Below are 71,632 nucleotides of genomic sequence, written 5' to 3'. Positions count from 1 at the left end.
CTATTTGTGTTCAGACAAGAACAAGAAGAAGAATAAAAGGAAAAGAGAAAGAAAAAGAAAACATGTCTAGCCCCCAAAACTATTGATCAATGGAGTAAAGTTGAGTCATAATTTCAAATCCATTACTACAATTTATTCCACAAAAGCATCAATCTTTCCTGATTCAGAATCTTGATACTTACGGTGGAAGAGTCCGATATAGAGGGGGGGAAGGGGGGGACTGGCTGGGGATGGAATGAAAGAATTACGGCTTACTAACAATTGTTATTCACTGAAACCCCTCTGTAGCCTACAAAGTGATCATAGATCGAAATTAGGATATCTCTCTCAAGTTGACTACGTTATGGCCACTTTCTCCTGCGTTGCCACATGGAAGATTTCTTCGATGCTCAGCATTCTTCGATAAACAATTATTCTCAGGTGGCTAGTCTGGCCCATCTGTCTCAGCCCATCTAGGTTCTTCCATGCAGCCCAAGTTGGGTTTCGCTTTATATTCCACTAGGCTTTTTGAGGGTTTGGCTCCCCCAGTAGTTTCGTTGATGTTACTTTGCCTCTTTTACAAGGCCCAGATGATTAAAACAATTAGAATGAAATGAATGGTGTGATCCGCTTGATTTTCACATTTTAAGGTGAAACTATCAGTAGTCAGCAACCACTAAATGGTGCTCATCATTAAAGCGGTGTTTAGTTTGGAGGAAAAGGTAAGAAAGGAAGGGAAATGTAGGGAATTTTCCTACCTTTTCTATCAACCCAAACACAGCCTAATATGTCGTGTTTTCAGGTTCAAAGCCCAGGGTCCACAACCGGACAGATGGTCTGAAAATCGAAGCCATTTCTTGAGTTAACATGTCCAATTAATTTCCATTTTGAGTTCAAGTATATGAAAGAAATCGTTTAACCCAAAAGTTTAAGTTGTTAGGTGAGGCTCTTTAATATGACCCCTTTGACAAAAGGACTCCGGATATTCTACCCACAAGAACACCATACATGCCTATCCACAAAGCACTACTTCCATGCATTGGGAACATCTCCCCATGCATAATAACATATAAGACGATGAGATGTTCCCCATGTGTGATTGTGGCCTTATGTGGACAATTGTGGGTAGAGTTGTTGTGGATAGGAAATACAGACCCTGACAAAAGTCCATCAGAGTTGAAGCGTGGACAACACAGGCCCATTCGTACAATATTATCCTAAATGACCGTTCTTTTAAAATCCCTAAATAAGTCTTTATTCTCTAACAAATAGATCTGTTCATGGGCCGGGCCGGGCCGGGCTTTCACTCTGTATTAACAGATTTTTCTAAGGCCCGAGCCCAAGCCCGGCCCAACCATCAGACCTACAACTTGGGCCCGAGCCCGGCCCGACCATCGGGCCTACAACTTGGGCCCGAGCCTGGCCCTCATAAAAAGCCCAAAGCCCGGGCCTGAGCCCGAGCTTGAAATTTAGCCCATACTGTTACTACTGTTGAAGCGGCCGAATAGAGAGAGAGAGAGAGAGAGAGAGAGAGAGAGAAGAGAAATTATAAAGAAAAGAATATATATATATATATTAAATTATAAATATATATTTTAATAAATATTATATTATTTATATATTTTATATAATATATAAAATACATGTTATATATTTATAAAATATATAATGCTGAGTCAGGCCAGGCCAGGCTTTTTTGACAAATCCCAAACCCGGCCTGAAATATAGCCGGGCTTACTGTGTTGGGCCCGTGGGCCTAATTACATGACCAAGCCCAACCAGGGTGCGGGCTGGGCCATCGGGCTACCCGGCACATGAACAGGTCTACTAACAAATCCTGTCCCAATACCTAAATTCAAACCCTTGAGTTCTTATTACAATTACACAACCCAATTTGCCCAAGCCCAGCCCAAACTAGGCCTGCCATTGGATTTGCTTGTTGCAACCTTACTTAATCTGGGATATGCTGACACTGGGTTGAACTATCCAAACACTGCTTTCTTCGAAGCTGTATGACAACTTGAGTCAGGTCACTGGCATTTTATACCAATTATCGATAACAGGAACCTGAACAAAATCGAACAATATGTCAAACAGGAATCATAGAAAAATGTGTGTGCTCTGTTCATTTAAAGAAGATTTTGGTGATTATAAAGGTTGGAGTTAACGCCACAACCTGACTGACAATCTGGAGAGAATAATTTGTTAATTTTTTTTTTTAAGTCGAATAATCCTAATTCCTAAGCCATTTCACCATTCAGGCACTGTACATCTGGCTGGCCAATCTCTGTAGATGACCTCTTGTAAGCTGGACGGATTGGTGATTGAATTAATTCATGAGTTATTATTGCTCTCCATGATGTATCTTGTCCTCATGGTTTTCAATGCTGCAATTGGTTCAGAGTCTCAGACAGTTTTGATTACTCCAGAGTCCAGAGTCCAGACAGACAGAAATATTCACGTTATGACTGCCCATTGGGCCTTCGTGACTGCCCCACTCGGAAATTGAATGGGCCAAAGACAACGAAATTACCCAGCCCAGCCTGCCTTCCACTTTCTCCGCGTAGATGTCTCCTCAAAAACTCCCTACACATCTACAAGTTGCAAGAAACAGACCAAGAGTCTTCTGGGAGGGTAGACAGGTTCGTGGTTCTTACAGTTTGTAGTGATTAAAAAACAGACTCGGTCTAGTTATTATTCATCTTGTCTTTTTCTTTTTTTTTTTGGTAAACTACTTTTCCATCCTGTCAGGATGAAGAAATTGTCCACAAAATTCTCCGATTTACTGGGATCTCGGAAATGCAGCCTGGACGAATTCTCTCCGATTTACATACACCAAGTACGACAGCAAAAACAATCGTTGGTTGTTTGTTATAGTTTTTTTCATCAGTTTCTTTTTTTTCCTTCTGCTGCTTCTTTGAGTCGAAAATGGCTTTAGGGAAGGCACGCTCCAGTAAGCGGTCGTCATCGTTGACATCTTACGTATCGACAATCACCGTAGTCATCTTCGTCGCTTCCTGTGTGATTGGTCTGTGGATGCTAACATCCTCAACCCTTATTCCCCGGCAAAGCACACGAACTTCTAACGACATTTCTTCCGCCGATTCTCACTTGGCCAAAATCGACCAACGTAAGGACGCTCCAGCCTTCGGAGACGCTCAGCGTGACCTCCCTGACAACGCACTCAAGGGCGACGATGTCAGCAAGGCTGCCGACGAGCCCAAGCAGACGGTTGAGACAACTAATATCGATGCCGTCTCTCAGGACGATAGCCAGTCTTTGTCGCTATTATTGCCAGAGAACCGTTCAGACCCTGTTGTAGAGAGCCACGCGGAAGGAGAAACTGAACAAGAAAACATTGTGGTCAATAAGAACGACGAGGTTGCTACAACTACTGCCAACGAAGAAAAAGATCAGGAGGACGAGACTCAACAAAGAACAGAGGAATCTGCTGGTGCCGAAGAGCAAGGTAAAGAGGAAATTGATCAGGCCACAAAGGAAAGCAATCAAAATCAAGAGAACCAGCAACAACTCCAAGAAACTACAGGGGACCGAGAAATCTCCAATCAAGCTAGCACAGAAACCGAAGAAACCCGACAACCAAGAGAAGAGACAGAAGGTAACAAAAACCAAGATCAAACTCAACAAATGACAGAAGAAGCCAAAAAAGAGACAAGTCAACAGGAGTTAGAGATCGAAAGCCACGAAAACACAGAGCAGTCACAGCAGCAGACATTCGAGGGGGATCATCAACAAGCCCAACAAGAGATTGTAGAGAGCAAAACCTCAGAAGTTAACAGTATTCCACAAGCTGCAATTCAAGAGGCCATTAACGATGAAACCCAACAACAAGAGCAGCAGGAACCCGAACAGCAAACCCAAACAACCGACAATCAACAATCCCAAGAAATTAGAGAAGAAGAGAATAAACTAGACGAGAATGAAGAATCACAACAAAGCGAAAGCATGGCATCTCAGAATAAAGAAACTCGGCAACAGAGCGAGGAGAAAGGCAGCGGTTCCAACCAGAAAACTCAGAATGAGACGACGACGGAGGTGAAAGGGGAGACGTTTCCGGTTGGGGCTCACTCGGAGATCCCAAAGGAGTCCAAAGAATCAAAAAAAACCTGGTCTACTCAGGCGGATCAGTCGGAGAACGAGAAGGAGAGAAGGAAGGGAGAGTCCAACAGCATGGACGGGAGCATATATGGATACACATGGGAACTCTGTAACGTTACGGCAGGTCCAGACTACATACCTTGTTTGGACAACGAGAAGGCGCTCAGGCAACTTCGTACTACCAAACACTACGAGCATCGAGAGAGGCATTGTCCCGATGAGAGTCCCTCTTGCCTGGTCCCACTTCCTGAGGGATACAGGAGATCCATCGAGTGGCCTAAAAGCAGAGATAAGGTATGTCAAAGGATCTCAACCGTTCGATTGTCAGATTTGAACTCTTCATTGTGACCAACTTGCGTGAGTGTCCAGATATGGTATCATAACGTTCCGCATACAAAACTGGCAGAGGTGAAGGGGCATCAAAATTGGGTGAAGGTGACCGGAGAGTTTCTTACTTTTCCGGGCGGTGGCACCCAATTCATCCACGGCGCACTGCACTACATTGATTTCATCCAACAGGTAGTTAGTTCATATTATTTCGGACTTTTCATTTTTTATGCTCTCTCTCTCTCTCTCTCTCTCTCTCTCTCTGAGTTCTGAGTTTCAGACTAAAACCCCATCTTTGTAATTTGCCGGCAGTCTGTGCCCAACATCGCATGGGGGAAGCGCACACGAGTGATACTAGACGTTGGCTGCGGGGTTGCCAGCTTTGGTGGTTATCTATTCGAGAGAGATGTTCTTACCATGTCGTTTGCACCAAAAGATGAACACGAGGCCCAAGTTCAGTTTGCTCTTGAACGGGGAATACCAGCAATATCTGCCGTGATGGGAACTCAGCGGCTGCCATTTCCAAGCAGGGTCTTTGATCTTGTTCACTGCGCACGTTGCAGAGTCCCATGGCACGTAGAAGGTCTAATTCATTTCTGCATTCCACCCCCTTTGATGCTCCTCTGTTGCTAATTACAATGCTTACCTTGTTCATGGTTATCAAGAATTTGGAGCTTCCTGTAGGTGGTGCTCTTCTTTTGGAACTGAACCGTGTTCTGCGTCCTGGGGGTTACTTTGTCTGGTCAGCTACTCCTGTGTACCAGAAACTGCCGGAAGATGTGGAGATTTGGAAGGGTAGGATCATGAGATTCTGATCTTAATTTCCATTCAAAATAGAGCTTTTGTTTATGTGAGTCGGAGTTTCACTTTCGTGTACTTCTGTTATGCATGCACGCATGGCAGCAATGTCAGCACTTACAGTATCCATGTGTTGGGATCTTTTCACCATCAAGAATGATAAATTGAATTCTATTGGTGCGGCCATTTACCGAAAACCCACTTCCAATGAATGCTACAACAACAGAAAGCAAAACAGTCCTCCCATGTGTAAGGATGAAGATGATCCAAATGCAGCTTGGTAGGTCTTCTCAAAATACACACCAAACTCTTCTTGTTTTCTTTTGTTGCAGAAAATTCGATTGTTATGCATTAATTAGTTCATCTCATCTTGTTGGACAACCAACAATAAATGCATCTATCTGTTCTCTAGGTATGTACCTCTGCAATCGTGCATGCACAGAGTTCCGGTTGACGGGACTGAGAGGGGGTCTCAATGGCCTGAGGAGTGGCCGAAAAGATTGGAGACCCCTCCCTATTGGCTAAACAGATCTCAGATAGGAGTCTATGGAAAGCCAGCCCCCGATGATTTTTCTGCAGATTATGAGCATTGGAAAAGAGTGGTGACTAAGTCCTATCTCACCGGACTGGGCATCAGTTGGTCGAACGTCAGAAATGTGATGGACATGAGAGCTGTTTATGGCGGGTAATTAAGAAAATCTTCTGTTTTTCTTTGTTTTTCATGAACACACTATAACACTTTCAGTCTATCACTGCACTTGAAACTGAGTAAAAAGAAGCTTTTTTTTTTTTTTTCTCTCTCTCTCTCTCTCTTTTGCTTATAGATTTGCAGCGGCACTGAGGGACCTACAAGTGTGGGTCCTGAATGTGGTGAACATAGATTCCCCAGATACACTTCCCATCATCTACGAGCGTGGTCTTTTTGGGATATATCATGACTGGTGTGAATCTTTCAGCACTTATCCCAGAAGTTATGATCTGTTGCATGCTGACCACTTATTCTCCAAGCTCAAGAAGAGGTAGGATGCATCCACTTACTGTGCCTTTCAACTCAATTTTTGGGTTGGGATCTCTTCTCTTTTTTTTTTTTCTTCTCATGTCATCTCTGATGATTATATTTGTATGATTTGAACTTTACAGGTGCAAGCTTGCGCCTGTAATAGCAGAGATCGATAGAATAGTTAAACCAGGAGGAAAACTGATTATCCGTGATGATTCCACCACTATGCGTGAAATTGAAAACATTTTGAAATCTCTGCACTGGGAAATTCACTTGACCTTTTCCAAAAACAAAGAAGGAATCCTTAGTGCACAGAAATCCGATTGGCGACCAGCAACATACGCAGCTTCTTTCTGATTTAAGAGAAATTGATTAGAGTTCCAAGCTTTGATATGTAGAGTTTTTTTATTTTATTTTTTTCACCAATATTTCCCAACGAAAGACTGGTGAAATTTGTGCTGCTCTTCTGTTAGGATGATAAGCCTTTAAAGCTAATTTCCACTAAAACAAAGTTAATTCATTGAATACGATTAGGTAAATATATCAGCTTTTTTATTTATCAGATTCCCTGCAAATCTGTGCAAGAGTAATGTGAAAGAAATGCTTCAGTTGTAATTGCAAAGCCTTCATATTAAGTGTTAAACCTTTCAAATGTGTTTAGGTGAAGGTTCTGATCCATCCTCTACATGGCGTAGATTAGGCACGAACTGTCAACAGTCACTATTCTAGTGCTAAAGCACACATCGATGAATGACTGTGTCAATTGCTAACAGAGTGTTAATTTGAGGATAGAGTCGAAAGTGAAGGACCCAAAAAAAAAAGTGCAGTCTGATTGGTGAACATGTGCTGCATGCTGGCAGGCCACTAAGATGAATAAAACCAAAGAAACATTTTGCAAGGAAGAAGGTGAAAAGTGCAGAGGCTTTAGATGAAATGAAATATCGTTTAAACGCAAAAACGATTCTCTACGGTCTGCGCTACTTTTCTTTATCACTTCATTCAAAACTCTTACTATTACTGTAAGGGATACCAAGGATTGTTTTGAGGAAATTGCTTCAAACACGACATTGAGATAGCTCAGTTGGTTGGTCAGACAGCAGATAGAAGATAAAGATAATTAAAGCAAGGATTGGAAAATGGTTAGAACGTTTACATTATCCAAAGACAAGAGTGGAAAATTCGGTGGGTCCACATCAAGCACAAAAACAGAGGAGAGTTGTGAAACAAGAAGTTCCAAGTGCAGGTTATATGGAGAACAAAATTCTGCTGTCCTTTGTTTTCCTTTTGAGAATGGTAAAGCTTCGTTTTATTAGAGAGAAGAACAAGATGAGAAATGTAAGTAAAGCTCACCAGACCAAGGAGCAGCACCCAAAACGCCACCCCAAATGAAAGCGAGGCCCAATTACAAAAACAATTACCACACAATGGCATAGACCAAAGAAACAAACAAAAGCTTGAAACCTCAAAACCTTAAAAAGGCCCAGACAGGAATCTAAGGCTGGGCCAAGAAAGGACTTGAGCAAGGCATCAGCGTTTCAACATAGAGTAGTAGAGGTATTGGAAAATCCGATTTTGAATTCGAGATTTGAACCAATTGTGGTTTGTGAATGCGCAAGACCTCTCCATCCAGGATTGAAGTTGAAACTTGAACACCCCCCCCCCCCCCCAACTTTTTGCCAAACTCCATCCACTTGTCAACACGAATATTAGGTCCAGAACGCCTATCTTTCCTCTACCTCTACCTGCAGCCCGGAAACCATGTCCGATTTGATTGCCTGCACCTCCATTTCCGCTTCCCCATTCAAGGCAGAATCACTCCTAGCAGAAGAAGCCTCTCTGACTCTCTGAGGGAGGCATACAAAACAAATCCATCCCTCCTTATATCGTCAAGTAAGTTAGAGAAGTCAAGACTTTTGCAAGACTTAAAGACTCCCTTAGATTGGCCCAATATCTTCAAGTGATGGATAAGAGATTGTTGCTGCTGTTCCGACCTATTTGGGCTCAAATCTTTTTTCCAACGGGCCCGAATAGAAATAATAGGAACCTCCAGAATTATCTGACTAACAGGCTCACCCTGGAAAGGCAAAGAGGTAGGGACCACACCTTGCGAAAATCAGAAGGAATCGAACCCGAGACTTTGACCACTTTCTTGAATCTTGATGGTAGTGGGTAGGGATGTGGGAAGGATATCAAGGTATTGCCTGTTTATTACGTGCTACCATACCATACTGGTCCCTCCTTTCCAATTCCAGTTATATGTTCATGGCAAGGATCAAAATATCCATCCATAGCAGAAAATTTTAGGGGGTTTTCAAAACTTTAGGGGCTTCAACAGCATCTCTCTAATACCTAGGAAAAAAAATACGGGCATCATCCAAATTAATACAACCTCAGGTTCATGGATTCATACCAGTTCTTAGGGCTGTTAATGGGTCGTTTCTGTCTCCAAGATTTTGTCCTGATTTATAAATGAGCCGGTTGTGGATTTTGCTTCTATGGGCCAATTATTTTATTAAATATATAAGGTTCTTCTATTTTTCTTGTATCTTTATCATATTTTATTAATATTTGAAATGACAATTTTGATAAATAATACATAAGACAGTATTAGTTAAAATGTTTAATTTATTAACATATTAATAGTTTAAATTTTCATTATCATTTTTATTAAGACTATATATTATCAAAAAGGGAAAATTCCCGATCAGTACCCTGTATTTTAGCTTGAGTGATAATTTAGTCCCCCAGACTTTAAAATGTGACAGTCCAGTACTCAAACTTTCAAAATGTGGCAACCCAGCACCTTCGTTAACCAGTCTGTTAATCAACCATTAAGTGACATTTGAAAAATAAAAAATGCCCATTGAATGCCATCTAATTCTCTTTATCAACCATCCAAACGTTGACAAAAAAACTCAACAGTCCCAAATCTTAACCTCTTCTATTCAAACAAAGTTGGTGATTGTTTAGAAAAATCTAGAATTTGGGGTTGTTCATTCTATTGTCAATGTTTGGATGGTTGATAAAGTGAATTATATGGCATTCTTAGGGCATTTTTTACTTTTTAGATATCACTTAATAGTTGATTAACGGACTGGTTAACGGAAAGTACTGGATTGTCACATTTTGGAAGTTTGGGTACTGAATTGTTGCATTTTAGTCTGGGGACCAAATTGTCACTCGAGCCAAAGTACATGGTACTGATCGGGAATCTTCCCAATTAAGTTTTAAGTTATTATTTAAATAAACAAATATATTTTTCAATATACCTAGAACCAATAGGCCCAACTATTAACCGAAACGGTTATGATCTGTGATTTTGTGCTGATTAGTAATTAATCAATGGAAAAATTCCCGATCAATACTTTGTACTTTGGCTCGATTGACAATTTGGTCCCCGAACTTTAAAATGCAACAATCCAATACCCGAACTTTCGACACGACAATCTATTTCTGCTTTATGGGCTTTCAGGACTGATGCCCCATGCTCACAGAGGTTGCCTTGAGGTAATAGTAATACAAGTGGAGAACGCAGAAAGGAGATCTTTTGGCTTGAATGACAATTTGGTCCAAAACTGGGCTTTTCAAGACTGATGCTCCAAAGCTTTCTCTCAACTTAGGTTTTCCAACCAGATTGTCGATGGACAATAGCTTCGATGTGCATGCCAAGTGTGCAAGAAGCAACTGTATAACAAAACCATTTTTTATGCAACATTTGCTGCTGCCCCAAGTATGCAAGAAGCAACTGTGCCTAATTTCTTCACAGCTCGAAAGCTCTGCTCTGCAACGTATCTCCCTCTGTATCTATGTGTCTCTGTCATTATCTCCTTTTCAATTACTGTATTATGTTCTAAAATGCAAAACCATTTTTTATGAATTCAACCATCTCAACAAGGTTTCAAGCAGCACCTAAAGAGCAAGGCTGGACCATCCGATTGAGAGGGGAAGAGTAGGGAGGACAGTTAAATCCATTTCATTTTATGTATCTATGTACGGCTTTATAAATATAACTGCATGCTATCAATTTAGGTGAACGATCAACAGAGGAAAGAGAGCGGGGCAATAAATTGAGGCCAGGGGTACTGGTGTTGGTGTGTAGCTGACGCCTGACAGGTCCAATTTTCTCTGCTGTATTTGTAAAAGATTCAATATACACTATCAGTATTTAGGTGGCCGGAAGAGAGATGTATAACATTAACAGTCTTTAAAAGATGCACGCAAAATGTCAATCGGTAACTCTGTTTTATCGTGTTTTATTCCATTTGATTTTCATTTAACACTAAAGCGACGAGATATCTGAGATTTTCTCTTCTGGTCTCGTTTTAGTTGCTGAAGGAGCGTCCTTTTCATCACTTACTTACAACCCGGGGGAATTGAAAACTGGTTAAAGAAGCATTGAGTGCACATCTGAAATTTGAATTTTCTGCATAACTAGCCTTATTTTTGTGTTGGTTTTGATTTTTAGAGGATGGTTAATAAATAAAATTAAATGAAGCTTGAGGGTCACTTGTGTCTTTTTACATGCCACTTAACAGCTGATTAACAATAAGTTTCAAATTTTTACATTTAAAAAATTCGGGTACTGGATTATCGCATTTTAAAGTTCGGAAACTAAATTGTCACTTGAACCAAAATACAGAGTACTGATCGAGAATTTTCCCTTAATTATTCAGGACTGAAACCACCCTGTCCCAACCCCTACCAGTTCCCCTCTTCGCAACTTATCTATTCTCTATTGCCCATTCCCTCACATAGCAAACCCTCCAGCCTATAATAAACTTTTTTTTTTTTCATTTAGAATTTGTAGATCAATTCACTTCACGTGGTACATACTTTCTTAAACTTGGACTTAAGATCTCTGTTAAGGCCAGTTCTCAGAAAATGGTTGGGGCTGGGTTCAGAGGACCAAGCAGAGAACTAAGCAAACTCTCGAGGTCTGGTTCGGCCACAAATTGTGACAAACACCAAAAGAACGAATCATATAAATATTTGGAGCCCAGAGTTAGCTTATGTGAGTATACCAAAATGATAATGATTATAACCCAACGCACTACCATGGGGTAGTGTGGATGAAAAATGGTTTTACTTTCTAATGGGACTTGAACTGACAATGTCCTCTACCCTTGCAAAATTGAGTGCTTACCACTTACAGGAAAGGTTCAAAGTATCAATATATCATGTCAATGGCTCCCTGATACACCCCCTCCAAGGATTGTATCGGGTCAGACACTGGTTCAGAGGATAACTAGGCCTTATACCGACCCCTCTGAACCAGTTTCAAATAAATAATAATAATAGAGACCGATACACCCTACTGTCATTTCTTAACAGGAAAGGGCTTCTCTTTTTTTCATGAGAAATTTTTTCTTTCAAATGCAACCGCAATGGAATCATATCAGGCTTATCAGCCAAGGTGCCATGAGAATTTACTGTAAACCAACAAAAACGCACCTTGATTGCACATTTCATTTTGACGCATATCCAGCTTAGACACCAACAAAAGCAAGCTGATTTAAGTTTACTACAAGTGCAAAGTGAAAAACAGGATGAAAGGAAGACCATTCTTAAAAGGTGACATTGGTAGGAATAGTATCAACGGATCTAGAGCTCTATTCAAACTTTCAAATTCAGAACTTGCTAAAGCATGCATTGCATCACCTCAGAATTGCCTCATTTAATGCTTTTGAGTGCATTCACATGAACAATTAAGATGTACAAAGGAAATATACAGAAGAACCAACCAACAAGGTATATCAGAGTGAAAGAACCATCAAAACCAACCATATTTTTTATTTTGTGGATATGAAATGACAAAACTTCTTTTGAGCATCATTGTGTCAAGCCGTCCTAATATTTACCTCCAAGCTCTAGGATTCATTATCTGATTAACCATAAGTAGCTTCCCTAAAGATGCATGTGTTTTCTTCATCTTAGCACTTCAATCACTTCTATCTAAAAGTTTCTGCAATTGACCATTCAAGAGTGCTATCTTGAGATCTAAAGAATCAAAAAATGGATTACAGTCAGAAATTTCATAAAAATCAAGAAGAAAAAGGTACTCAGATAGAGGGTAGCATCCAAGTAAAATGAGTGCACTCAAAGATACCAACCATCAGAGCCACCAATATGCTTGCCATTCACGAAAACCTGTGGTACAGTGCGCTTGCCTACCAAATCTAGAAGAACATCTTGGATTTGAGACCCATCATCTGCATTGAATACATGCATTAGTTTTTACCCATCAAAAGAATATAATTAGCATCAATTATGACATATAAATACCTTTATTTTCATATAGTGGCAACTAACAGAAGATAACAATCATGATTGTATGTACCTCTAAGGTCAAGCTCCATAGCAAAAGGTTTCTCATGCAGTTCATTGAATATGCGTTTGGCACGTAGTGAATACCTGGGCATCATGACAGTAAATGCATAAACTCATCCCATTCAACAACATTAATAAGTGTTAACACAAATGTATTGAATGAACAGAAAGGTTATAAAAGCATAGTGTACATTCATTTAGAATTAACAACTAGAAAATGTGAATAGCAAGAATTGCAAAGTATCCAGTTTTTCTTAAAGTGGTTGTGCAAACTAGGTGGGTCATAATGAACTGAATGACACTGGAGGTTACAAGAGATGAAAAATATTCAACTTAGGTTTTTTTTCTTCCATATTTCTTAAGTACTGCTTTTTATTTATTCGTTACAAGAAGAATAAACAGAAAAAAGGGACCTACATTACAGACATTTTCTATTTTCTTCATATGTTTCACTTTTTTTAATAGAAAAATTGAAAGGTAAGCATAATTGCAATAGTTAAAAAAAGAAATAAAAACATAATGCATGAGAATAGCCCATTTACAAACAAGATGCTGTACACTGGGACGGAAAAGGGAAAAAAACATTCCAATAAAAAGGGCATGAGAAAGTTATATATGTGTTGTATATTCAAAATGAAAATGAAAAAAAGAAAAAATTAGATGCTACATGAATCCCTTTGGCTCAGTTTGGAAGGAATACAAATGCAAATTTGTAGAGTGCAAATACATGCAAAATACAAGGTTTTACGCTCTACAAATTTGCATTTGTACTCCTTCCAAACTGAGCCTTTAGGATTGACGTCAATGAGAACAGTGACAAAAGCCTACATATGAAGTATAGCTCAAAAATAAACAATCTTGATGACAACAAGACTAGGAAAATTTATCCGGCTTATTTACTGACCTTACATGAAAGCCTCTGATAGCTAAACTCTATCCAGAAAAGTGGCATGAGGCTTCAGTGTATATCAAACCCTCATGGGATACCATGTTGCTCACCATGCAAGAATTGCCTTTTCTAGCAAAAGGCATTCAGTATGTCCACTTTCCTAGAACACCATCTCCTTCACAAGTGAGTTAACCATATCATCTAACAGCTACACTATCCAGAAAAGCAGCACAAATCTTCAGTATATATCAAGTGCTCATGGGACACCAAGTTACTCACCATGCAAGAATTGCCTGCTAGCGAAAAACATTTCAGTATGTCCACTTTCATAGAACACCATCTCCTTCAGAAGTGATTTAACCATACAAGTTAGATAACTTTATCTCCATTCAACAGATCTCTCTTTTCCTTTTCTTCTTTTATATATACTTTGTTATCTACATTACACTAGATCTTACCACCAATTGTTAGCTTTTCAACTCTTAAATCTCGACAAATTACCCCATAATGGATCTTTACTCAAATGGTGAACCTGTCCAATCAGTGTTAAAGAGCTTTTGATATGGAAACAGCAGCATCTACTTTACACAGTTCCCCCACAGGGAATGGCCTAAAATACATCATAGAAGAAAATACAAAAATAATGAAGTATTCTAGTGAATGTCTAGAGAAATATGAGGATGAAGGTTGTTAAAAGTTGGTTATTCTTTAAGTATAGCACCGCAGGGGTACTATTGTACTTTCTTTCTTTTATTTTTTGTCTTGTCGCCTTAGTATGAATACTAAAAGCTAGCGCCGCTAGCATCATCTTTTGACTCTTAAATCTCTCTTCTCTCTTCCTCTCTTCTCTCCTGTATAACATGGTATCAGAGTGGGACTATCAGATCTGAAAGGAGAGATCGAGTGAACCTCTTTCGCATCAAACTATCAGATCTTCCTTTGCCAGCTATTGTTTGGGTTATTGAAGATCCAGTTTTTTTTACAGTGCACTGAAGTAACTTCTCTCTCTTCCTCCTTTTTCTTTTTTTTTTCTGGTCGTGTGCCAGGACAGAACCTATACTAGGTCTGCTGGTTGGATGTGAGGTGATCAGCACCTCTTTCTTTCCTTATTTGTGGGATCGGTTGATCCTTGTGTAGGCTGTAGGTCGGTGATGACTTTTGTATGCTGCGACAGCAACCTTTATGATGAACTTGTAGGTCAGGGAATGACCTGTACATGCTACAATAGCAACTATATTTGATGCATAGGTCAAGAAATGACCTGTATGTGCTGCAACAGAAGCCATATTTGATTCTGTAAGTCAAGAGATGACCTGTTAGTGCTGTACAGCAGCTATATTTGGTTCTGTAGGTCAAGGGATGACCCGTTAGTGTTGTAACAGCACATTTTTTAACCAAAAAAAAGTTGAGTTTCAGAAGGAAAAAAGAGGTGTTTTCTTCCTTGGTGTTAGACTGCCTTTTTTTTAAGTTTTGTGCCCACTTTAAGAGTGATCTGAAATTGTAATCATGAGTGGTGAAGATTCTGCCACATCCAGTGTTTCCTCAATGCAGAATGGAATGAGTGGGGGTGTGGATCTATCATTTCCCATGGCTGTTATTCCCCTGGATGGCTTAAATTATTTAGAATGATCGAGAGGGATCAAGTTATACATTACTGCAAGGGGAAAGATGGGATATATAAATGAGAAAGTTGAAGAACCTAATTCTGGGAATGTTGAGTATGACAAATGGAATAACAACCTCAAGTGAGAAGGAACTTTATGTGGGCTGAAACGGCTTATGAGATTTGGAAACAGGCAAAATAAACCTATTTTGAGCTGTGTCACTATGCAAAAATCTACCAATTACAGGTAGAATCATCCACTTGTAAACAGGGGGAGAGGATTCTTTTTGTGTACTATTCAAACTTGACCTTCGTCTGGAAGGAATTAGATCATTATCAAAGTATGGACTGCAAGTGTGATGAAGATGCAAAAGCATATAAGAAACTTGTTTCCCAGCAAAAAGTGTTTGTTTTTCTCCATGGCATGAATCCTGCATATGAATCTATCAAAGTCTAGATCCTAGGCAGCAAGGATCTTCCATCTATCTAGGAAGTTAATGCATTAGTACAGTCAAAGGAAAGTAGAAGGAATTTGATGAATAATTCTAGAGGGGATGCAGTTGTGTTGGCAACGAAAGGGAATGTTACTACGAGTGGGGGAAATATCTTTAAGAAGGGGGACTTTCATAAAAGGGTGGATGACAAAGACAAACTTTGGTGTACCCATTGCCAGAAACCCCGACACGCCTGTGATACATGTTGGGATCTTCATGGGAAGCCAAAATGGGCTCAGGATTTGAATAAGAAGCAAGGTTTAGATCTGAATAAGAAATCAGGACAGCAAGGTACAAGAAAGCACATTATGGCAAACATGGCTACTCAGGAGGATATTATTAATTCCTTCCGTGACCATTTAGTATTCTATGGTAGGGCAATTCGTCAAATGGATGCTCCTCCTCTCTCAACTTCATTTGCATCTACATCAGGTAACTCTGCGACAGCTTTCCATGTATCATTCCATTCCCCTAACTCTCTTTGGATAATCGGTTCTGGATATAAACAAATAACTAGTAAGCCCTCTTATTTTCAGACCTATCACCTCCTTTCTAGAAGAGACAAGGTGAGACTAGCTGATGGATCATACTCTACCATAGTTAGTCAAGGATCCATTTCTCTTCCCTTTGGCCTCATCCTATCTAATGTTTTACATGTTTCGAAATTTCCTATTAATTTGTTCTCTGTTAGTAGTATCACTAATTCTTTAAACTGCTCAGTGACCTTTTTCCCTTCTTACTGTGTGATCCAGGATCTGGCCTTGGGGAAGACGATTGGTAGAGGACGCATGATGGATGGTCTCTACATGTTGGAGAATAAGGTTGGTCTTACAGTCAAAGAGTCTAAGAGTCAGGTCTATTTATGGCACGATCGTCTTGGTCATTTATCTTTTGAGTCTTTGAAAATGGTGTTTCCAAAGTTGTTTAAGCCAGTGTCAGTGTTAGAATTTACTTGTCAAACTTGTCAATTGATTAAGCATTGTGGAACTCATTTTTCTTCGAATAATAATAAATCTGAATTTCCTTTCCATATTGTTCATTTTGATGTTTGGGGCCCTGTTACTTTACCATCTGAGAGTGGCTACGAGTATTTTATTATCTTTATTGATGATTACTCCAGATATACATGGGTGTATCCCATGTGAACCAAGGATAAAGTACCAAAAATTATCCAAGTTTTTCAATCCAATAATGCCAAAGAATATTTTCATAATGGTCTCACGGAGTTCTTTGCTTCGCGTGGATCACTTCACCATAGCTCTCGTGCCCGAACACCACAACAAAATGGTGTTGTTGAAAGAAAGAACCGACACCTTCTTGAAGTAGCCTAGGGGTTACTAGTTCAGGGGGAGTGTAGGAATGAGGAGAAATTGGTTTAGCTCCTCCTCCCTTTCTTCTTTCATCGTCACAAAGGCCAACCATGTTCAAGAGTTGTGGAGCACCTAGAAGTTGTACCACCAATGCCATCAAACTCTCTGGGGGGTGGATCCTACCCAACCAGGTACCTTGGTTCCCATTGATGTTCCTGACCCTATTGCTATTGCTACTTCTATTGCTAATGGCCTTGACCTTCCCATTGCTCACCGGAAAGGTGTTAGGTCTTGCACCACTAAACACCCCATTTCCCACTTTGTTTCCTATTAGAACATTTCACCTTCCTTTCAGGCCTTCCTCTATTCCATTGACAGTGTTCCTATTCCTAAGAATGTGGCAGAAGCTCTTTTGATGCCTGAATGGACAGACGCTATGAAGGAAGAGATTAATGTTTTACATAAAAATGGCACATGAGAACTAATAGATCTTCCTGAGGGGAAGGAACCAATTGGATGTAAATGGGTTTTCACAGTAAAACATAGGGTTGATGGCACGGTGGAGTGGTATAAAGCTCGTTTAGTGGTAAAACAAGTGTACGGAGTGGATTATGCAAAAACTTTTGCACCCGTTGCTAAGATGAACTTTAAGAGTCCTTTTCTCCTTAGCTCCTAATCTTGATTGGGACCTTCATCAACTAGACATCAAGAATGCCTTTCTAAATGGTGACCTTGAAGAGGAAGCATACATGGTACAACCCCTATGGTTTTCGGGCTTAAGGTAATGAACGAAAAGTGTGCAGGTTAAAAAAATCATTATATGGCTTGAAACAATCACTGAGAGCCTAGTTCAACAGGTTTCATGCAGCAGTTTAGCAAAGAGAATACAAGCATTGTCAATCTGATCACACATAGTTTGTGAAAAGAGGGGAAGGGAAAATTGCAGCACCGATAGTATATGTTGATGATATAGTTATCACTGTTTATTGAAATGATGAAATTAAAAAATTGAAGAGTTTTCTTGCTACTAGACATGTTCATGGGTCGGGTAGCCCGATGGCCCGGCCCGCACCCCGGTCGGGCTTGGTCATGTAATTAGGCCCGCGGGCCTAACACAGTAAGCCTAACTGTGTTTCGGGCCAGGCTCGGGATTTGTCGAAAGAGCTCGGCCCGACCCAGCCCGACTCAGCATTATATATTTTATAAAATACATATGTATTTTATATATTATATAAAATATATAAATAATATAATATTTATTGAAATATATATTTATAATTTAATATATACATTTTTTATTCTTTTCTTTATAATCTCTCTCTCTCTCTCTCTCTCTCTCTCTCTCTCTCTCTCTCTCAGCCGCTTCAGCAGTAGTAATAGTATGGGCTAAATTTTGGGCTCAGGCCCAGGCCCGGGCTCGGGCCCAAGTTGTAGGCCCGATGGTCAGGTCGGGCTCGGGCACGAACCTTAGAAAAATCTGTTAATACAGAGTGAAAGCCCGACCCGGCCCATGAACAGGTCTACTTGCTACCCAGTTTGAAGTGAAAGATCTAGGTCCTCTAAGGTACTTCCTTGGGATTGAAGTGGCCTGCTCACAAAAGGGTATCTTCATTTCCCAAAGAAAGTATGTCCTAGATCTACTCTAGGATATAGGAAAATTAGGAGGGAAGCTGGTAGATTCTCCTATTGATCCTAATCACAAATTAGGTGACTGTCAAGGTGAACCCATCGAGGATGTGAAACAGTTTCAGAGACTTGTAGGAAGATTATTATATCTTTCTATGATTTGACCAGACATTGATTATGCAATGGGTGTTCTTAGCCAGTTCATGCATGTCCCTAAGACTACCCACCTCAAAGCAGCAGAAAGAGTTCACAGATATCTTAAGAAGTTCCCAGGTGCAGGCTTGTTGTTTCAAAAGCATGGACATTTGAAAGTTGAAGTGTATACCGATGCATATTGGACAAGATCCCTGAACGACAAGAAGTCGACCAGCGGCTACTATACCTTTGTGGGAGGGAACCTAGTTACCTGGAGAAGCAAAAGGCAGAATGTGGTAGCTAGGTCTAGTATTGAAGCTGAATATCGGGAAATGTCTCATGGAGTGGCTAAAATTATGTAGCTAAAAAACTTGTTGAGTGAGTTGGGTTCTTCAGTTGATGGACCTATAACTAAAAACATAGGTCATGGAGTGGCTGAAATTATGCTGCATGATAGAACTAAAAACATCAAAGCCAGCAAACATTTTATCAAAGAAAAGGTCATCGCAAGGGAAGTGAGTACCCCTTATGTTAGCTCTGAAGACCAACTTGCAGACATCTTCAAAAAAGGGTTACATAACTCACGACATTATGATTTATGTGACAAGTTGGGCATGATTGACATCTATGTCCCAACTTGAGGGAGAGTGTTAAAAGTTGGTTATTCTTTAAGTATAGTACCGTAGGGGTACTATTGTACTTTCCTTCTTTTATTTTTTATGTCTTGTCGCCCTAGTAATAAATACTAAAAGCTGGTGCCATCAACATCATCTTTTGACTCTCAAATCACTCCTCTCTTCTTTCTTCTCTCTTCTCTCTTCTTTCCTCTCTCTTCTCTCTTCTTTCCTCTCTCTTCTCTCTTCTCTCTTCCTCTCTTCTCTCCTTTATAACAAAGGTCATATGGGTTCATGTGACCAAAGCACAGATGTCAATGTACCATGTAAGTTCCAAGCTCATAAGTTGACTAATTCTAATCCATCCATAACCTGCTCCAGAAAGACAAATTACCATGGAGATCTTCCTATCTGTTGTGTCAGCTACATCCTTGTTTGCATCATAGGGCTACTCCTTTCTCTTCCACATTCAACTGCCAAATAATTGCAGCCGGAAACTATATGAAAGGATGTCATATTATGATGAAAATCAAAGATGCCTGAATCCTGATGCAATAAAAATGAGGTGATTCTGCTCTCAGTTTGGATCCAATGCCATTTTAAGATTTGTATGCTCTGCATTGTTTGAATTTCTTTGTCTCCCATCTACAGGTGGTTGGCATGCTTGATTATGGGTTTGCAAAGGTAGCAGACTTGATGGTTAAATATACCGTAGCTCCAATAGTAAGCAACAGTTGCCCTGCTGTTTCTGTGGAACAATTAGATCAGGACTCTGGGCAGATAATTGAGGCGATTCTCAAACTTGTTCCATCTTCCAATTCTCAGGTAAATTTGGTAATCTTTCCATCCTCTGCCTTCTGTTGTATGCACCTTAAAAGGCCAATTATGTTTTCCGAATAGACTATGCGGGTGAGTTAGTTCAATATGAGAGAGGTGGTTGTTAGTTCAACAAAAGGAACTAGCAATTGGTTAGAGGTTCTTAATAGAAGTTTGGTTGGATGTTTCGTTAATGCTGAACTGGATGTGGAAGACATTTGGACTTGGGCAGTCACTGAATGGAAAACGAGAAGTCACTTCCAAGTGAGAAGACTCAATGCGGGTTTCTTAAGGTTGGGGAGATGGAACCCTCGTTGGGGCTTTGCGAAATCTGGGGCTATCAAGTTTCATTTGGATAAATGTATATGGCATTCTGCTACATGCCTGGAGTTTTCAAACCTTCAAGGTAGTTGGAGATGCTTGTGGAAGTTTTAGGTTCATTGATTCAAGGACCATCAACTGGGAGAATCTCACCTATGCTTGTATCCTTGTTGAGATGGAGGAAATCCATCTCATTCCAACCTCTTTGTTACCCCATTTCGGAGGAGAACTATATGATGTTAGAGTGGTGGTGGAAGGGTCCTACCCTAGGAGTTGGTTAGCCAATCTGGATCAGTGGAGGAAGGAGTGGAGCGCTCCTCCTCTTTCGACTGATTCGACTAGCTCAAAGTTGCAGAAGTCGAACGGGCTCCAAGCTAATGATGAAAGTAGGGTTGGCGAGTTGGGGCTGATCGACTTTCGAGATCTTGGGAAGGTGAAGAGAGGCAAATCAGGGGAGTTTTCGAAAGAGGCCTTGAGTGGTGGGTCCACTCAGGGTCAGGAGAAGTAAAGAAGGGAGGCCCATAAGATTCAGCTTTTAATGTCGAAGAGGGCAGGGCTGAAATAGGACACCTGGCAGTCCAAGAGCAAAAAGGGTTAGGGTCTGACAAAGGAAGTAATCAGGCATACTCAATGATGATTGAGGAGCGGCCCATCGTTTCCACTGGGGCCCATTTTCAAAAGCCCAAAAATCTACCTGGATTGTTGGGTTTAAAATGTAATAGAAGGATCCTTTTCCCTTTTAAACAGTCAGAATGTTCCAGGTGGAGTCTGGACCAAATCACCTCAAACAAAATCAAAAGAACTGAAGATCGATGGGAGTTGGTGATCTTCAGATACGGAAAAAGAAGAGAAGACACTTTGGTGAAAACAGCAGTGAGAAGCACAGAAACCGATGCTGCCTGGATCTCCAACGTAAGAGAGAACGCTTTGGTAGGTTGTGATCAATCTATGGAGGGAGATGAAGCTTCGATCCAGAAGGAAGAGGACGCCTACGCCTCTATGTCATTGGGCTTTGATCAGGCAAAGAAAGCCTTGACCAATACCCCAAAAGAGGTCAGCGAATAAGAGCTCAGGGTGGAGCAGGAGAATCAGGATTTGAGTGGGAGTACTACAGTGGATTCAGGAGGGAGTTCAGGGAGTAACAATGGAGGCGCTGTTAGTGGTTCACTCCTCCAGGCTGAACAAAACAACTCTGATAAATGGCTATATGAGGAAGTGAAGGTTGGAAGATTAGGTGAGGATCTAGGACGAAAAAGGGTGATAGAGAATGTGACAATTAACTCAGTTCAAGAGTGTCACAAGAAACTGCATGGGGCCAGGAATTCACACATCATTCACGTAACCAAGGTCTTCTCTCATTTGAAGCCTGGTTTGGTGGGGATAGGACCTACAAAAAATTACAAAAAGGTCTACAAAAGAAGAGGAAGGCAGGCATTGGTAGCTCCACACCCGGAAGAGAATGGTAAGACAAACACTCAGGTGGTTCTTACAAATTTGATCTCTCATTTGAAGTAAGTGATCCCGTTAAAAGCCTAGAAAAGGAGGAGAGGTTTAGAAGAGTCCCTATCAAGAAAGTTGTGGAGAGAGAAGTCAAAATAGGTAAAAGTCTTGGTCTATACTTTGGGGGGCAAGGAATTTGCCAAGAGGGCCTTTGAGGAGTTCCAGAGAAAGAGGACAGAAGAGAGGCTGAAGAAATTGGAAGCTAGAGAAAGAGGAAACAAGTGGGATGAAGAAGATGATGGGTAGGACAAAAGTTTCAAGGAAGATGATTAGGAAGCCTTGGCATTTGGGCTTTGCTTCAGGGTCACTCAATTAGGAGCAAGGTGCAGGTGGTCATCTTGGAGTTTTTTTTTTTCTTTGTTTTGAATATATTTGGTATGTCAATGTCTTTGGATGTATTTGCCTTTTAGTGTTTGTCTTTTCTCTCGGGTGATTTCTTGTCACCTCTCTCTGTATTCTCTTTTTATTTTAATGAATTTTCTTTGATCCTTCAAAAAAAAAAAAAAAAAAAACCTGCTCCAGGTCCATGGTATTGTCACTTTTGAATTACACCAAACATCCTTAGCACCATCAAGAATTCCTTCATATAATTTCATTTTGTCAACTCATAATTCCTCAAGATAGATTTAATAACTTTACTCCCTCCTAAGTTATCAATTACATCTAAAAGGTGTATTCTCTATCCCAACGGTATCACTTTAAATGATGCTAAAATCATCACCCTGCCAGCTTTTTAGTTCTGAAATCCCATTGATTATTTAAGTGATCAACCAAGGATCCTTCTAAACTTGTAGCACACAACTGCTTAAAACAACAACTCCCACTTTTTTGGATGAAAAGCCTTGGATGTTACCTGGGCTGCTGCTCCATGTTCATTTTGTAAACCTCCATTAAATAAAAAAGCATTTCTGACAAGAAATTGTAATAGTTGATTATTTATTAGCAGTAATTGAAAAGGTTGAGAAAAAGAAAATATCTTCATATGGTGCTCATTGATCTAGGAAAGACCTGGAGAAATAATATGGTGGGCCTTGGAAAAGAAAGGGGTTCAAAATAGGTATATAGACCTAATTACCTAAATAGGGATATGTATGAGGGGGAAACAACCGATGTTAGAACATCAGTGGAAGAGGCTTCAGATTTTACAGCTAAGATGGATCTTCACCAAGGTTTAGCACTTAGCCCTTATCTATTTGCAATGATCATAGATGAATTGACTAAATAATTCAGAAAGAAGTCCCATGGTGCATGTTGTTTGTGGATGACATTGTTTTAATTGATGAAATTAATGAAGGATTAAATGAAAAATTAAGCTTATGGACAACAGGACAAATGCCCTAAAACAAGAGGTTTTAAAATAAGTAGAATTAAAACAAAGCATATGACATGTAAAATTAGTAATAATATAAGTTTAAATCAGGATACACTTAGGCTTGGAGAGTGACCATTTCCATCCCTTGGTTTAATAATTCATAACAAGGGAGAGATCGAGGAGGATGTCACCCAAAGAATTAGAGCTGGATGTCATCCAATACCTTGCATTTAATCCTTCATTGTTTTAATTGATGAAACTAATGAAGGATTGAATGAAAAATTAAGCTTATGGACAAATGCCCTAAAACAAGAGGTTGTAATATAAGTAGAATTACAACAATGTATATGACATGTAAGTTTAGTAATAATGGTAGTGTAAATCAGGATACAGTTAGGATTGGACAGTGACCATTTCCAATACCTTGGTTCAATAATTTATACCAAAGGAGAGATTGAGGATGATGCCACCCAAAGAATTAGTGCTGGTTGGGCAAAATGGAGGTGTGCATCAGGACTTTTATATGATAGAAGAATACCATTTAAGATTAAAAGAAAATTTCTATAAAACAGTTGTAAGGCCAACTATGTTGTATGAATTAGAGTGTTGGACAGTCAAAAAACAACATGTTCAAACAAGGAGTGTGGCAGAAATGTGAATGCTAAAATGGATAAGTGGAAAAACAAGAAAGGATAGGATCAGGAATGAAGCCATTTGTAGAAACCTAGGAGTAACTCCAATAGGTGATAAAATGAGAGAGAGTAGACTAAGATGGTTTCGTCATGTACCTAGAAGACCACCAACAGCTCCAATTAGAAGTGATTTGTTACAAGTGGAAGGGGCTAGAAAAGATAGGGGTAGATCAAAAAGAACATGGGTAGAAGTAGTAAGAAATTATTTAATCACTAAATAATTTAACAATGGATATAGTTTTAAATAGAACAGAATGGCAAAAAACGATTCATGTAGCCAACACCATATGGTTGGGATTAGGCATGGATGATGATGATGAACTGAAATGATAATTTTTAAGAAAATCATTTTTCTACAAGAGAGAATGTGCTTGGGGTAAGTCAATGAATGATGATATGGAACCTAGATCTTCATAATTGTGATCTCATAGGTTTAAAGCATCATGCAAACTATTGCATACTTTAAGGTTGTGTTTGGTTTGAAGGAAAAGGTAGGGAAAGGAAGAGAAAGGTAAGGAAACCTATACAAACCAAATACAGCCTAAGAGTTAGACTTTCAATATTGGTTTTCCTAGTGTTATGATGACATGTGAAAGGAGTAAGCACTTAAAATACAGAATGGAACAAGTTCCAATTACTATGACATGATGCAAAAGCCTTCCTTCACCACATAGAGTGGTTTTTTTTATCAGAAACGATAACTTTCATTAGAGATAAATTAAACTGAAATACAGAATTCAACCCTTATTAGAAAAGGTTGATCCAATAAACAGCAAACATTACAGAACTGCCCAATAAAGACTCTCCCTTACAGTCCCTTGTTTTGCTAGGGTGTCAGCAAAACCATTTGCTAATCTCCTTACCCACTTGAACCAAACATCCACCTCCCTTGTTATGCTAAGAATTTCCCTTATCAGCTGTCTATATTGCCAAATTCCCAACTGCCCTGATTGCATCCACTCAATTACCAACTTGGAGTCTCCCTCTATCTCAACCTGCCATAGCCCCAATTGTTTGGCCAGTTTTACACCTTGATGTAGTGCCAAGATTTCCGCTCTTAAGGAATCTCCAACTCCTATTGGACCTGAAAACAAAGCCATTATCTAGCCTTCATTATCTCTAAAAACACATCCTATACCATATGGGCCTGGATTACCTATAGAGCTTCCATCAAAGTTCAATTTCACCCTCTGTTGTGCCAGTGGGGACTAAACTTCCTGTATTATAGCTTTGGAAGTAGTAGTAGATGCCACAATACCCCATAATCACATAGAGTGGTTATCATTAATTTCTACAAGCTTAGAAACAGGAATTGGAACCTGATGTGTGTCCGGAGGAATCTGTCTCAGGAGATGGAAAAACAAGGATTTGAGGAGACATGTCGAAAAGTATAACTATTAAAATAGTCTATATATACCTTTTTTTCAAATTCCAACACTACATACCTATAGGAAAAGGTTTAGAAGTTTATCTTTGTACCATAATAACATTTTATAGGAAAAATATCATCCATTGTGTAGTTCATTCATGTCAAATAAGCAAGTAATTAAACAAAATTTTAAGTACAAGTGCCCCTCAAGAATCAAAGGAATGTAGGAATCAGACAACAGACATGTTTCCAACACGGACACTTCATCCATTTAGGAGAGTACATGCTACACTACTTCTGAGTAACTTTAGAACTCCATCCTGTATCAATATAACCATCTCGTAAGAGCCGATTGAGGTATTAAGGATTAAAGAAAATTCTACACATCGAAGGATGCTTCACTAAAAACGATCTGCAGGTGCAGTTTAAAAAATAGTCCGTTAGCCGGCACAATACATGGTCCCAAGATGGTGGACAAATGGGAAGGGGAACATATACACTTACAAAAGATGTGTAAGAGCAACAAAACCGGGATTTTCGACACTATAAGACAGATAGCTCGTCCACATATTCATATTTCTATGTTTTTCATTCAAATATTTCTTAAGTGAATATTAGACAAAATAATCCCTATTATGAATTCACATATGGAAAAAATATGAGGTTTCATTGGCTTAAATCTTTGCCCTATGAAACCCTAGGTTCAAACTCAAGCAATTTGATTGGCAAATATAAAATTAAACATTTTCATATCCTCGCAACGATGATGGTGTAGATTGAGAGAGTTACGGGCAGTAGGATTTGGAGAAGACGGCGATCCTGTTGGAGTATATGACGTTCTGTACGAATGCGGAGGCCGAGTTGGAGGCGAGCGCTGAGTTCGGTGAGGATGAGAAGAAAATCACAACAATTAGAAGAAGAACCATGGGAGATGAGCCGACGACACCTATCGACCTTCTCATCGTCTTCTACCTACCACAGTTCGGCGTTCCAGACAGTAATTTTTCACTCGTCTTAGACCATTGTATGTAAAATTCCGACCAGGGCGGGAAACGGCCCAGCTCGGCTGTAGATAGGAGGACTTGGGTGAGATGAGTTTGGATCAGATACCAACAAACGGTGCCAACAACGCCCCAACAAGCATCCGTACATAAAAACATGTCACATGAATGAGAACATATTTTATGCAACCGCAATGGTTTGTTGGAATAATGTTGAGAGCGTATCTTATCTTATATACATATATATATGATTGGGAATCCGTGCGCTAAATGGAATTTACTCGTGTGAATAGATCAATGATCGCACCAGAGAGCAACCCAACCGTGTGAATGGATCGCCTGTGGCATGTAATCGTGCACCGTAGCTCACATGCATCGTAGCTCACATTGCATATTTTATGCAATCGCATGTAGCGTGTGAATAGATCAATGATCGTACCGTAGCTCTCTTCCCTGTTTATCTTTCCACTGCCCCCTCTCTCTCTTTCTCCGCTTCCTCTTCCCACTCTACCTCTCATCCTATTTCATCACTTCCCTCACTCTCTTCCTCTATCCTTTTTAGCCTTTTTTCTGTGGTTTGGTTTCTTATTTGCATGCTTGAGCAGCCTTCTCCGTTGAAGAAACCCTAAGTCTAGCAGTTCGGGTTTCTTATTTTTTGTTCTAAATGAAACCCTCTTTTCCCCTGATTTTAGCTCAGTTGATAAAGTGAAGGACTGGGAATGGGTTTGTCGCTACTTTGAATCTGGTAGGTCTGGTTTTTTATTTTATTTTATTTTGTGTTCATGATTTTCTCTTTTTTTGTTCTGAGGATTTGGGTTTATGGTGCCATGAAGAGTATTACTGTTTGTTTTTTTTATTGTAGGGGTTTATTTGGTTTTTCCCTTAATTTTGCTGGTTCTCTTTGTTTTCCGATTGTAGGGGTTTTTGCTGACGTTATTTCCTCTATTCTAGAGGTGGAAAGGTTGATTTCCATTGTAATGGATAGTAATACTGTTTGCTTTTGTATTATAGGGGTTTGGTTGGATTTTCTCGCATAATTTGTTGTATTTGGGTTCTTAATATTACTATTTGTTTTCTCAATCTGGTTACGTTCTTTTGAAAATTTTCCTTTTCATGTTTTTTTTTTTCAAATTTTTCTGACTTGAATTTTTGGTTTTGTGGCTGGTTCTGAGTTTTGTTTCTTGTACTAGCACTAGTGCCCCACAGTGACCTTCTTGCTAACAAATGTCTTTGGTAACTTCTGATTTAATTTCCATTGTTCTACCAAAAAAATCCCATTCGCATTTTTGTTTATTGATTTAATTTGTTTTCCATTTTTTAAAGTGTCTCTTTTGGTTTGTATTGCAGGCTACGCTTATTGTAGAGTTGTTGCTGGTTTCGGTTGGTGTTTCAACTTTTCTTTTGTAGTTTGTACTCCGATTTGGCAGTTGTTTAGTTTTTTCCTAGGGTTCCTACATGGTACATCTATGTTCCTTCGTTTTATTCGTTTTGATCTATTACTAAACAGGTATAGGAAAAAGATTTTTTACCACTATTTTCATTTGGTTCACCTCTGTTTTTTGTATTTGGAACATTTGGAAATTTAAGAAAATTTTCTATTGTATATTTATTTCACATGTCATTGCTTTAACCCTTGTTTATGCAATTTCTACATACCTAACATGTTGGGGTTTCTGTTCCTCAAGTTAACTCCATGGATCATGATTAGGTCTATGCTTCAAAAAGGGCTTCTTCTTTCTGTATGATTCATGTTTTTCCCTTAATTTGTTGTCTATTTAATTATTTGTTCTTATTTGATTCCAGTTTATTAAATTGTTTCTTGCTTGCTTGGTTATTTGATTTGTGTTTTGTTGGGTATTTTATTTAATTGTTTTTTGCTTATTTGATTTGTGTTTTTGCAAGGTATTTTTATTTCTTGGCATTTATATTTGGCTTTTGTTTTCTTTGATATTTCCTAGTTTTCTTTATTCCCACTACCTTTGTAATTTATGATTTAATTTAGTTGAATCTGTGTATTGCCATTAAGGGTAGCCAATGGATGCATTAGGTTGGTTTGTGTTGGAGATGGAGGTTGAAGGCTAATCAATCCATCCACCAGCCGCCCATGTTAAATTGTCAATTATGTGACTGATGGTATGTTGAATTAATTGCGTGTTGGTGTTTATTTGTGATTTAATTCCATTGCATTTCTCATATAAAGATATAGGTTTCAATTACCCCCCCCCCCCTTATGGAATGCTTTTGTCTCTTTTAAGTGATAAGTTTGCATTGTACATTTCTATATCAGTTTGTAATAATAATAATTTCACTATTTTCTTTTAAATGTTTTTAGCTCCCCTCCACAAAAGCTTATTAAGAGACAGAAGCAATGAACTTTTTAATAGTTCAATCATTTCACCATCAGTTTTGATTTTTGTTCCTTTTTTGATGTTTTGGATGCTTTGTTGTTTAAAATAGGGCTTTGCAGTATTTATTTTTAGTTCAATTGAATAGGGTTTTAGTTGTCATTTGTTTTGTATTTAGATGAAATCATGATTTTAGGGTTTCTTTGTTTAAGTTGGGTTGGGGTATTTATAGGGGCTTCAACAATATAGGGCCGAAACATGATTTCATCTTTTGTTGTCTCTCTATGTTAATTTTTCTGATGCTTTTGTTTGTGAAAGTTTGGATTTTGAGCTTTTAGCAATATAGTATTTTCAGAGTTTAACATCAAATTACTGCTTTTGTTATTTTAATCCAAACTGATACAATTTGGATTTTGATGCTTTTGTTTGTTATTTTAATCTATTTGCTTTGTGATCTTTCAGATTTAAGTTGAGGAGAAAGAGGGAACACCTCCATCTTTGGGCTTAGAGGCAGGTTCGTGGTTGGTGTGCTGAAGTCTTGCATAAGGTAAGAAAGTTGTATCAGTTTTCTTGATATATAAATTTATGCAATGTACATGAGTAGCTTGCTAATTAGGTAATGAAATTATATATGTAAACATGGCAGACATTATTTCCATTTTCTTAAGAATGAAAAATATAATTAGAGCTATACATTTCTTATGGAATTCTGAGTTCTTAGGTGTTTTTATTTCATACTTTGACAACTAATAGACCCACAAATTGTGTTCAACCTCATTTCTTTATATCTGCCTTTATTTTCATTCTTTGAGACCTAACAAACCCATAAATTGTGTTTTTATTTTATGCTTTGAAAACTTATAGACCCAGAAATTGTAACATGAATCAATGGTGCGTGGTTATTGGTACCCATGTTTCATGTTGGTCATTGATAAGATTGGAGATAGGGAAGTTAAGGCCAAATGGTACTCATTGGAAATTTCCTAGCTGCCTTCTTTTCTTTTCTACCTTTTTTTTTTTCTTTGATTGGGATGGTGGTGTTTGTAGTGACTTTGTTCTACAGTTGGTTTTAAGAGATCCTATGGGATAGATGTGGGAGTCCTTGAATGCCTAAGTTTTAAATATATTTCAAGCTGATACCTTTATTAGTCTAAGGTGATTCAGAAAATGCTAAGGCATGGGCATTGGGAGAAGTGGAATATCCTTGGGCAGATGCCACTGAAAGCAATTGTGTCCTTGGAGACATTCTGCATATTCGTACTTTTAAGTGCCAGTATGGATGTTAGAGGGTCAAAGGGTCTCATATATGCAGTCTTTGTGGTTTTATCTAAGCTGTGGCTTTCTTTCAAAGCACCTTTTTTTTTATTTTTTCCCTATCTTTCTTGCTTTTCTTTTTTTGCTTGCACAACAAAGTTTGCATATTTTATTATCTTGTTGCATTTGATAGTTGTCTAAATCCTGAATATTTAGATTCAAAATTTAATACCGACATGTATCTTTATTTGCCTATTAAGAAGTCTGTACGACAAATTCCACTTGGCAGTTCCAATAATCTTTCATGTTTGGGTCTTAACTACATTTCACACTGCCATATTTGTGAATCTAGAGATATATTTATCTGATTGAAACTAATTCACAAATATGGCATAGTGCAAATGAAAATGCAAGACATTTAACATCACACTAGTTACTTGAGGTGATGCAAGTAGGAGATACAAATACTTTGAGAGTTTCACACTACTTGATTATCAAGTGCTTGAAGCACTTTGATATTCTGCATCTATTTGCTTTCACTCTGAATTTGAATTTGTTTTATATTTTGTGCTTAAGGCTCAACTTGTTTGTAGTGCAAATTTCATTTGCACTGGTGTAAATGCATGGGTGTGCAAATGCATGGGTGTGCTTTCACTCTGAATTTTAATTTTTATTATTTGTTTGTGAGAAACAAATAGGAATTAAAATGAAGTGGTCCCTGCTTTATATGAAAGATAATGGAGATGGAATGAGAATTTTTTGTTTGGGTCTTCCAAAACTTATAATTTCTTTTAAAACTCAGGTTTATGTATTTTTAAAACTTGCACCTTAATTTTCTTGTGCCTTTCACCTAAAATTAAAAGCATTATACAATACATAATTAAACAATGATTAAAATTTGTATATGGGATATCTTCTCTTTCACTTTTTAATTTTATTATATGTTGCTAATACTATACCATACTAAATTAACTTTTTAATTAAGATGTTGATCCTAGGATTGTTTATGCCCACAAAGCATGAGACGGGAGACAGTTCAACAATCCAATAAACTTTTATCTATTCATTTATTTATTTTATTCAATTTAATAAAATGTTATCTAAACATTTATTTATTTATTTAATAAAATTAAATATATTATTTTCTTTTTATTTACTCCTTTTATATTTTATTTTTAAAGTATTTATTTAGTTAGGAATAATTTACTAACAAACTATTATTGCTAGCAAAAAGGAAACTAGATTAAGGTTATCAATGGGTTGGGTCGATCTAATGGACCCAAACCGATCGAACCAATTATAACAGCTCCAGTTCTATGATTTTGTCTCCATTAATGATTTCGTTGGTTTCCTTTGGCAAATGATCTTTGCTGTATTTAATTTTAATATGTGATCATTTAAAAACAACACTCAAATAAATCCAGTTCTTTAGCATGTGTTGACAACTCCAACAATAAATAAATTCATTTGCTTGATATGTTACTTGACTCCTTGTAATGTTGATTTTATCAACTTCTCCCACTAGTGAAGAGTATGGGTTCACTTTTCCTCTTTGGTGATATTTTCGTATTGTCTCAGGCTCTTAGCATGCAGATTCATAAAGGAACTGAAAATATTTTAAACATTTGTGTTTATTTTGCTTCTACTTTAACATCTATAACCAATTTTCTTTATTTCTAGTATTGGAGGAATACCCATGCCCATGGAGAGAAGCTTCAAAACCCGTATATGTGCTGACCCATAGGGAAAACCAGTTGTGCACAATGAAAACAAGAAGAAGCCGCAGGTTTCATTTGGTTTTGAGTTTTGTTTACTTGAACAAATCCTATCTTATTCACAGCTGATGTTTTCATTTTCTACAGCGAAGTTGAAAGAGATCTTGGGCTCTTGTTTTCCAGAGGAGGAAAATGGAGATATGAAATAGGAAATAAGACTAGCAATCAAGAACTGGGAGAAGGTTTCAAATGCTTGTGGAGGATATCAGGGAGGGAGTGCTTGTAAGTGATTTTCTTTTCTCTTTTACTTTTCGAGATATATTAACAAATTGACATCTGATTGAGGAGCACTATTTGTGTTGAAGAATGGTATTAACTATCTTTTCTCTGTCTATTTCATATCAAATGGGGATCCATAAGGCTCTGCCATTCAATGAATGGCATCTAAGGGAATATGTCAGCTAAAAATGTAAAAATTAAAATGTTGCTCCAATTTGATGATTGTTCTTATGAAACCCTGTGACCAGTGGCTCTTGTCTCCATGCATTCCAAAGAGGATGTTGAGAATATGTTACTCTAAATGGAGTAGCTTTATGCCTTAGAGAAATAAAGCTCAGGTTCATGAACCTTCAAATTCAGATATGAACTCCAAAAGCGAAAATCATCCTTTTTTTTATGAGTCAATGAATCATCTTGCTTTCAATCCTAAACCTTCCTTGGTTCTCTAGTTTCTAAATGATCACCTACTATATCAGGAAAGTACAATTAAAAAAAAAAAACTTTAGCAGCAGGAAACTATACCAATCATGTATCAAAATCATGAGTTTGAAATTCCTTTACTTGTTACATTAATCAATCACAATGTGATAGGCATTCCATTATATGTGTAAAAAGACCATACATATGAGAGTAACTGAGGTTTACACCAAGTCCTGGACACCTGCCACTCAGTGATTGGTTAATGCAGGAAATCCAGACTCAAATCATTCTGCTTCCATTCCTAATCTTCCCCTGGTTTCTAAATAACCGACTTATGTATCCGAAATTCAGGATTCAACGTGAGCCAGTCAATGACGTCCTACTTTGTTTGGGTTATTCCCGTGTTTAAAAATCTTGTATCACCTTGAGATTCATGCTATGAGTTGATATTGTCGTTGCTGCCTTTGATAGTGATGAACTTCTTGAGCAGCAACTATTTCTTCCTTTGTGCCAAATCTGTAATGTGAGACTCTAGACAATCTATATATGATTGATAAGTAATGTGATCCATTAAATAGGCCACTTAAGGATTAAAAATATCTTTCACATAGAAATTAGTTGGAAACTTGGAACTTGTCGTTGCCATCTTTGCCTATTTGTTCATCCACTTTTCCTATAAATCATTTCAGGTCTTCGAAGATGAGAATGAGGCGGTCAGATATTGCGACCTCCTAAAGGGAGGAGGTCAAGGAAGTCACAACATGTTCCAATTACACGGTGGGATGTGGCTGTGAGGTCGGTGTGAGGAGCGCTCTCTGAGATGTGGTCATTATATTATATTTGCTAATTAAATTAATACTAAAAATTGTAGAAAAGAGTCCAATACGATGTTGATTATAATATATTGTTTAAGATTTTTATTACAAATAAACTCCCAACTTGTCATTTTTTTTCATATTGAATACTTTTCAGACCGTAGACATTTTTCTCTTTCTTTCTCAGTCAAGCATCAACCATCGGTACTCTACACACTCTTTATCTCCTCTTCTCTTAGGTACACTTTCTCTCCCCCTCTCAATTAAAATTAATTAATTATTTATTTTATACAATTCAGTTAAAATAAATAGTTAGTTAAATCACTTAATCAACCAAATTTAGATTAATTAATTTATTTATTAGTATTAATATAATTATTTAAATTAAATTAGTTATTTTAACATATTTCTATGACATATGAAGAATGGGGGAGAGAAAAGGAAAGAGACGGTTTTCTATGCACCCCAAATCATAAAAGAGGGAGGGGGCTCTCTTTCTTTCTCCTAGCTACTTCTCTTAAGATTTGGGGTATAGGGTTCGGTACACTCCCCCTCTCATTTTGTTAAAAGATCGATGCATATAATTTAGTGCTTCACCAAATGTTGCAAGCGTTATGTTATTTATATATAATTTTATATTATAAATATATAGTGATATTTATATGATTTATTTGTTTTATCATTTTATTGAAATTACTTTCACAATTCCATTAGCCCCTGCAACCGCTCCGCTACTTATAACTTATAAGTAGTAGTAGGGTGAGTATAATTCGGTTAAAATCGAACTAAAATTTTGGTTTTGGTTTAATAGATTCGATTTAATTGATTTTTGGTTCAGTTTCGGTTGTCAAAATAATTTTTTCTATATTTTGGTTTTTTATTTCAGTTGTCATTATTCATAAATTGGTTAACTAAAAAAACTGATTTATTTTTAAAGCTATATAATTTTTTTTAATATTATTGATAGTTGATATGTAGATCTCTGCATACTTGCATAGGACTTAATAGAAAGTGGAAGCTGCCCGGTCCCCAATATAAGGAAACTATAAGGTTGTGTTTGGTTTGAAAGAAAAAGTAGGGAAAGGAAGGGAAATGTAGGGAAACCTTTACAAACATTTCCCTACCTTTTTTCCTTCAAACCAAACATAGCCCAAAATTTAACTAAAAAGGGAAAACTAAAGAGAGTAAGAAAATTCCTTTTCTTCTTAAGCACATCAGTCTCTACTCTCTAGAGTCTGATAAATAACAATTCCTTTTCTCAAGCACATCAGTCTCTACTCAAAATTTCAAATAATCCAAGTCTCCCAAGTCCTAATCAACCTAGAGTGAAGAATGAAACTGCAGACAAACCATGAACGAGAGGTTGTAACTGAACGAGAGAGTTTGCAACCTGTAACCATCTTCAGATATTGAAATGTTTTAATCTCTGATAAATAACAATATTTTAATCTCATCTTTGATAAATAACAATATTTTAATCTTCAATAATTGTTAAAAATTTATAGCGAAAATACACAATTATTAAAAAAATATATTAATAATAAAAATAATACAATAATTGCAAAAATACAATAAGTATGAAAAATATATTAAATTAGTCAATAAATAGTATAATCTCTAATAAATATTAATCAATAAGTTATATAAAAAATACAATAAACAAAATTTTAATAATAGTAGTTTAATATTCAATAATTATTGAAAGTTTTTTGATAAATAACAAAACAAAAATAAATTATACATAATTATATTGAAAATAAATTTATCACAAAAATAAATAAATAATTACTGAAATACTAAATATTATTATTAGAATATATAATTATATAATAAATATATATTAAGAGTTTAAAATTATTATTAATAAATATTAATTTTTATGAAAGTTATTTTCTCGAAATATTAATTGATATAAGTGAAATTAGTTACTTTAAATATTATGTAAAAATATTAAATTATTAATAATTTTATTTAATTATTAATTTTGTAAAATATTAAATTATTATTAATTTCAATATTATTTTATAATTATTTTTCTTTTTTTTTATTTATTACATAACTTCTTCATTTTAACTAATTTAAAATCTAGTTATGTTAAATATTTTGTTATTTAAAATATTTAGTTACTTAACTACTTAAATAATATGTAAAATATTAATTATTTATTGAATTTAATAATCCATAAAAATACAATTTATACTATTATTACATAATTTTATTATTAATTTTGTAAGATATTGAATTATTATTAATTTCAATATTATGCTATAATTATTTTCTACTTTTAATAAATTTTATAAATTTATTACATAATTTCGTTATTTTAATTATTTAAAATCTAGTTATGTTAAATATTTAGTTATTTAAATATTTAAATAATATGTAAAATATTTAAAATTATTTAGTTATGTTAAATACTTTCATGATATATTTTGTAAAAATATAAAATTATTTTTTTTTATGTTTTTAATAAATATTTTAAAGTTATTATATAATTTTGTTAGAATATTTAAATAATTCTTAAATTTTTTAATTCAAACTTTCTTTGGATAGATATAGATAAAAAGTCGGGGAGAGGATAAATAGGAATTAGAGATAATTTAGGAGACTACTAAATTAAAGATAATTTTTTAGATAAATAGGAATTAAAGATAACTTAGAAGATAAATAGGAATTAGAGATAATTTTGGAGAAAGTGGGGGATAGTGGGGGAGGTAGTTTATGAGAAAATTTAGGAGATGAGATTATTTAGGTTATTGGGAAAGTGCATCTCATTGGTTGTTTCAAAAATAATATGGAATAAAAAAATTAAAAAAAACAAAAAAATTTCTTAACCGCTTTATTTTAATATATATTTTCAGTATCGGCTGCTTAAGATACCGTGGCAACCATTACTTACGCCATTCCAAAAACAAAAACTCTCTCCTAAGTATAAAGGGAGGAAAGAAGCGCTCTTTGGGAAGATAGACAACAAAGCAGTGTCTCTCATTTCCGAAAGAATCTTAAAAGGATAACGTGGCTGTGGATTTCATCGGCTGATATCCGATGCAGAATTCCTAATCTGTAACCCCAATCAGAAAAAAAAAAAAAAAAAGAATTACGTGATCCAATTTTCTGTATTTTCCTCTGGATTTCTATTTTTTTTTCCTTTTAATTTTGAAAAAAGTAAAGAAAAGAATGCTCTCTGGTCTCAACTTTCTTATGGGTGTAGATGTGTAGTGTAATGTAATTGTTGCAAGCTTGAGATACACATGTACAAGTTGTGAAATTAACAGATTTTGCTTATTCTGCAGCATTTCAGAGTTTAAAAACTTTCTCTGGTTCTCTCTTCCAAAATAATGTTTCTACCAGGATTTAACGTTTCTTCTTGCTCTATTCCAAAATAATGGAGCATTGCAAGTATTAATGGTGGGAAGCCCATTAATGGCAATCACACTGCTCTCCAAAAGCACATTGTCTTCTTTGACATAAACAAAGATGGGCTCATTTATCCATGGGAAACCTTGGAAGGTTCCCTTTTCTACAATTTTTTAATTTTTTATTCTCCTTTATATTTATCATGGATCGCTCTTTATCTTATCAATCGAACAAACCATTCATTTTCACAGCCATTTTAAGGGTATTTGGTATGACTTTCATTTATTTGATAAACAGTGCCAAGTTACTGTAAGGTTCAAAATATCGATACGCCCAATAAGCCAGCGTATCAGGCAAATCAATACATCTTTTTAGTATTTTTGTTTTTTTATTTTTTTCGCAACTGGCTAATGGGAGCCAGTTTAGGCCTCCTCCACACCCTGAACCGGTCAGACCCCCGATACACCCACTGTAGAGGCATATCAGAGGGATCCTGAAAACGTATCGGCCCCTATGTGTCAATACTCTGAACCTTGGATTATCGCCATGTGGGCATTTGTCCCATCATGCTATTTCATACGCCTGTTTATCTTATAAATGTTTGTATTAGTTTACATGCAAACTAACAATATAGAAAACTTCATTTTAATGTTTCCCCCGATGTTTTATTTATTGTTCCACTTATGGGGCACCTAATGGCACATACCTGTCAACAAATACTAGAAAAACACTTATCAACCACTTTTTCTCAGTTTTGATGACAAATGAAATCATACCAAACATATACTTTATGTGCAACCAAACACCGCAAAATAGCAATTTTCAGAAAACCATTAATTTTCCTTCATTATATGTGCAACCAAACAGAGACTACAATCCAATTGAAACCTGAACCCAATTAATTCACCAGAAAGAGTGAATTACCAACTGCATCTGCATACAAAGACGAGTCCTATGATGGCTGAACATTTTAACAAGGTCCTTCGCCACTCTTGTTCAATAACAACTAGCAAGAATGGCTAAAGTCAAAATTCTCGAATAGTTTATTACAGTAAAATCATAATTGTCAAAATTCAAAACAAAACAGAGAGAGGGAGAGAGAGAGAGAGAGAGAGAGAGAGAGAGAGAAGTAAGAAAGAAAAATATAACATGGAAAGATAAGGACCAAACAATTCAAGGAAACTAAACTCTTGTTTTTGAATATTCCTACCCTTGCTCGCGAAGACCAGACATCCAACATTACTGGTGCCACTGCCAGCAGTACAAGTTTAACAAGACTCCTGATTCAGCAGCTCAATCATCTTTTCTGAGAAGGAGAACAGAGCAAACCAGATGCATCTGCTCCAACAACTGCAAGCTCACATACATTACAAAGATGCCCCTCTTGTGCTGGCACAAACCGGGAACTGCAGTATGGACATGAGACATCTTTCTGTCCACGGTATATTGGCACATAAGTTGCACCACAAACCACAAATGGATTTCTGAAGTCATAGTTCAGTTGGCTTGAATCTCGCATGTTCCTCTCAGCAGCCTGCAGGACTTGCCTGGCTGTCTTTGCCTGATTTTCAATGGTGGGATTTGTCTCCAAGAGCCGCCTGGCAAAGTTGGCTGCTGTGTTGAGGTTCCCTGACTTGTAACAAACAGTCATGGCATTCAACAATGCAAGCCTTAAGTGAGGCATCTGAAGGTTGCAGTGCGTGAAGTATGCAGCAAGCTCTTGCTGACGTACTGGGTTGTCCTTAAGTTCCCTCCTCTTCAGCTCCATCTTCAAGCCCAGAACATACTCTTTTGCTATAATAATAAGCTCTTTGACTTCATCTACCTCTCTCCTTGACTCAACCACAATCAAAGGAATGGTGTGCAGGATACTCAGGAAAAGACGTAAAGCTTCTGTGAATTTCCCACTTGTGGTTGCCTTGTAGCCAGCCTTAAGCTTCTCTTCCAACTGAGAGAAGTTGAACACCAGTGCTGGTGGACCCCTCACATTGGGGCTCACTGACTCATTCCAACCACCCTCAAGTGCCAGTGAGATCACTGGGGCTGAAGAAAAAGCACGTAGATAGGTATGGCTTCCAGTGTGAAGATCGAGAAACATGGGCTTCAGAGGAGTAAAGTTCTTTATGCCTAGTTGCCGGCTAAGTAAGCGCATAGCAGTATCAAAATTGCCAGCTGCTGCATGTTCACCAGCAAGAGATGATTTCTGGATCCAAATCTGGCTTACAGGCATGCCAGGAGTTGGGGCAACAAATACAGCAGAGTGGGTGCCAACAGTGGCCTTTGGAGTATCAATCTCAGGTGGGAGTTCCAGGTCCTCAAGGTCCCATCCTCCCTCTTCTTCATTTTCTTCATGCAATTCCCCATCCTCTACCACCACTCCAATTTCCCCATTCTGCATGCCATCGACATCAACAATGTCCAAGTCCTCACCCCAATCACCATCAGCAGCTTCTTCATCCTCTTCCTGTGCACCCCTACCAGCATTATCCAGTCCACCCTCAAAAATGCCTTTCATAACCCTTAACAAGGGCCAGTCTCCTCCATAAAGAATAGGTGAAGGAGGCATCAGAAGTGATGGTACCTTCCCCTCAGGCAAAGTGGGAACGTTATCCCCCAACTCAATGGCAAGCCGTTCAGCAACATCCTGCAGACCATGAACAGCAGCTGTAACATACGCAAGGGGCACATGGCCAGCATTTTCCAAAATCTTGATGCGTTCCTTGACATCACCCAGATACAGGGCATTATGAAATTGGCCCATCACGTCATTCTTGATCTCAGCAATTCTCAGCATTTTAGACAGCTTGTCAATATTACCAGTTACCAGATAAAGGAAAGATAGCCTCTCAAAGTTCTTTGTCCTTTGGTATGCATATTCTACAATGCTGGCATTCCCCTGGCGCAGGGCCTCTACTCCCAACCTATACCAGTGATCTTTCTCATCAATTTCCTTAGCTGATGCAACAGCAATCTGAATATTACCACTCTCAAGTGCCAAGTTGAACCGAGTCCTCTCATCTTTCACAAAATGAAGAGCAACTTCTGGAAAACCTTTCTGCTGCAGATAAGCAATCATGGCCTGCCCACAGAGCTGCGAGTTCCTGATCATGCTCATAACTTGATCGTATCTCTTCTTTAAAAGTGAGAGCTTGAAAACATATTCTGTTGCATCAATTGCTATGGCACGGTTCTTTCCATCACGATCTAAACAATAGATGGTATTTCCAGATACCTTTGTAATGTATATTGGGACATCAAGGGTCCTGATGATTCCACTGTCCCCATTAGGAAGGCAGTACTTGATGTGATTCAGGGTTGTATATATGAACACACCATTGTCATCCCAAGCTCCACTTTTCACACGGATAGTCTCATGTAGAGTGCAGCGATGCACAAGCTTCTTACTAGCAATAATGATAGCATGTTTGCTTAGCAATGCAACAGACTCCATGTCATTTGACCAAACAACATACTTAACAAAAGGAGTCTGAAGATCACCAAGAACAAGTCTTTGTTGGAGATCAAAGATGGCCACTCTATCCTCAGCCCTGCACAGTAAATTGCCAGTTCCAGCATAGAATATTGCATCTGCAGCAATAGGAAGTCCACTCTTCTTCACAATCTCATTTTTTAGATTCTTAACTAACACTTGGTTGTTGCTCTTGTCAAGAACAGCAAACCTGTTTCGAGCAATAAAGACGGCTGATCCTCCAACACCTCTTTTTGCCTCTTGGACAGTATCACCCCTTGCAATACTCTCTTTTGGTATGATATAGAGTTCATAGGAACCCCCATCAACATCTGAACAAACCAATACAGCATTTTCTGTAGGGCTGTAAGATAGAGTTCTAGGGCCTTGATTCAAACTGATTGAACCAGGCCTTCTAATTGGGATGACTTGGTTGTCCTTGTGAGTTGAGAACTCATAGAGGCGCAGGAACCGGTCTTTAACAAAGTACAAATGATCACCACTCACAGAAAAAGCAGGGCGTTCTCTCTCCAGCTTAAACACAATCATACCACTATCATGGCCAGCTGCCAGAAGGTTCATCTCTGGATGAGATGCAAGAATCCAGAAACGGTCATGCTCCCTACGGAAAGTCTGAACACCTGTCCTTTTTGTAACATCCCATACACGAATACTTTTGTCCTCTGAATTTGACACAATAATATCCTGTCTAGCATGAAACATCACACATGACACATTATTCATGTGCCCTCTCAATGTATCTACTTCCCAAGCCTTTGTATCTGAAAACAGAGGTTAATTGACTTTAAAACAAAAATATAAATAGAAATCAATCATAGATAGAAATAAAAGGAAATGTTTTTCTTTTTTTCGGAGAGTGGAGAGGACAGGTTTAACAGCATTACCATTCATGCGCCAGAGTTTCACTTGGCGATCATCAGCCCCAGAAACAATCAAAGGCAGGCTGGGATGGAATGCAGCCCAGTTGACACCCCGATCATGTCCTTCCAATACATATTTAACAACAGCATCAACTCCACCAAACAAATCTGTATTCATTTGACTTAGTCGGAGAATGTCATCTGCAGGGGACACAGTCTTCTTTCTCAGGGCACCAATGTCCCAAACACGGACAGTCTGATCCAAAGAAGCTGACACAACCAAATCCTCTTTAGGATGGAATGAGGCACACATGACATAATGGTTGTGACCAGTTAGTACCGAAATACAAGTGCGAGACTGCCAATTCCATATTCTGATTGTCTGGTCATCACTAGCACTAACAATCCACGGGTATTCATTATGAAATTGAACAGTACGTATGTAATCGAGATGTCCAAGAAGAGTAAACAGACATCGATGCATCTTGTAATTCCAAACTTTGATCTTATAATCATCTCCTGCAAAAGACAGCATTTTCTATTAAAAATAAAAGATAGTGTGTCCAGAACTCTACAGAAAATAATAACCATAAGCAAACACTACAATCACAATAGAACAGAACAAGATAGACAATATTAAGGTTACAAGACAGTTAGGGTAACAAGGAGGTGCTGAATTAAGGTGGTGTCAGAAAAATATCACCCATGCAATATAATGAAGCGTGAGGAAGAAGTTCTGCCGCATGGATCTAACACAACATAGAAACACCAAGCATAGTAACAAATTCTATCAACGAATTTAGTTGAGATTTTAAAAGGAAACGGAAAATAACACGGGCAAAATCAAGACATTTCCAATGAATGTGGCAAATTGGAATTGGAGAATTTTCAAATGCATGGAAGATGGGAACCAAATATTAATGACTTAATGGAGTAGTAGAATTGTGTACCTCCGGAGACAAAGAGTGGCTGAGATTTGTGGAAATGAACGCCACGAACAGGTCCGTCGTGTTCATCAAATCTATCGATAAGGGTACCCATTCTGTAATCCCAGAGCTGGATCACACCGCTGTGAAGACTGGCAAGAATCCATGGCCTTTTACTATGAAAACTTAGGCCTTTCACCCGATTACTCTTCGTTTCGAATTTCGTTAGCATCGTTTCCAATCAATTTTCAAACCCTAACCTAAGAACTGCATCAAAACATAAAACAAATTTCACCACAACTTACTCAATCACAGAACCCACTAACGTATGCCCACTATTACTCCAGAGATCGAATCAAGTTCGAATTGCCAATCATAACTTGTCCCCATAACCATCTTAGGGCTTCGATCCAGATGTCTCAGAGTGTCAATCAGATACAGATCTACAAGGATCAATTTTTCGAGATGACAAAAGATTTTTAAGAGGAAACAAAACTTTACCTCAGATCTGAGAAGGAGAAAGACGGATCAAGCGAAACCTCTCATCACCTCTGCAATCGCCACCATCAACGGCAGGAAAGGATAAGTCAGTGACAAGGGGTGTGGAAAAGCTGAGAGAAGGGGTGCCGGTAAAGGGGCACACAGATCGGGAGCTGTGAGAGAGAGAGAGAGAGAGAGAGAGAGAGAGAGGGTTTTGAGGTCTCTCGTAGATCTAGCCCTCAACAAGAGAGAGAGAGTGTGTGTGCGCGCGCGCGCGTTTATGAGACAAAGCGAAGTGAATGCGGTGAGGGACAAAATAAACGAGGCCGAAGCCGGGGAGATGAATGATGATTCTCTCTTTGTATTAGAAATTTAGAACTAGACAGATTGGTAATACCATTTTTCTTTCCCGAAACCCAACTATCAAAATTTTCTTATTCTACCATATTTTTTTGATAAACTACATATTATCACCCTATGCACTATGGGCGAAGTCATACTTAGCCCCCTGAATTTTCATTTATTACAAAAACCCACCTTAAACTTTTATTAGTACTTAATTATTGGGTTGATAACACAGATAAAGTTGCCATTCAAAATCCATGCATTCTTTTGTATTTTTCTCTTTCTTTTTTATGAATTTCTATCTTTTTACTGCATTCTGAATTTCCTTTTGTTGTTTTTACAATTTTCCATGATGCTTTTTTGTATTTTTTCATATTTTTCCTTCTGTGTTTGTCATTTTTTTAAATTTATCCAAACTTTTCAAAACTTGAAGATGCCCCTGTCAGAGAGTTTTATTTTATCGCCTTAAACTCACCTTCGGTTAGGTCACAATTAGTGACCATTAACAAAGTTTGTCCATGTAAAGCAACCAAATATTTTAATGACCGAACTAATTAAGCCTTAACGGTTTACTTCCCACAACTACTACGTTGACACCCACAATTGACGATCTGAGGAAATATATGAGAATATTTATTTACTAAGATTATAAGATTGGAGTTCTGATGAAACGCAACTTCTCTGCCTAACCGATTAATTGAAAAATCTAGTGGTCTTCAGCACTTTTGATGATGAGGTGTACTGAACATGCTATTTCCTATATACTTCAAAGTTCATGACTGAGTGCCAGTATTGTTTGTTCATGGTTGTGTTTCTCACCTATAATTAGGGGTGAGTATTATTTGGTTAAAATCGAAAACTTTGGTTTTAATTTGTTTGGCTCAATCTTTTTGGGTTTTGGTTAAATTGATTCGCTTAATTCGGATTTTAATTAATTCATTTTTTGGTTTTGATTTTTAGAATTAGAAATTCGGTTAATCAAATTAATCAAACTTTTTATTATTATATATGTAATATATAATATATAATATAATAAAATTTGATTTTATAATATATATTATATGTTATCATGTATAATAAGTATATATTATTAAAATTCAGTTTTAACCGGAATAACCGAACGGTTTTCTATAATTCGGTTTCGATTCGGTTTTTAAAAACCGAATGCTCACCCCTACCTATGATGTAAAGATGTGGTTTAATGAAGCTTTTAAAGTCTTTCAAACCAAACACTTCTTATTGTCAATGATCAATCTTATGAGGGTTAAGTATTTTCTTGCTCTATGATGGTTTCCTGTCATTATTTGAGGATGTTCGTAGTTTGTTGGATTCTCAACATCAAACAGTTGAGAGTGGGTTTTGGTGCAAGAGTTGGGTTGCTCTATTGTAACCTAAGTGACTAGGGTTCAAATCTTGAAAACAGCTTCTTTGTATGTATAGAGGTAAAGTTGTATACATCTATCTCTTCCCATATCCCACATGGGTGAGATCCTTGTGCAACTAGGCTGCCCTAAACATCAGGTAGCTATTTTATTTAGGCCCAGTGTGGAAGGAGTACAAATACAAATATGTATAGTACAAAACCTTGAATTTTGTATTATTTCATATATATTTGTATTTGTACTCTTTTCAAACCAAGCCTTATATTTTGTATTATTTTATATGCATTTGTACTATACATGTTTGGAAGGAGTATAAATACAAATACGTAGAGTGAAAAACCTTATATTTTATATTATTTTGTATGTATTTACAATGTACATATTTGCATTTATACTGCTTCCAAACTGAGCCTTAGGGAAAATGTTTTGACACCATTGCAAAGAAATTATCTTATTTGTTTATTGCTTCTTTGGCCCATTCATTTTCCTGTCTCTTATGAGGGTAAGTTGGTCCTCGCATTTTTATGCCACTTTAATGTATCCCACAGTAAGTGAATTTTTCGGAGTCAGTTACCTAGCTAACTGATACCCTCTTGGACCACCCACGGATAACACTCTCCCCCTCTTACCTCTTCCTTTATTCAAGAAAGTTACATCGCGCCTGAGAAGCACTTGTTCAAGTAAATTCACTTATTCAAATAAGTTAATATGAAAAGGAGCCTTTGAGTTATTAGGGATGAATCTCTCTCACTCATGGTTTTTAAAACTGAATCAGGTCGAATGATTGGACCAAAAAAATCAGGAAGCAGTGAGATGATGGATTTCGTTTTTCACCAAAATTGAATTTTTGCCAAAAAAATATTAATTTAATCAACAAGCCATAGATTCAGATGATTGAATCGTTCAATGATTTTGACCGCTTTTAATTTTTTTATTAGAACGGATCAATCATTCAGTTCAAACGATCAGACCCGTTCGTTATCCGGATCGATTTTAAAAACCTTGCTTCCACTCGATAGCTCATTTGTTCATGTTCTTCCATTTAAGTAGTAATTCACAATATATCTCTTCTTGGATAATGATAACGATGGTTGTAATCTTCATAATGATGATTGTATTAAAAAAAAGTTAGAATTCAATGGTCAGCGGCCACTATTTCTTTCAAACGACAGCACTGTATATAATGCTTGCCACGGGTAAAGTTTCAGGGTAAGAACAGAGATAAAAAGAATTTGCTTATAGTGATAATGAGAAATACAGTGGTTCGTGGCCACTACTTTTCAGATGACTTCTCTTACAGTGGTTGTCTTTGGGTGTGGATTAGGCTATTCCTTTTCTTAGTTGGCAACCAGTTTGCTACTTGAACAAAGTCTCAAAGCAAAATAGATTTTTGGGTTCAAGTGAGAAAGGTATGTTGGGAAAATGATACAAATTGCAAATCCAAATGGAGGGTTAAAATAGTAATTTTGCCTGTATCTTAATAGCAAACTTCTGAAAGGACGGTCTATGCGGGTTTGGAAAATTCAAGGTGAGTTTAAAAAGAAATGCGGGAAAAGTGAAAGGGGGTTTTAGATGATAAATTAATAACCTTTCCTTTTTATATATTTCTGCATTTTTATATTTTTTATTTTATTTTAGCTTTTTATTTTTTCCTGCATTTTTTTGTTGTATTTCTTGTATTTTATGCAATTTCCCATGAATTATTTATTTTCTACTTTTTGTTGAATTTTATCAATTTTCTATAAAATGGTCTCATAAAATTATATAAGAACAGCCTGGAATTTTAGAAATATTTGAGCACACATGACATGACAATCACATAAGAATCTTTTTTCGAAATTCATATGTTTGGTTTGAAGGAAAAGATAGGGAAAGAAAGGAAAAAGTAAGGAAATCAATGCAAAGTTTGTAAAGATTTTCTTACCTTTTTTTTCTTTCCCTACCTTTTCCTTCAATCCAAACATAATACTAACAACTGGGGCAAAAGTGCTGAAATCTAAAAGTTAGAAGTGGGTCTTTTCTGCAAATAAAAATTTGAGGGATTAAGTGTCACTACCCCTAAATAACAGGGTGGTACTTTGTAATTTACCCTACTCTTTAAGTTGGCCATATAGACAATATTTTAGAGTTCTTTCATCTCATACGATCTCTTCCCTGTTATATGAAAATAAAAGAAATTTCTTGAACCATTTTCAAAGAGAAAACCGATTGAATCTTGGGAAGCCACATTACCACTTGGCGCTGTAATATGATAAAGCCACATTACCACTAGCTGTAATATCAAATTTGCTAGTCAAGACCCGTGCGATTCACAGAAAAATCTAATAAATCAGTGCTGTACTTGTATTGAAAAAATACAATAATAATAATTCAGTAACATATCAGTAATTATTCATTAGTTATACAAACATTTTTCAAACACTAAAATTTTCAACAATTGAAAAATATTAATTTCTGAAAAAAAATTAAAACTAATGCAAGTTATAATTTAAAACAAAATAATAAAAATATTGATTAATTTATTGAAATATTAACTAATTTTCAATATTTGTATTTTAAAATAGACAATTTTTTTAAACTACTCCTAAAGTTTAAGAAATTAATTAATTACACCTACTATTTCAGTTTTATCTTAAAGTGCCCCTATTATTTCTAACAATTGACTAGCTATGTCCTTATTGTTAACATCGTTAATATTTCGTTCGTATACATGTGACACCACGTGACATATAATAAATTACAAATCCCCCTGTACTATGGGGTATGTGACAAAGGCCCCCCTATACTTTGTTTTGCGACAAAGACCCCCCTGTACTATGACTGTGAGACAAAGACCCCCTTCCGTCCAAAAAGGTCGTTACAATATTTTTTAATCCCCATACTACCATTGAAGATGGGAATAGAAAATACTATAGGATTGAACCCATTTAATCCTGACTACAGCCAAACTACGATTGGCTGCTGGTAGAAGCAGGCAAATACTGTAGCCAAACAACAATTCAATCCTGAGCCGACAATTCCAGGAATGAAGAAGTGGAAGCAACAATGGTTGCTTCAATGAAGATTTATCCAGAATGAGTAGTATCATAAACCCTGTACAAAGTCCCATACCGTTTTCCCCTTCAAATCTTCTTGATTTTGTAGAGACTTCGTGGCTAGTGATCAGTCCAGAACCCCTCGACTGGCCGGAAAGGAATGACATTATCCCGACGAGTATAGAGCAGAAGGCGAACCGAGTTGATCTTCCCTTGTCCCTTCAGATGATAAAGAAGAAGAGGCAATGGCAAGAAGGCTTTAGAGAAGCTGGTGAATCTGCTTATTGCTCCATGAAGAAGGCTTTCTCTTCCATGGTATTCATCACCCGACAGCTTCATAATTATGCCTTGTAGATGCGGGAAATCCTTTTCTATGAAGATCTGCAAGGGATTTTGGATCGAGTGCAGAATCCCTTGGACATGATTCGTGGACTAACCTTGGACTAGTTCTACAATAAATCCTCTGGGCCATCAATTACTTCATGCCATTGGTTCATTGTAATTTTATTGCTGATGGTCATGAAAATATAGATAGAAAACCGGTAGAACAGCTTTACATGTTGTTCGTTGTCTTTAACCAGGAGTTTCAGGCCTTCATACATCGTTGTAGCTTCAGCCTCTGGAGGAGATAAATTGTCCAAGGGAATTGATTTGGCAAATACTAAAATGAGTAATGGGAAGTGATGGAGGGTGATTTGGCCCAACCTCGCAGCACGGGTACACGTGGGCGTGACCTTGCTCAAACAGTGACTCAGCATGACAACGCAACGGGCGTGACCACAACTCGGAGGGAAAGTCCCACCGAGCCCAGCTCGGCAACTCGGTGGGTAAACTACTCGTCGGAAGTCGCCTTACCCCCACCTCCTCCCCGGGGTTAAGGCACTTTGGGGCATCCCGAGTTTGGGGCGCCCTAACCTCTCTTAAGGCCCGAGCTCCTCCCAATGGACCTTGGGCCACTCCCAAGCAAGAACGCATTGATCCATCTCTGGACACCTCGAGGCATAGACACCTCGGGTCAGCTAGCTCGGTATAACTTGCTACAGGCAACTCGTCACTCAAAAGACAGTCCAGCTCAGGGTAATTCGCGGAAGGGTAGTTCGGTATACAACAGGAAGGCTTCCTGCTTGACTGTCATACCCGACAAATCTCTGGACAGCAGACATGTCCCTCGTCAGATAGTGTCGCGCCTATCACCTTTAGAAAGGTGTCTTGCACCTGACAGGCATGTATCCTGCAATGACGACCCCGCATGTGCCACCTCAGCCATGCTTGTAACGGTTGTGGCAGACTGACAGTGGCGGTTATACCTTCCCTGTCATAAGCTAGAGGGCCTGAAGCAACGGAATTCTGTTATAAGGGGCTTATTCTCAAGGAACAAGGTATCTTAGAATCACCGACACAATCTGAACTCTTAGCCTTCATCTTCCCTTTGATTCTTGCATAGAATACTGACTTAATTGTCGGAGTGTTCCTGCAGGGCAAACCCCCGGGAGTTCTTCTTCTTTCCTCTCATCTCAGGTACCTCTCAGGAGCCATGCGAGTGCCAGCTAGGAGTGACCAGATCGCACTACATCATTTGGCGTCGTCTGTGGGAAACGCTTCAAAAGGCCTTTCACTCTAAACTTTCATAGTTCTTTTCTTCCTTAAAAAAAATTCAACACCCATGGCCTCCTCTAGCAACATCAGACGAAGCACGGAAATGGATAACTACAGGGAACGACCCCAGCTTCCTACTATTTGTATTGGACAGTTCACCGTCCCCCTCTCGGCGAACGGAATCCCCAGCTTGAATGTGCCTCTCATAGTGGCACCTGTCATCGCCCCACTCCCTGCTACAGTCGGAGCGACGTTCACCGAACCTTCGGTCGTGCCCCCAGCGGCCAGCCCGAACCAACTAGAGGACTTGATGCAGTGCATGCGGGCTATGCAGGCCCAAATGCAACAGTTCCAGTAACTTCAGCTCTATCAACAACACGTACTGCACCAGGTCTCCCAATATTAGTATCAGCAGCAGTTCCCCCATCTGCCTCAACCTCAACTTCAGTAGCCACAGTTCCCGCCCCGGCACCCAGCCTCACAGTAAACTAAGTCTCGCCACTAGGACGAGCGCCCCTCTGGCCAAGGAGAGACCCCCCAAAAAACCAGGCCTCCCCCCGTGGCAGACAAGAGAGACCGGCTACCCTAGTTTCGCCGCAGACAGACAGATCGAGAGGACCCCAGCTCGGCAGTCGAAGTTTGAAACCCCACTCCTTGAGAACTGGTTCAAGATCCTGGCAACACACTCCAAGCAGGATCCCTCTGTCCGCAGCCATCACCAGCAAACCGGGCTACTTCCTACACAAACCATTCCGGACAGCGTAGAGGTGAGCAGCACGAACACCGAGCCCACCAAGAAGCAGAGACGCCGTCGCCGAGCTCGCCGATCTGTCACCCGAGATTTGCCCGAGCTCGGGGGCAAAGAAGAGGTAAGGTCGGCCGAAGTCAAAGCTCCCCTCCTCTCAGTTCCATCCCCCCTGTCTTCCGAACTCCTGGTAGTCCCAATGCCCAAAGACTTCAAGCTCCCTCCTCTTGACAAGCACGACGGGTCGTTTGACCCAAATGATCACGTAGATGCCTTTCAGTCACAGATGCACCTGGCGAGAGCCAGTGGATCGTGCATGTGTGTGGCCTTCTCCACTACTTTTACGGGGAGCAGTCCGCACGTGGTACCAGAACTTGGCACCTGGGTCGATAAGAAGTTGGGCGCAATTCGCACAAGTCTTCACGTCCCACTTCGTCACCAGCAAACAGTGCCCACGGACTGAAGAAAGTCTCCTTAGCATAGTGCAAAGAGAGGGAGAGTCCATCCGGGGCTATATCAAGCAGTTCAACAATGCTTGTATGCAGATATCGTGCCCGGACCCCACCGTACGCCTTGCAGTAGCCAAGAAAGGCATGACACACAAAGAGTTCAAATGGCACATGGTCGTCAACCAACCAGTGACCATAACCGAGTTTCTAATGCTCGCGGACATGTTCATAGCCACCGAAGAAGAGATCAACCAAAAGGGCGAGGGCACGCCCAAAAAAAGAAAGAGGGAAGGAGAGCCTTCCAATCAAGGGGACAGCCGAAAGAAAAAGGATACAGTTCGGGGGGGCAAAGTTGGGTCAATTGTTCTGAGCTCCTATAGCGGACCGAGCTGATTACACCCCATTGAACGCGAAGCAGGCCGAAATCCTGATGGCGATCAAGGATGCTCCGTACGTGAAGTGGCCACCCGTCTGAGGGGGAATCCCAATGAAAGAAATAAGAAACTGTATTACAGTTTTCACAAAGATCACGGTCACAGTACCGAGAGTTGTAAAAACCTTCACGACAAGATAGAGGAGCTCATCCGTCGTGGATATTTGAGAAACTTTGTACAAAATAATAATAACAATAGTAATAAAATAGGTTGGCAATGGGAGCACTGTAAGGATGCTCTCGAGTCCAGCAGCATGCCGACCGAACAACCGTAGAGGCAGCCTCCGGAGGAGAGGCCAGTTTGAGGGACCATCCACATGATAGTGGGAGGTTCGATCGTTGCGGGTTGCACTTCAACAGCAGCTCGGACATCAGTTCGTGAGGCCACTCGGGAGGAGCAAAACCCCTAAAGCGGCCGAGGACAGAAGAGCCAATTTTCTTCACAGAAGATGATGCGCGAGGGGTCCACTATCCCCACGATGATGCGCTCATAATAAAGCTAAGAATCAATGACTTCGAGGTCAGGTGCGTACTCGTCGACTCAGGCAGCTCAGCCGACATCCTCTTCAAAGCGACGTTTGACCAGCTTTAGTTGCAGAGAAGCGATCTGAAGCCTATAGACACTCCTTTGGTGGGCTTCAGCGGAAAAGAAGTTTGTCCCCTTGGGAAAATAACAGTACTTGTGGAAGTTGGCACATGGCCTTGTATGGTCAGATTCAAACACGAATTCCTGGTGGTCGCGACCCCCTCCCCCTACAATGCCATAATAGGTCAGTCAATCACCCATGTCCTACAGGCGGTGGTCTCCACTTATCATTTGGCTATGAAGTTCCCAACAGACTTCGATGTGAGGGTAGCGCGGAGCAACCAGCTCGAGTTTCGCAAGTGCTACGTCGCAGCCCTGAAGGGAAAAACCAAGGTGGTCGACGACCTCGAACTGGAGTGACTTATGGAGCAAGGCGAAGAACGAGTCACGCCCAACAGTCGTAGTTCCGACCTCAGCAACAAACCTAGCTTGGACGCTTCAGATCAGTGCTTCCGTCCAGGAACCTCTACGATCTGAACTGGTAAGTTTCTTACTTCAAAATTTAGATATTTTTGCGTGATCCACGGCAAAGATGCCAGGTATAGACCTCAACCTCATAATTCACAAGCTGAATACTGATCCTGTAGTTAGGCCCGTTAGACAGAAGAAACGCAACCTGAGCTGGGTAGCCAACCCCGTCTTGGTAAAGAAGACCAACGGCAAATGGCGCATGTGCGTCGACTACACCGAGCTGAATCGGGCTTGCCCAAAAGACTGCTTCCCGCTCCCCAGAATTGATCGCTTGGTGGGCGCGACCTCAGGGCATGAATTGCTAAGTTTCTTGGACGCCTATTCGGGCTATAACCAAATCAAGATGGACCCGGCGGACGAAGAAAAGACTGCCTTCATCACGGAGTTCGGCCTGTACTATTACAAGGTTATGCCCGTCGGGTTGAAAAATGCAGGGGCAACCTTTCAAAGGCTTGTAAATAAATTGTTTGTGCCGTTAACCGACAGAAAAGTGGAATGCTATGTAGATGACATAGTCGTCAAAACTCAATTCTCACATGAATTAATACAAGATTTGCATTCTATTTTTGAAATTCTACGTAAGTTTAATATGAGACTGAACCCAAACAAGTGTGTATTCGGTGTGACCTCGGGCAAGTTCCTAGAATACATCGTTAATCGGCATGACATTGAGGCCAACTCAGATAAGATTAAGGCCATTTTAGATATGAGACCACCTCGGAAGTTGAAGGAGGTTCAGAGGTTGAATGGCCGCATAGCCGCCCTGAGCCGCTTCATGTCCAAGTCAGCAGACTGCTGCCTATCGTTCTTTAAGGAAATTAAGAGCAAAGGGTTTGAATGGACCCAAGACTGCCAACTCGCGTTCAATGAGCTCAAGAAATATCTCGCTAGTGTGCCGATCTTAACCCGGCCCGAGGAGGGCGATGTTTTAGAACTGTACCTCTCGGCGAGCGAAGAAGTGGTCAGTTCGGTACTAATAAAGAAAGTAGATCAAGTCCAACGACCCATCTATTATGTTAGCAAAGTATTGCAGGGAGTAGAGGCGAGATACCCCAAGATAGAAAAGCTAGCATACGCACTGGTAATTGCAGCTTGGAAGCTCTACTCGTACTTCCAAGCTCATACTGCTATCGTCCTCACCCACAAACCTCTGAGGCAAGTCTTACTTAAGCCCGAGGTTTCTGGTCGGTTGACGAAGGTTTCTGGTCGGTTGACGAAGTGGGCCTTTGAGCTCAGCGAGTACGACCTCCAGTACAAGCCGCAAATAGCCATTAATGCTCAAGCCTTAGTAGATTTCATCGTCGAGTGCACATTCAGCTCCGAAGTTCCCAGGCCGGTTGAGCGCGAGGTCCCCAGTTCGGGTGAGCTCGAAGCTCCCAGGCCGGTTCAGTCCCAGCCTCGTAAGGTAGCAGCCAGTGTAGCATCTCTCCTAGACAGGCCAAACGCAAGCTGGGATGAAGAGCCCTGGATCCTTCATGTAGATGGCTCCTCGAACGAACAGGGCAGCGAAGCCGGAATAGTTCTACACAGCCCAAGCGGTACGAAACTGGAGTACGCACTACGCTTCGAGTTCGCGGCATCTAACAATGAAGCAGAGTACAAGGCGTTGATAGCTGGACTAGCCTTAGCCAGAGAAGTAAAAGTCAAAAACATTGTTATCTGCAGTGACTCCCAGCTCGTGGTCAACTAGGTCACTAGCAAGTACGAAGCTCGCGAGCCGACCATGGTCGCCTACTTAGCCAAAGTCAGAGAGGCCCTGCTCAACTTCTAGTCACACTTCATCAGACAAATCCCTAGGTCGGAGAACGCTAAGGCCGACGCCCTATTCAAGTTAGCCAGCACCAGGGACATCACCATGAGAACCGTGTACATAGAGGACCTGCCTCGGCCTAGCATTCTCAGGGGGCAGAGGAGGTCAGTCCTGTCGTTCAAGCAGGGCCAAGCTGGATTGACCCACTCGCGAGCTTCTTGCTACACGGGACCCTCCCCGTAGATCGCAATGCAACCAGAAGGGTGTAGCGCCAGGCAGCCAAATATGTCATGATAGATGAATGGCTATACCGAAGATCCTACACGCTCCCCTACCTGCGTTGCTTGCAACCTACCGAAGCCGAGCTCGTACTCCGCAACACTCATGAGGGTCTGTGCGGCGGACACTTGGGGGGTAGGGCCCTCACCCAAAAGGCACTTCGACAAGGGTAATATTGGCCAACAATGAAGGCAGATGCCATTGAACTCGTCAGAAAATGTGACAAATGTTAGAGACATGCCAATATTCACCACCAACCCGCTGATGACCTCAAGTATCTCACCAGCCCATGGCCCTTTGCACAGTGGGGCATCGATCTACTCAAGCCATTCCCGTCAACAACGGGTGGAAGGAAGTTCTTAGTAGTAGCAGTGGACTACTTTACCAAGTGGGTAGAAGTCGAACCCCTCGTAACGATCACAGCCCGAAATGTTCAAAACTTCTTTTGGAAGAACATCATGTGCTGCTTCGGATTACCTTGGGTATTGATTTCCAACAACGGCAAGTAGTTCGAGGACATCAAATTTCAAGACTGGTGCCGAGACATGGGAACCCGACAAAACTTTACTTCAGTCGCCCACCCTCAAGCAAACGGTTAGGCAGAAGTCACGAACAGAGCCATCCTCCACGGATTAAAAGCATGGTTCGACCGAGCTAAAGGATTGTGGGCAGATGAACTACTCAGTGTTCTATGGGCATACCGGACCACTGAGAAGACCGCCATGGGAGAAACACCCTTCAATCTCACCTACGACACCGAAGCAGTGATTTTCGCAGAGATCGAAGTGTCTACGCTATGATTAGAAGCATACAATGATCAGACAAATGAAGATGAGTTACGTACCAACCTCGATCTACTCGACGAAGTAAGAGACCCCGCGTACATCAGGACAACAGCCTATCAGTAGAGAGTAGCTCGGTTCTATAATGCCAGGGTCAAGAAGCGGAATCTCCACGTTGGTGACCTGGTCCTTCGTAAAGTTATGGAACCTGAGCCTAGTGCTGGCAAGCTCGGGTCCAACTAGGAAGGCCCTTACCGAGTGAAACAAGTGATCGGGGAAGGAACATACGAGCTCGAGACCCTCGAAGGGAAACAAGTACCTCAGGCATGGAATATTGTCAACCTAAGATAATACTATCTGTAAAAATCGAGTAGGCTATGAGCCACTCCCAAGGCCTAAGGGCCAGAATACCGAGCTAATGTGACCTCGGAACAACAGGACTCAGTCGCCTCTATGGCATGGGCAGACTCCGAAAGTGGGCCACGAGCAGCTCCCCCAGCCTAAGGGCTGAAACGCCGAGCTAATGAGGAAACCTCGGCAGCGTACAAAACAAAGTTACCCCACTAGCATGAGCTAAGTACTTGCAGCGCCTGAGGTGCAGGTTGCTCGGGCACGAACCTTACAACAAGTAGCCCACCTTGGCATGCAAAGAGTTGGACTCGTTAAGGACAACAGACGACAACCTACCTCGGGTGTAGATAGGTCGGGCATGCACTCTACTATGTCCCTCACCCCGGCGTACACAAGGCTACCCCTACTAAACAGTTCAGGGCCCACGATGGCCGTTAAGGAACACCCACTTCGGAAGTTCAACTCGATAGGTTAACAGCTTGGGGTGAGATAACCGTTTTGACAAAAATGAATTGTGCACTTTTAATAAAAGGAAAAGATTTTCTCATTGCAGAAAATTCATTACATAAATTCCGTTAAGAACGTCTTGATTACAAGAAAGAAAAAGGGAGAAGATTTAGTTTACAAATACAAAGAGCAAACTACTTTGGGAGCTCGTCGCCTTTGTCAGGGACCTCCTCAGGGATGGTAACTAGACCAGCATCCTCTGCTTCATCTTCGACGCCCTCATCTTCGGAGTCGGGGTCATCTTTTGACTGATGCACGATGTCATTAGTGATCCGCGAAGTAGTGATGGCGCTCGTATCCAGGTTGGGGTAGAGGTGCCTGATTAGCCACCGATTGAGCTTGAAGCCCTTACGGTAGGCCTCCATCATCACGTCGTCAAACCTTGAAGAGTTGACGTAGTCGATGACGGCCTGAGTCTTGAGCTCCTTGAGAGCACCCTCGAAGATCGCAGTCTTGTCTCTTATGTCTTCCTGGAGGTACCCCACTTCATGTTCCAGCTTCCCCTTCGCCTCCTTGAGGCCTTGAACCTCGAGCTTCAACGCATCCCGCTCAGCCTTGAGGCTGTTCACCTCAAGCCCTAAGGCCTCCTGACCGACCTTGAGGTTGTTCACCTTGGCCCTTAGCTTGTCTTTGTCTTGGGCCAGCTCCGCCTTCTCTGCCATTAACACCTCGATGAAGCTCTTCCTCCGCTACCATTTCAGGCCCCGAGGCTAAAGTCTGCGAAGGTTGGGGCTCGGCTGAAGCTCACGGGGACTCAACGCGCGCCTTCTTGGCTACACGTTTCTTTCTCTTCATCTGGCGGAAGAGCTTTTGGTTATCTATTATCTCTGCCTCCATGGGACCTGCAGCGAAACATGACATCAGCAACCCGAAGTAAACATATGAACAGAAAGCCGAAGTGAAGGAAAACCTACCCGAGCCCAAGCTCGCTTGGATGAGCTTCTCCTCAGAAGTGAAGTCTTTATAATTCAACCCGAGTTGAGCCAATGACTGGAGCACCTTCTTGGTCTTCCCGTCTATGATGACACCGAGGTCTTGAACGACTATCCTCCAATCGGTGGGGAAGGGCCACCCTGTGCTACTCCAAACTACGAAGTAGTCTCGCTTCCAAGCTGGGACTTTGCTCGGGAGCTTGTGCATGAGTTTGAAACCCGGGCGGGGGGGGGGCAGGTAGTAGGATCGCCTGTGCCCGGGGAGAGCGCCCGAAGCGCTCTTCTTTATGGCCAAAATTGTGCTAAGAACATCTAAATCTATGGAGAGGGAACGGTCAAAGCAAAGGGAAATGGACCCCACCACATTTCGTATGGAATTTGGGTGGAGTTGGTCCAAGGTGATGTTAAAGTGTACCAACACCTCAATGATCAAAGGGTGAAGAGGAAGTCGGAGCCCGGCTATCGGTTGCTCCCAAATAATCACGATCTTGTCAGAACCTTGCTCCCATGGAAAGTTGCCGATGGGAAGGCTATATGAGTATTCCCTAGGGAGGTTGAGCCTCTGTATGAGGTCCTGGAGCCTCTCCGAAGTCATTATAGAAGGGTCGAACTGATCTGGCTCTCGACCTCGGTGGGAGGTGGACACCAAATGGCCCAAAGCCACCCACACTTCGGATGGCTGAACAGCAAAAGAGTCACCCCGAGTCGAGCTACCCACCTCGGGCTCGTCGATAAGACTGTCTACACTAGATGACATAGTGAACTGAAGGGAAGAAACAATTTGAAAAGAGAAAAGAAGCTCGAGGGGACTCACCAAAGGAACGCAACCGGACTGGGAGAACAGGACGAACTGGAAGATCCGAGCTAAGAGACCTCTGACGTGAGCTCAAACGCTAATGACGAGAGCTTTGTGGCGAAGAAAATGGCCAAGGGTCCCCCTATTTATAGCCACAGTCGCGGGTCCCTCGAGGCGAAAACAGTTTAGCATGTTTTTGACGTCCGCGAAGTCCAAGTCGCGTGAGATCCGCACGTAATCTAGACGCGACTCGTGTCTTTTTTTATCAAACTGGGTGCTAAACCGGTCTAGCTAGACGGAGCACGCGACAAAGCGGCATGAATACCAACGCCAAATCCACCCGGTGTGTCATGACCTCACTGCGTTGGGTCATCACCGCCAGCGCAGGGAGTGGGGGGCAATTGATGGAGGGTGATTTGGCCCGACCTCGCAGCACGGGTACACGTGGGCGTGACCTTGCTCAAACAGTGACTCAGCATGACAGCGCAACGGGCGTGACCACAACTCAGAGGGAAAGTTCCACCGAGCCCAGCTCGGCAACTCGGTGGGTAAACTACTTGCTAGAAACCACCTTACCCGCACCTCCTCCCCGGGGTTAAGGCACTTCGGGGTGTCCCGAGTTCAGGGCACCCTGACCTCTCTTAAGGCCCGAGCTCATCCCAATTGACCTCGGGCCACTCCCAGGCAAGAATGCACCGATCCATCTCTGGACACCCCGAGGCATAGATACCTCAAGTCAACCAGCTCGGCATAATTTGCTACAAGCAGCTCCTCACTTAAGAGACAGTTCGGCTCAGGGTAATTCGCGAAAGGTAGTTCGGTAAACCACAAGAAGGCTTCCTGCTCGACCATCGTACTCGACAAATATGTGGACAGCAGACATGTCCCTCGTCAGATAGCGTCGCACCTGTCACCTTTAGAAAGGTGTCTCGCACCTGACAGGCACGTATCCTACAACGATGGCCCCGCGCGTGCCACCTCAGTCTTGCTTGTAACGGCTATGGCAGACTAACAGTGGCGGTTATACCTGCCCTATCAGAAGCCAGAGTGCCTAAAGCAACCAAATTCTATTATAAGGGGCTTATTCTCAAGGAATAAGGTGTCTTCGAATCACCTACGCAATCTGGACTCATAGCCTTCGTCTTCCCTTTGCTTCTTGTATAGAATACTGACTTAATCGTCGGAGTATTCCCGCCGGACAAACCCCCGGGAGTTCTTCTTCTTTCCTCTCGTCTCAGGTACCTCTCAAGAACCATGCGAGTGTCAACTAAGAATGACCAGATCGTTCTACAATAGGAAGGAAGCTGTGGAGCAGCACAAAGTGTGGTATAATAGGGATTAGCATGTAATAAGACGGCTTATGGGCTGAAAACCTTGTGATTGAAGTAATGGTTATTTCGACACTTCCAAATGTTCTATAGAACTAAGGACCCAAGATCATGTCTTTATTAATTAGGTCAAGTTGAATGAGATCTAGTATCATAAATAATTTCTCAGGAATTGCAAAAGGTGCTCCAATTATTGCGCTCTATTTTTCAAAGTTTAAACCTTAGGGCCATGAGAACTACTTGCTTTTCAGTGATCAGATTCCGTTGTATTAATTTTGATAATTATTACCCCTAAGATGACTAACTTGGATCTCTCAAATCCTGTAACTTCATATTCTTCCGTTTACATCTTCACACTTACAGACTCAAAGATCAGCTAGAACTTGTATCAAGTGTGAAGAATGTATTCCATTCCATCATTCACCTTAAGTTGATCTTTCCACATATAAATCTGTTTTGCAGGTTTTCTATCTGCATTTTCATGACCATCAGCAACAAAATTGCAACGAACCAAAGTAATTGATGGCCCAGAGGATTTACTGGAGAACCAGTCCAAGGTTAGTCCACAAATCATGACCATTAGCAACAAAATTATAATGATAAATAGCTTCTTCTAATTGTGACGGTGGTGGTGACCACAGTCCTGTTTCAACGACATCTTCGCTTGTTGATTTTTGTCTCATATCGCAGGAAAATCGTCCTGAGTCAATCGGAGGTAGTGAGCTAGTTATAAAATTCCGTATCTCATGCCAATAAATTTATAGAGGGAAATGAAGAAAGGGAATACAATAAATTAAATAGGTTTTAAGAAAAAAAGGGCAAAAAATAATAGAAAAATTTAATGGGGTATTTAAGAGAAAAAGTTCCATCATCTGACTTAACTGTCAAAGGGGTATTTGTCTCATCATCATAGTACAGGGTTTTTATCGCAAAACAAAGTACAGGGTCTTTGTCACAGACCCTAGTACACGGCGTCTTTATAATTTACCCTTTTTTTTTTCCTAAAACTCAATATTTCCCTTTCCGTAGCAAGTAGCAACCCCTCCGCCTCTGGTATCTCTCCGATCTTCCTCTCTCACAACCTCCGCTATCCCCAGATCTGATGGTCGCAACCCCTCTGCCTCTAGTCTCTCTCCTTCTTCTTTCTCTTCTCCTTCTTCCTTTCTTCTCCTTATCCGCTTTGTTCTCAGATCGCCCATTTTGAGTCACGAAAAAGATTTTCGGCAATGGCAACAACCCGAAAAAGATTTCCGGTGACGGCAGTAACCCCCTAGAATTAATAACTATAGATGATAATTATGATGCGTCGTCCGAGGTCCGATTGTATCTGCTATCTATATGAGGTACCTGTTGTTTTCGAGTTGGTTGAAAGAGCTACATGGCACGAGAAGATTAAGATCTCTGCAGTGAGGATCTTACGGAGGAGCCTCCACCGTGCACCGTAAGGGACAAAGACTAAAGAGGTGGCATAGTACGTGATGCAGCGGAAAACTTCGGTAATTGTGCGGCTAGAGAACGTTGCATCCTGGTGCTTGAGTATCTCGCGAGTAATCTCTGGCGAGGATACGACGATGGCGGGCTTCTGGTCCATGCGGAGGCTGAAGAGTGGACCATGGGTCTTACCGTCTTAGCCAGGTGGTAGAGGTCTTCGTGGAGATGTTGTCGCTGTTGAATATTTTCCGGCTGAGACAAAGAAGACAATCCTGACGATCCGGAGCAACAGATGGGGTTCTCATCGGAATGGTTTACTGTTCTTGATTTTATCAACCAATCGGCCCCTTCCGTCGATGACAACGATGAAGGTGATCCCAAGCAAGAGATATCAGCGAAAGATAAAGGGGACGACAACCGGTCTCTGTCGTCTTTGCCGTCAACGACAACCGCCCTGTTTTCTTACCATGGAAGACAACCAAGAGCTCGACTTCATTGCACCTTAATGGGCACCTTCTACCTGTCATGCCTTCTCCTCGTAGACTCTCAACCCATTTCAAGTTGAACGCCGGTGCGGATTACAGGTCCCGCAATTGCAACTGCGGTTTAACATCGGACCGGGGCCAGAGCCCGTGAGCGAGCGAAGGTAGGGAGGCCGATCAGACTAGGATTTCACACCTAGGAGAGAGAGAGAGAGAGAGAGAGAGAGAGAGAGAGAGAATAGGCTGAGTTATTTGGCTCCTTTTTTTTTTAACTAAGGGCAAAAATGACTTTTTGTATATCTCAATTAACAATGGCGACAATTGTAAAAACAGTGGGATACTTTAATACAATAATTAAACAACAGCAGTAGAGTTAATCAATTTTCTAAACCATTTAAGAAATTTATTCTTTAAAATATTAAAATAAAAAACAGTATCAATAACTGATTACTAGAAGTATTAAAATAAATAAGTAAAAAGTATTAAAAAGTATCTGAAAATGTTTTGAAAAATTTAATTACTAAAAATATTAATTTCTGAAATAACTAATAGTAATAGTAGTAGTAGTAGTAACTAATTAATGGCAATATTAAATAAAAAAGTACAAGATATAAAAATAAATAAATAAATAATATTATAATTATTCAATTACTGAATATAACAATTATTGAGAATGTTAATTACAAATATTATTAATTACTGAAATAATTAAAATTATTAAAAATTATTAAAAATAATTTTATAAAATTAATAACTAAAAAATAAATATTCAATAATAATTATATGAAATTGTAATAAATCATTTTTGGACAATGTTTGTAATTTTCATTATTTTTAGTTAGTCAACAATTATATATAAAACAAATTAACTTATGTAAAAATGAATGGGGCCAATGTCTCAAGTAATTTAAATTAAATATCATTAATCATTTTCAGAAATTAATAATCATAATTATTTTTAATAGCTATTAATTAAAAATTAATATTTAATTAATAGCTATTAAAAATTAATATTAGATTATGAATTAATAAGTAATGATTATTTATTAATTAATGAAATTATGATAATTTAATAATTTGGCTGGTTTGGACCGGTTTTAAATATCATTAATTATTTTGAGAAATTAATAATAATAATTGGTTATTAATAGTTATTAGTTAAAACGCAAAACCGGATCAATTATTAATAGTTATGCTGGTTTGGACCGATTGTAAAAGATGAAACCGGACCGGTTTGTTATTAAAAAAATTTATTTATATGGTTATGGGTCGGATTCTAGTCGGAGTATCTAGAATCCGACACAAAATAACAGAAGTCAGAAGCTAGGGTGAGATTTTCACCCTTATTTCAATCCCTTTCACTCCTAAATGAATAAATGATATTTGGCAAAGTTTTCTGGCAAAAGTGAACACCGATAACAGCCGTTAGAGATTCCAAATGGTGTGAAATACATACCTGAGATTGAAAAAACCGGACCGATGATGGAGAGTTTGGCCGTACTAATGCCTACAAGAGTCTGATCACCCAAAAATGATCAATGAATAAAGTCTTACAATCCAACAACTTCCAAATTAGTTCCGTTTCTTTCTTCGAAATGGAACACAAACAATTCGACCCAGCGGTAAACAAGGCCTATTTCTGGTATAATAGGGACTATCTCCGGTGGGATTTCATGTCCGAAAATAAAGTTCGGTCGCCGGAATGACGTCGGTGGCTAATACCTCTAGCAAAACAGACCCATTTGGTAATGTTTTGGGGTAAAAATCTTCCCCGTTTTGGTCCTTAAAATCGATGCTAAACAGTTATGAAAGAGGTTGTGATCGAAGTGACTGGATTCGATTTGGAGAACATACCTGGGACTGGGATATTGCGATGTTGAATAAGGCAAAGATCAATGCAGTATGCTCCTCTTTGTAATCGATTTGTTGTGTTGTAGTAGAGAGCTAGATTCGGTTAAAATGTTTAAACTCGGTTGTAGAAAGATAATGGAGGGATGACGTTTGATTCCGAGAATCATGTTTTGGAGTAAATCACGACTTAGAATCATGTTTGATTCTAAGTGGACTCTCATTTCGTAGGGGTGAGAAAATCTACGGAAACTGACTTAATTATGTGGAATTAAACATGACTCTTGGAAAGCCATCTTACGTGGTAAAAAACGATATTCCCATTTCTTAGAAACAAAAAAAAAAAAAAACGTGTATTAAAAAATTGAAAAAAAAAAGAAATTTTTTTTCATCTCTTCCCTTTTTAATACTCACCTAAGCTTCTTTAATCTCCCCTGATATTTCTAACAAATATTAAGCGTGGACGCTTTTTGGCACCAATTTTTAAGAAAAAACGCCTATGCTTTCAAGACCCGTTTTTCACAAAAAAACGCTTCTGCCACATAGGCAATGAGCAACACTATGCTGTTTGGTAAGGTGATTTTCATCATCGTTTTTCATGTATGTACTGACAGGTAAGCACTAGATAGGATACACATCAGTCAATCGTTGGGGGAAATGGATCACCGAATAGCGTTTCATGCATCGATCGGGTCCCAATTTTTGAGGCATACCCGATTTTTTAATAATCGATTGAACCAAACAATAAGATACATGGACATTTGTTAAAACGCCTATGTAAATCTGACATGACACCATTTTTCTGAAAAACGGCCACGATTCCAAACATCCCCTAAAACTTCCCGTCCGTTTTCTAAAAGAACACTAACCAATTAACCTCGGCAATTGGATGACACAAAAAGACAAAAAAAAACATCTCTAAGCTAATCTGCCCTTTGTTGCCATAACCATTATATTATACTTTTGTAATGCCCTATTCATTTTGGCCCCTAAATTTAATAGACCAAAATAACCTTTTTAATTTACCTTTAATATTATTACAAAAAAAAATCATTTATCTTTGTATAAAATATATGTTCTGTTTGCCTTGTGAACTGCTTTTCACAAGTCAAAGGAAAATGAGTGTCGCAACTCAACATCTAAACCATGTAAAATGACTTATTTCACAATTGCAAAGTGCAAAGATATTTAGATGTTGAGTTGCGACACTTATTTATTGGATTGGAAAACCCTGAAATCTATTGGATTGGATCGGACCTAATCCATAGTAAATTTATATTGGATTGGGTCAGATTGAAATAATATTCAATCTATTGATAGAAAATAAGAATACAGGTGTCAATGGACCAAGCTCGGGTTGGAACCAATATAAATTAAGGCCATGCTTAATTTAAGGAAAAAATAGGGAAAGGGAGGAAAATGAATTTCTCTACCATTTCCTTCAAATCAAACACGGTCTAAAACCATTTTAAACAAATTGAATGGTCCAAACATTAAATTGGACCGGACCAAAATGGTCTAAAGTATCCTTTGGATCGGATTGGGCTCGGTCCATCTTTAACGGACTCATATTGGATCAAATCCAAATTGACACCCCTAAATAACAGCAATGCTTGATCGTTCTCTTGATATTTCCTCCATGAAGGTTAATGAAAGATCCTTTAATGAGGCGATGCTCAAGGATCAGAGTGAAACAGATAGGAGGTTTTAGTATATGTTTGAGACCTCATCGAAGGTTTAAGCATTTATGCAATCATTTAAGCGCAAATGAGCATGATAGATCAAGTGTTCTTTGCAACGGTTCTCTTTTTTCTTCTTTCTATAAAAAAGTGAGTTGGAATTTTTTATGTTAAAAACCGATTTGGGTTTGTGGTATGAAGCAGCTTGGGAAATTTCATTCTCCTCATCGGAAAGAATTTGTCCCCCTTTTATCAACACACATGTATATTTACAAGTCTATTACAGTCTTGGTTCAACCATGGTTATGGTAAGGGAAATTATCTAAAACCTTCACTTTTTTCTTACAATGTCTAAAACTTCTCTTGAGTTTTAATTACTTTCAAGGAACTTCCTATCAAAGATATTTGATTAAGGCCAAGGCCTGTTTGATTTATAACCTGAATCGGAATTGGAATCGAAATGTTTCAGAACTGGAATCGAAATGGCATATTCCTATAGTCTGTTTGGTTCAAACAGAAATGAGAATGAGAATTAGAATAAGCAGGAATGCAAATTCATTCCCAAGGGAGGGGCATAGAATGGCCATTCCCTCAAATGGGAGAATGTATTCTAGCAGAAATGGGAATATGATTCTGATTCCTCTCAACCAAACAGTTGGAATTAGAATAGCCCATTCCGGTTTCGATTCCAGATAGGGCTGTTCATAAGAAGACCCAACCCGACCAACTCGGATCGATCCAACCCAAGTCGATCGGGTTTTCTTTAGCAACGGTCGGTTTTGTGTTGTGAAAATTGAAACCGACCCGAACCGAATTGACTTAGTAGTTAGTTCCTAGTTAGTAATTACAACCTACTTAGTTCCTATTTAACTAAGTTGTCTCTATCCTAGTTACAACCTACCTTAATTTTTAGTCTTCTAGTTAGGAATGACATTAATGGCAAATATTGTAAGGCAAATAGACAATGAATTTTTTTGGAAAAGTGTAAAGAAAAGAATCAAATGATCCTAGTTTCTATGGTCTTTTACACCAAATATGCACAACGAATTACAATTAGAATTAGGTGTCCTTTTTTACTTAGATTAGAAGGTTTCTTGAAATATACAAATTTCGGTCTTCTTTCTCTAATACATTTGACTTTCTATTTCTTGATAATTTGTATTCTAACTTGGTCCGCCCCCTTTAGCCCCTCAACTCAAGCACAATCTCTAATACAATTTGACTCTCAATAATCAAAAATTTAAAATTTCAATATATTAACATGGTTGAACTTAGAGCCGAAACCGACCCAACCCGACTCAAATTGACTAGGTCGGTTTTGCTTAATACAGGGTCGATTTCAGTTTCAATTTCAGATAACCCGACCAGATCGAATCGATTGGAAAAATCTCAATAAATCGACCCAACCCGCCCCGTGAACAACCCTAATTCCAGACCCCTATTCCCATAAACCGAATGGGGCCTCTTGGGAAGATTGCAAAGACAAGATATTTCTAAACCTTGTAATCCAAATATGCATAACGTAAATCCTTGTAATTATCAGGACTTTTAAACCTTGTATTTGCATTATATATATTTACATTTGCACTTTTCCCAAACTGGAAAAAATACAAATACAAATATATAGTCACGTACAGTGCAAATTCATACAAAATAATATAAAATGCAAGATTTTCACTTTATATATTTATATTTGTACTCCTTTCAAACTGAAGTTAAATGTTTATATTCAACGTTTCAATAAATAAACAATATTTTCAAAAGAAAAAAACAAGAAAACAACTTTCTAAGGAAGCTAGTTTTAGTATATTCTTCAAAGCTTTTCAATGAAAGCAGTTCAATCAAGACTGAAGCCCTCCCAAACGAGTCTTCAGTCTATGTGATTGTCTTGATTAAAATTATGAGTAGAACTGCAGAGATTATGAACTCTCTGCGCCCCCAACCAACGGGTTCCCTCTCTCCAAAGGAAGGACCGCAATTTCCACCCGGAATTTGAATTACCAAAACGCAGGTTCTCGAGTCAATAAATGAATGATCAAAGCCCCTTAAGAAAAGCTTGGTGTAATTAGACAAATAAAATCTTCGACCAAAAAAAAAATGATACACAAAAAGAAGTGATTCCAGATCGGAAGCAAAATAAAGAAAGGAAGTGATTTCAGATATATGGTATGATAGGAAATAAAATAATACAGAATTTGAATTTTGATTAATTTTTTAAATATAACATTGAAGTCCTTCCAATTGCTCTAATAGATTCCTGTAGATTTTTTGTTGGATTCAATATTCAAATAAAATGATAGAGGTTTCTTTCCATTGGATATAAATTGATGGTTTTGTTTGATTTTTCTTAATTCATCGCAAAGAGGAATGGATAATTTTTATGTTTGTTGGTGAAATAAACAAAAAAATTAAATTTTTTTATGCCAATGAAATGATTCTTGTTATTTTAGCCAGTTTTGTTAAGAGAAAATGGAGGTACTTTTGGTCAATAGGGTTTAAGAGAAAAGGGGTAAGGAAAGGAAAATAAGGAAAGTTCTTCAGTCATTTTGATAATTTAATACATTTCATTATCTCACTTAATAGTTAGAGGGTATTTGTTACAAAGTGAAAATTCAGGGACATATATGGTAAAGTGGAAATTCAAAGGTATCTGTCGTAAAGTGAAAACTCAGGAAGCCTTTATCATAAATTAAAGTTCAAGGGGATATTTGTCACTAACCCCATGGTAGGGGGCCTTTTTAATTTACACAATAAAAATAAAAAAGAATAAGAAAAAAAATACAATGAATGGTTCGTCTACAAATCAAAGGGCATTGATGCTTATCTTGAGGATGAACGGTCTAGCCTGTAATAATTGAATAGGGTCATCGGTCAATGGTAATCTATATATATAATATAAAGAGGAAAGAAAGGAGGTGAGGGTCCTGAGCTCACAGGTAACTTCTCCTCTCCTTTTTTTACACATGTGCTTATTTATTTTTATATTAAATCATTAAAAATCTCATGGGTCTTTATTGTCTCTAATAAAATTCATGCATATTTATTATTCTTTAATAAATCTCTCTCTCACCTTAATGGTCAATGTTTGTAACATTTCCACTTCGCATTAAATCCTTATTTTACTCTTAGTCTCCCTTTCCCATTAAATCATTATTTTCCTCTTATTAAATATCTCTTAATTCCTTTTGGTTTTCTCTAATAAAGTAAATGTTAATTAGATGAGTTGGATTAGATTAAGGATCAACCTACGTTTAAACCTTGCTTATCAAAAAAAAAAAAAAAAAAAAAGAAAGAAAGAAAGAAAGAAAGAAAGAAAAACCTAAACTTGAACTTATGGACATATCGGTATGCTCTCGATATGATACGTGTCAGTTGATACATAATGATTTTTTGAACCTTGATAACAGTAGGCATTAAAATAAGGCTAACAGTAGGCATTAAAATAAAGACTGAAACCTCCCCCTCGAAATAGAACACTGTTATATCTCATGGAATCAATAGAAGGGCTATTTTTCCCTTAATTGATCAATTACTCCGTTTCGTATTTTGTTGTACATCTACTTTGGCTATCTTAGAGTAATTAAGTCTCGTCCGCTTCCTTTAATTCTCTGCTTCCATCAGATCTAGCAGAATCCTTTTTGGAGGTTTTTGGATCAATTACGTTCAACTAATCACCTGTTTTTCTTTTCTCATCCATATTAAAGGGTTTGATCTGATTGATCTTTTGTTAGCATTTTTTAAAAGATTCGAGATTAGTAAAATTCTGAACTCCCAACCCTTTTGGTTTGGTGAATCATCAGATCCCATTCCTATTGGTCAGATCGGCCGGTAATCGAAAAGCCTTTCATAAAACTCGATAATAACAACATAAGTAGCTTGATCATGGGCTATCCAAATAACCCTTACTCTTGGTCTTAAACACCCATTTGTGTGATGTAAAGGATGGGATGGAATGGGCAGTCTGGATCAGGAAGATCAGGTAGGCATAACGTTGTAAGTTTGTTGAATAAGTATTTAGAAATTTTTTTGACACCTATCTCTTAAAATACACTCAATCTATCTTGAAAACGATTAAAGATCACTTTTAACAATTGTCAGAATATTTAGAAGGTATTGGCGCTTGACATCTTATTGATTTTATAGCAAGAGAAATAAAGGGTTAAATTGGGTTTAAAAAAAATTAATCCTCATTAATATGATATTGGAAAAATTTACAACCAATCAACTCGTATCTAAAAGGAGATGACCAATAAGGTGGTATTTATCAAAATTTACAGATAGTTTTGATTGGATCCTGATACCATATCTTTTAGTATCATAGATTTTTTCCTTTAATATTTAAAAGCTTTAAATCTTTTACCCATAAAATAAAGATAAATTATCATAAAAAATTAGACACTATTTGATATAATAAATTAATAACATCAATCATGCGACCATTAGTTCATTAGTTTTACTCTGTTTTGTTAAGAGGTAGTTCTTTTTAAACCAACATTAGGCATTTGATATTTCGTTGGCTCCGATAATTTCGAGGTGTACTTGATATTTATTATCTATGTGGCAAGTTCAGAAGCCTTTATTGTTTGGTTTTCTAATTGCTTTTTAAAATTTAAATTAGATCAAATCTTTGAGTTAGATATTTTAAAATTATAAGGGTGTTCTACAACGAGAAATGTTTTTCTAATTGTTGGTTTCAAAAACAAATCAAAACCAGATGGTTTTAGAAACAAGTTATTTTTCAAAACCAAAACACAAAAATACATGTTCTTTGTAGTGTATGTGTTCTTTTTCTTTTTCAATAATGAAACAAAAAACATATTGTTGACTTTCTAGTTTCAAAACATGTTTTATCTGGTTATTTAATATCATGTTCTATAAATCATACAATTTCTATATTAGAAAAAGCGCATTCTTGTTTTAAGAATAATTTTTTGGTGGTTTAAAAAACAGATATTGTTTATGGAACAAAACCAATTTATTTTTCCTTCGAAAACAAAAATAGAGTTAAAGAACATATTTTTGTTTTTGTTTTCTAATATAGTGATTCAAAAAAACAAATGCAAACAAAAACATTCATGTTGTTGTGGAACGCCCCCTAGGATGCTTCTCAAACAAATGGATATTCTTGGCCGGGAAAAGTTCTAGAACAGTTTAGACAATTACACCTGTTTTGATTTTACTAAAATAATAAAAAGCCATCTTCAGCATCGAAGAAGCCAAGTCCTGAACAAAGCCTTTAAGAAAAGGAAAAGAAAAGAAAAGATAACAAAGCTATTGAACCAAAAGCCAAACAAGGTGTAGAGAAACCAGCCCTTCATGAATCTACATCAGAACATATCGGTTTTTCTTTGAGTTAAGATGGATTAAAATTATGGGTGCAAGTCGAGCGTGCTGGTCCGGGTTTATGATCAACTTTTGTCCGACCTAAAATTTGGGGTTAAGGCCCGAGCCCGAGGTCAAGCCCCGGTAGTCCCAACCTGAGCCTAGACACATTGTAATTTGACGCACTCAAGTTGGGTCAGGCCTAGGCTGGGCTCGGGTTGATCAATGAGCCCCCTCTAAAATTATAAATGTATAAGGGCTAGGCCCGAGCCCGGCTGAAAAATAAAAAACCTGACTCTTTAGGCCCGAACCTAGCCCGAGGATAAAAAATCCAAGCCCAGCCCTAGGCCCACCCAAGCTGCACCCCTATTAATCGAAATATCACCTCTTTGGGCCAGCCTGATACAATGAGCAACTTAACCTTGTGGACTCTGGGCCGGGATTGGGCAGCCGTAAAAGACCGTATTTTGCTTGGGCTTTTCTTGAAGGGGTAAAGGTTGGTTCTAAGGTCCTAAGCATGGTAAGGTATAAGAATATCCTTTGCCCATATGTAGACTTCAACCCATCCCAACCAGCCAATTCCTAACAAGTAGCAAAGGCCAACCAGTGCAGCCAATTGCCACTAATATCAACTCTACACTTCAACCAACTGCGCCATAAATGTGGCAGAATTTGCATCGACGGTATAAGGTCAAAGGCAACAAGGCTTTATAAGTATTTGACAAAAGATCCCACTCAGCCCCTCACACTACTGTAACATCACATCCTTCCCAAAATCCACTTTACAAGCTTCAAAATTATCAGCGATCATATCGACTATCGAGAGCTAGATTTAACTATTGAACATCTAACTGGCCCTTTAATGGCTTGCCAATATCTAACTATTCAACATTTGTTCTAAGTCATTCAAGTAGTATCCCAATATATAACTATTGATCTGAACCACTCAATTGGTGTAGCACTCCAAGCTTTGTTCCAACTCATCATGATCCATCTAGACCACCCAAATGTAATCCAAAATCTAATCTAGCAGTCCAAATGGTATATTGTTCAAAACCGAGCTCAAACTCAACCAGTTCATTCTGGACTTTGGACAGAAGAAAAGAAAAGGAAAAAAGAAACAAAACACCTTGAAAACTAAAGAAGTCTCATTCAAGCTGAAGTTAGAAGAACCATCTCACTAGTATGCATCTGGAATTCAACAAAGTGATATTTTGATTATCTGGGCAATACTTGATATTAATTAAGCATGTTCGTGCCATTTATTGTTACTAGGGTCTTGATATATTGTGATGTGATAATCATCCCTTCAACCCCAGAAAGAGGAGAATTATCCCAAAATAATCATACTTGTAAAGCAATCTGATGAAGTTCAGCTTGAAATCACTCCATGGAGGGTACCTTGACTCCAGGTCAAATATAAAGTTTCTTCTGAGAACTGCTTTTTCATGGGTAAATGCCTCGAAAGAGAATTTCCCATGATACTTTCCAACGCCGCTCTGACCGATGCCACCAAATGGTAAGTCGTCTGACATGAACTACATACACATAAAAAGAAAATTGGTTAGTTTACTAACAAGTGCAGCAGATCTTAACTCCACAAATATACTGCTAAAACACTTTAGTGCTGTAAATCTTAGGCAATTGTATGGCTCTAAATGCTGCACCCCAAAATCACTGTATAATTGTACAGCCTATATATGTGTTTTCGCAGTACTAATACCACAGAACATGTTTCTGTACCACGGAATTTGCTAGAAGTCAAGAAACAAGAGTAGGAGAGTTTTGTATGCTGCATTACTTGAACTGCAATGTCATTGAATGTAACACTTCCTGAAGATGTTCGTGATAACACCAGCCTCTTCAGTGTTTCATCCTCGGTGAAGGCATAGAGGACAAGAGGCTTTGGTCTTGAACTTACAAACTCAATGCTCTCTTCGATATTCTTCAACTGTACAGGGACGATCATGATGTGAAAAACATTTGAATCAATAGCACACTAATTTGAAGCATTATTTAAAAAATCTTGGTGAAAGATTTCTCACAGTGATTATTGGAAGAAATGGACCAAAGATTTCTTCAGTCATGATCTCAGCTTCAAGTGGAGGATCCAACAGAATCGTGGGCTCAATGAACCTAAGAGATGCATAAGAAAATTATGATTTCATAATCGAAGAAGAAAGAGATGATTGTACATTGATTATGTATTAGAACTATTAATTAGGTTCTGCACCAAACCGGGCTTCTAGATACTGAGACAGTCATCCTCTTCTATGAACTGAAAAGAGTATGGTGACTATGAAGAGAAGGGTCATAAAAAATACATTCTCTCTTTATCTACTTGACCACCATGAACAATTGAATCTGCAACAGCTGGGTCTTTTATAAGATTATGCAATCTCTCAAAATGGTGCCTGTTTACAATCCTGGTAAGGTCTTTGAAATCCTTTGCTTTTCTTCCATAGAATTGATCAATAGACTTTTTCAATAAATCGATCTGAAAATAACATGAAATCAAGGAAAAGAATGATTAAATTCTGAAGTTTCTGTAACTACTGAATCTTAAATCAAGTCCCAAAAAAAAGAACTACCATTATTTGTATATTACCAGAGTTGGTGCAAACTTCTCTTCCACAAGAATATAATCAACTCCTACACATGATTGGCCATTGCACAGGCCCCATTTCCCCCATGCTATTCTTTTTATGGCAACCTTGAGGTTAAAACATAATTAAATAAGAGAAAAGGGATAACAGGATAAAGAAGGTTGCTTTGATCATACAACTCTTTATCTCTAACTCATTTGAATGTAGGGGATCTAAACTCAACAATAGTAGAAAATGTCAAACTTGGACCAGACAGAGAACTGGAAAGCTGACAACACTAATTCAACTCTCCACACCTGTCCAAAAGTCTGACAACACTGCTTT

At 38.9% G+C, this 71,632-nt stretch overlaps 4 protein-coding genes and 1 long non-coding RNA gene across 13 annotated transcripts in view; 2 read left to right on the top strand and 3 right to left on the bottom strand.

Moving 5' to 3' along the window:
* The first annotated feature begins 2,590 nt into the window (after window positions 1-2,590).
* LOC148851246 (putative methyltransferase PMT24) lies at window positions 2,591-6,782 on the top strand. Its single transcript, XM_088947045.1, has 8 exons — window positions 2,591-4,392; window positions 4,468-4,617; window positions 4,738-5,008; window positions 5,110-5,220; window positions 5,329-5,503; window positions 5,636-5,908; window positions 6,048-6,242; window positions 6,364-6,782. The coding sequence occupies exons 1-8, from the start codon at window positions 2,908-2,910 to the stop codon at window positions 6,578-6,580; spliced, it is 2,877 nt and encodes a 958-aa protein (XP_088803171.1). The 5' UTR covers window positions 2,591-2,907; the 3' UTR covers window positions 6,581-6,782.
* A 5,028-nt stretch (window positions 6,783-11,810) lies between these two features.
* Window positions 11,811-26,448, bottom strand: LOC148851245 (Glutaredoxin family protein). Its single transcript, XM_088947044.1, has 4 exons — window positions 26,021-26,448; window positions 12,561-12,634; window positions 12,334-12,432; window positions 11,811-12,220 (listed from the first exon to the last, which is right to left on the bottom strand). Exons 1-4 carry the CDS (start codon window positions 26,191-26,193, stop codon window positions 12,162-12,164), a joined length of 405 nt encoding a protein of 134 aa, XP_088803170.1. The 5' UTR covers window positions 26,194-26,448; the 3' UTR covers window positions 11,811-12,161.
* On the top strand, window positions 26,281-33,176 carry LOC148851244 (uncharacterized). Of its 8 annotated transcripts, none has more exons than XR_016099702.1 (7): window positions 26,447-26,977; window positions 27,580-27,612; window positions 28,280-28,365; window positions 29,040-29,124; window positions 31,512-31,617; window positions 31,694-31,828; window positions 32,935-33,176. It is a non-coding gene; the product is annotated as an uncharacterized LOC148851244 (long non-coding RNA). The 8 variants fall into 8 exon arrangements; XR_016099698.1 differs by having other exon boundaries at window positions 28,264-28,365; XR_016099700.1 differs by having other exon boundaries at window positions 28,259-28,365.
* Window positions 33,177-37,236: 4,060 nt separating this feature from the next.
* LOC148851243 (coatomer subunit alpha-1-like) lies at window positions 37,237-42,549 on the bottom strand. The gene is made up of 4 exons (XM_088947043.1): window positions 42,195-42,549; window positions 41,718-41,960; window positions 40,792-41,286; window positions 37,237-40,668 (listed from the first exon to the last, which is right to left on the bottom strand). The coding sequence occupies exons 2-4, from the start codon at window positions 41,923-41,925 to the stop codon at window positions 37,715-37,717; spliced, it is 3,657 nt and encodes a 1,218-aa protein (XP_088803169.1). The 5' UTR covers window positions 41,926-41,960; window positions 42,195-42,549; the 3' UTR covers window positions 37,237-37,714.
* A 27,283-nt stretch (window positions 42,550-69,832) lies between these two features.
* The window catches only part of LOC148851242 (aldehyde dehydrogenase family 3 member F1-like), a 9,827-nt gene continuing 8,027 nt past the window's right edge, over window positions 69,833-71,632 (bottom strand). Inside the window, exons 6-10 of one of the 2 annotated variants that reach the window (XM_088947346.1) lie at window positions 71,311-71,415; window positions 71,027-71,199; window positions 70,748-70,838; window positions 70,504-70,653; window positions 69,833-70,240 (exon numbers count right to left, since the gene is read on the bottom strand). In XM_088947346.1, the coding sequence (XP_088803472.1) occupies window positions 70,004-70,240; window positions 70,504-70,653; window positions 70,748-70,838; window positions 71,027-71,199; window positions 71,311-71,415 (756 nt within the window). In that variant the 3' untranslated portion in view covers window positions 69,833-70,003. Of the gene's footprint in view, window positions 70,241-70,445; window positions 70,654-70,747; window positions 70,839-71,026; window positions 71,200-71,310; window positions 71,416-71,632 lie in introns of both variants that reach the window. The other variant, XM_088947347.1, reaches the window with a different exon arrangement.

This window comes from Nelumbo lutea, chromosome 5 (assembly GCF_056320005.1).
Source record: "Nelumbo lutea isolate HS-2025 chromosome 5, American lotus-T2T, whole genome shotgun sequence".
Classification (NCBI taxonomy): Eukaryota; Viridiplantae; Streptophyta; class Magnoliopsida; order Proteales; family Nelumbonaceae; genus Nelumbo; species Nelumbo lutea.
This window is presented reverse-complemented; position numbering and strand designations above follow the sequence as displayed.

Excerpts from the sequence above, each read along its gene's own strand:
- LOC148851246 (XM_088947045.1), top strand. The coding sequence starts at position 2,908 with ATGGCTTTAGGGAAGGCACGCTCCAGTAAGCGGTCGTCATCGTTGACA. Across the intron at positions 4,618-4,737 it reads ACATTGATTTCATCCAACAG|TCTGTGCCCAACATCGCATG; the intron begins GTAGTTAGTTCA and ends ATTTGCCGGCAG. Across the intron at positions 6,243-6,363 it reads TTCTCCAAGCTCAAGAAGAG|GTGCAAGCTTGCGCCTGTAA; the intron begins GTAGGATGCATC and ends TGAACTTTACAG.
- LOC148851245 (XM_088947044.1), bottom strand. The coding sequence starts at position 26,193 with ATGAGAAGGTCGATAGGTGTCGTCGGCTCATCTCCCATGGTTCTTCTT. Across the intron at positions 12,635-26,020 it reads TTCTCCAAATCCTACTGCCC|GTATTCACTACGTGCCAAAC; the intron begins GTAACTCTCTCA and ends CATGATGCCCAG. Across the intron at positions 12,221-12,333 it reads GCATATTGGTGGCTCTGATG|ATCTCAAGATAGCACTCTTG; the intron begins GTTGGTATCTTT and ends TTGATTCTTTAG.
- LOC148851243 (XM_088947043.1), bottom strand. The coding sequence starts at position 41,925 with ATGCTAACGAAATTCGAAACGAAGAGTAATCGGGTGAAAGGCCTAAGT. Across the intron at positions 41,287-41,717 it reads GCCACTCTTTGTCTCCGGAG|GAGATGATTATAAGATCAAA; the intron begins GTACACAATTCT and ends TGTCTTTTGCAG. Across the intron at positions 40,669-40,791 it reads GAAACTCTGGCGCATGAATG|ATACAAAGGCTTGGGAAGTA; the intron begins GTAATGCTGTTA and ends CTCTGTTTTCAG.